We start from the raw sequence: 72,089 nt of genomic DNA, 5'->3' as shown, positions 1-72,089 counted from the left end.
GTGCATTTGCCCAAAGAGAAATCTTATCTTCACAAAAGCTGCAGATGTAAAAGAAGAACCTTTCTTCATTTATTGAAGAAGTTTCAATGTTTTTGCTTATATGCACAATGCTTACACAAAAAGTAAACATTGTGATAATTCACTTTTGTAGAATCAAATTTGCAAAACATGCATGAAATGAATTAGAACTCTTTAAAATTCTTTGTACACTTTAAAATTCCAGTACTGAAAATGATGCTAAAATGAAATACATAACATCACAATTTTTTGTTATGTGTAAAGGAGCAGAAGTCATACAGAATAAATTATTTTTGGCAGGGATTTCTTGTCTTTTTCACCTGAATTTTCACTTCTGGGATCTTCCAAACACTTGCTGCGCTGGTATTTGGAGCGTGGTTGTAGTCTACAAACTTTGTAAGTTCATGCTGTCCATTAGTAGGGCTGGTTATCTCTCAGCTATTGTAACTTAGTGATTTTCTGCTTTTGCAGCACCAATAACAATTAGCTTTTAAATTTTATGTTTCACCATTGAGTAGCCTCATACATTTATTATATTACAGCTTCCTTGTGAGGGAACAATTTCACAAATCTCTTCTATTACGTTGTAAGAAATACAGTACAGTAAGAAGGAATAATATTCAGTTTCCTAAATACCAAATCAGTATTCATCAGGCTTCTCCAGAGAGACAGAACCAAGAAGATATATAAATAGATGCATGAGAAGGACTTCATTATAGGAATTGGCTAATGTGATTATGGAGGCTGAGAAGTCCCACTACAGGCTGTCTGCAAGGTGAAGACCCAGGGATGCTAGTAGTATGGTTCAATCAAAATTTGCAAGCCTCAGAAACAAGAAAGCCAATGGTGTAATTCTCAGTCCAACTTTGAAAGCTTCAGGACCTGATTGGGAGGACTGGTGTAAGTCCTGGAGTTCAAAGGCTGGTGAGCCCAAAGTTCTGACGTCCTAGGAAGCTAAAGAAAAATTTGCCCCAGCTCTCAGATAGAGACCAGTTTGTCTTCTGTATTTGTTCTCTCTAGACCCTCAGCCAGTTGAATGGTGCCCACCAACGCTGAGGGCAGATCTTCCCTACCTAGTCTGCTCAGACTCACATACTGATCTTCTCTGGAAACACTCTCACAGACACACCCAAAATAATACTTCACCAGGTTTCTAGGTATTCCTTAATCTAGTCAAGTCGACCCAGACAATTAAGTCCACAGGTTCACTCCTTGTCAACTTGGCACCCATACATGTCTCCTTAAATCATACTTAATTTACAAATAAAGACAATAACAAGGTAATATTATTGTTCCACCTAACATTATGCAACTAACATGATACGACTACCTTGTGTACAACTGAAAATGCACTAATGCCTTCCATAGAATTTGGCTTTCAGGATTTCAATATTTGTGATTTTAATCTTCTGAGATGGTGATTTTCTGGATTTTAGATGTTATAGTTTTTAGATTTAAGGAATTTTATCTTTTGGGATTTCAACATTCAGGATTACAGGGTTTGGTATTGGTCTTTTTTTTTTATTATCACTGGGTCAAAATGGCATAGCTAGGATCTGTGTTCCCCTCTAACTGGTTCCAATCCAGTTTTCCAACTTAGTTTTTTATCATTTGGTTAGTAGTCATAAGGTACTTTTAAAAAGGTCTGATGCACCTTGGAACCTCAGGGAGGGACTATATTATGGACAAACAGAAGTTAACAAAAGAGTAATAAAGTTCACAGAAGATAAACTCTATCCTGAAACTCTACTCGGAGTAAGTTTTTCCTTTAGCATTCAGTGCATCCAAACCAATATTTCAGGCTTCATGCCAGCCCAGTCACTAATTTACCTTACAACTAAAGTTATCATAAAGGTCTAAGAGAAATGGCACCATCTTTATTTTTGTATCTCAACTTAGCAATACGAATTATCTTTCCTTAAACAAAACTACTGTGAACCTGTGTGAAATGCTGATCATTGTACCCTAGAAGAAGATATGCAGTTGGAGAAGATCCAGGCAACTTACCAAAGGGATTGGGCATTTTCTACATGAAAACAGAAGAATAAGGCTGAAACAGTTTAGTCAGGAAGTGTTTGGATTGTAATCTTCAACCTTGTGATGGGTATAGAGAGTATAAATATAGAATTAATTATTGAAAAATCAGAATGCAGAAATTGAGTATCTTCTTGAGTCAAGAAAGAGGTAATTTTAGAGCAAATAAATGGAGTTATTAAGGGATAGTACCCATTAACCCTGGAGAGGATAGAAGCAAAAACCATAAATAATTCTAGAGGGATTTAGATAAATTCAGTGGTGATAAAGACAGGATTGTTTTATTGAGGTTATTCATTTGAGGGATCTATCAGTCTTTTGAATGTAAACCACAGAGAGCAAAAATGCCACACAGCATTTTATTTAGCTGTGGTTATTTATGTAAGAAATATTCTTTGAACACTTACTGTATAGCAGACTCTGTGCTGGGCACTTGTGATGAATACAATAACCAAGGTCACTATCTAATATACATGTGAGACAACAATTATAATACAATGTAGGGCTATATAAGGAGAAATAAAGGATAATAAGGAAGTACACGAGAGGGTCTCATTACCTATATCTGCATCCTCAGGGATTTTCCTTAAAACTGCATCTGTGTAGACTGCAACAGTGTTTACCTAGATTGTGTGCTGCTGTGGGAAGTTTAAGAAGCAGAAAGGAATAATGAAATCTGGCAGATCAATTCCAAGATGGCCTCTGGTGATTTCTGCCTCTTGGTATTTATCATCGTGTGCAGTTTCTTCCTCTTGTGTGTGCACAGGGTCTATGACCAGTTTCTAGTCAATAAAATATTTCAAAGATGATGGGATGTCATTTTTGTGAATCAGTTACATAAGATTCTGACCTCAGACTTGCTACCAAACTCTATCCCTTGTTCTGATAAAACAAGCCACCATGTTGCACACTGCATTATGGAGGGGCTCACATGACAAGATATAAAGGACTTCCTTTGACTAGCAGCCATTAAGGAACTAAGGTTCTCAATGCATCAACCCAAAAGGAATTCTGCCAACAACTACATCATCTTACAAGTAGATCTTTCTCCGGTAGAGCTGTGAGATAAGACATTATCTCAAAATCTTTGAGATAAGATTCTAGCATTGTGAGAGATCCTGTAGCAGAGAACTCAGCTAAACCATACCCAATTCTTACATACACAGTAAGTGTAAAATAGGACTGTGTGTTGTTTTAAGGCACTAAGTTTGTGTCAGTTTGTTTACGGCAATAGATAATTAATACAATGAGGTTGCCAAAATATCTCCATGAAACACACTGCAGTCAATCTTCTATGCTACCATAGGCTGGATAATATTTTCAGCATTTTAGATGAGACATAGTTGTGACCAAAATGGTGGTGAGGTGATTAAAAGATGAGGATGTGTTTGAGAGACATTTAAGAAGTAGGATCGGCAAGACACATTATTAATTTGATGCGGAATTTGAGGGAAGGGATAAATCTAAGATAAAACTCAGACTTGGTATAGGTTACTGAGAAGATTATGATGTCATTCATTAAGACAGAGAGACACAGGAGGTAGGCAGGGGAGAACAATAATGAGTTCGAATTGCATGTGAAACATTGGAGTGAAGATATCCAATAAGCAATTGGATATGCCCATCCATCTGAAGTCCAGGAGAAAATAAACTGAGATGAATGAAAGAGCATGCTGTGTATTAAAACTATGCAAATAGATGTGATTTTGTAGTGAGGAAAGTAAAGGTGAAGAGCACAAAGATCCTATGGTGGAGTTTAAAGAATGTCAACCTTTAAGGGATAAACAGAAGAAAAGAAGGAGGCTTCTAAAAACACTGAGACAAACAGCTAAAAAAGCAGAAAGAAAAGTAGTAAAATGCAGTTTCATGGAAGACACCTCCACAAAAGTGTTTCAGGAAGAAGGAATTGGTAAACAATGTAAAATAAGAAGTTAAACAAGATATAGCCTTTAGAAAGGGGTCATTTTTGAGAGAAGTTTCTGTTTTTATGGATGGTTAGGTTGGAATTCACATTGCATGAGGTGGAAGGGGAAAGGAACATAAACATGAAGAAAGTTGTGATGGACAACTTTGTGAAAGTTTAGCTCTAAAAGGGAGGAGAGAGATGCTGATAGCCAGAAAGGATTATAATTAATAAAGACTCTATTAAGACAGTAAATTTAGAATTATATTTAAATGCTGATGATAAATAGCCATTAGAAATGAAGAAATTGAAAATTTAGGAGAATCATAATACACCAAATTTCCAGAAGAAAAAGCAGGAGATGTAATCCAGGGAAAAGTGGAGGACGTTGATTTGGACAGTGTCAGACTCAGTCCTAGACCCACCATGATTATACATTGCAAAATAGAAAAACTACTATTTTACACATCACTTAGCCATTTTTAGGTCTATGTTGCTTATATTGGACTTTCCCAACTGATCTATGAGGTAGGTAAAGCATTCATAGTGATCCTTACATTTACAGATGTTAAAATTGATGCTCCAAGAGGTTAGGTGACTGGGGAACTGGTAATTGGAGCTTGAATATTGTATTTTCTCTATCATGATTTTTTTTTTTCACTACATCCTATCCCATGCCAGAGAACTGACACAGTGTGGTACTGTCTATACAGATCATCTGAGAACTAGTTAAAGGACTCTATGAATTGGATAATCTGACACTTGAAAATGAAACCTAATATAACTAAAACTGATAAGGTGGTTTCATCTCTAGACTGCAGATAGTTATCTTTCTTTTTTGTCTTAAGGTCTTTTTTTTTTTTTTTTTTTAGACACAGTCTTACTCTGTCACTGAGGCTGGAGTGCAGTGGCAATGTGTTGGCTCACTGCAACCTCCGTCTCCTGGGTTCAAGCAATTCTCTTGCCTCAGCCTCCCAAATAGCTGAGATTGCAGGCACCCACCACCACACCCAGCTAGTTTTTATATTTTTAGTAGAGATGGGGTTTCACCACCAGGCTGGTCTTGAACTCCTGACCTCAGGTGATCCACCCGCCTCAGCCTCCCAAAGTGCTGGGATTACAGGCGTGAGCCACTGCACCTGGCCTTTACTCCTAAATGTAAGAATACAAATAAGAGTTTGAGAAAGTATCCATTAAAATATGTATCATAACTTAGTCTTTCTGCAATTATTCTACAAAAAATGTGCATTTTTGTCTAATATTAAAAGATCTATTTTTAACACTATATAGCTATCACATTGAGGAAGTGATGGCCAAGAAAAACAGTCATTCACATCATAGTAAACTAACATAAAGTAGTGTTATCCCCAAGACCCCCTGGTTAAAAGATAAAACCCCAGGAATCTGCTTTGCATAGCACCCCCCTCAGCACATTCTACCAGTATGTGAACAATTCAAGTATTGCCAAAAACTTCTACATTCTGCAGCACAGTGCATTCTACCAGTATGTGAACAATTCAAGTATTGCCCCAAACCTTACTTATATCTAAGCATCGACTACTGTCTTTGTTTTTTAGTTCAACATGTTATTAGAAGAAATAGGATTTACTTTATTCCCTGTTGTTTCTTTACTTGATTATTTTTTGGCAAGGTGTGTGGAGGGAGGCAATAAAACATCAATACTCTAAAACTAGCACACTATAATAATAAATGGTATTATATAATATATAATGCAATTATTATATATCAGCATTATATGTGATTATTGAGTTATTGAAACTACTTTTAACTTCTGCATTTATACCAGCAACAGAGTTTTACCTTCAGGTAGAAAAGAGATATTCTTACTTTTTCAAAAATGAATTCAGAATAATTTTGAAATATTAAAGTTTGAGAAACAAATTCTCTCCATGCAGCAGGTCAATTTCTTTTGAGTAGTCCATCCCATTGACAATAAAGCATTATTACTTCTGTTGGAGGTGGACATTTGGAGATCCTAAATTGCATATTATAGTTTTTATAAAGATAATTTTACAATGTCTACATCTTTTTTCTTCAAGTTCAAAATCCTCAAGGCTGTTAGAAATCTTTACTTTTACAACTTGATATTGGTTCTAGATAAGGTTGACTTTCAGTGGAAACTTCAGAGATAAAAACTCTTGGACAAATAATTCAATCTGTATCATGTAGGGTATATTCAAAGTGATTTCAAAAGAATTATTATATTCCTTAAAAGCACCTTTATGTCAATATATCTTTGAAGCAAAAACACATCTAAAAATTCAATAGTGGGTTCACTATGTGGTCAACGTTTGAACTCTGTAGAACTTTTCAATTTATGTGTGTAGAGAATGACTTTTACCATAATTTTTTGCCTCTGTTACAAACAAGTTAGACTAGAAAATAGTGTATTCCTGATACATTTTTTTCTTCTCTAAGGTGCAGGTCTATTTCTTCAACATTGAGAATACAATGGTCTTTTGAAAATTTACCAAGCAAGGAAATATTTATCTAATTTACAAGGGATAGTTATGTTTAGCTAGATATTATTGCATGTTAAATTTCAGATTACCCAACTCATCCAAACAAACATACAGATACCAGCATGTTTTCTATCATATCTCTCTCTCATCCATCTATCTATCTATCTATCTATCTATCTATCTATCTATCTATCTATCATCTATCTATCTATCTATCTATCTATCTATCTATCTATTATTTATATCTACCTTCTCTTTACCATCTAATTATTTACCAGGAGTATCTTTCCCACCCTTGTTAGCCTGGTACAGTTCTGCTCACTATTGAACTCTTGTGAGTCTCAGCATTCTCTGAACCCACAGACCCTACTAGACTAGATTCTTTACTCTGTATGTCAGTAGCAGGAGGGTTATGTGTTTGTTTCAGTATCTGGCCTATTATAAGGAGAGCTTTTGCAATTTTGTTTCTCCAACTTATCTGCAGCCCTAAAGGAGAGGGCAGTACATCATCTCAGTAGCTTGAGTTAAGAACTAAGCATAGTTCTTGACACTTAGTCAATAACTACTTGATGATTTGCTGAATTGAATGAAGTTATTTGTATATAACTAAGTAGGCTATAAGAAGAAAAGAGTAAAATGCGGTGAGCCGAGTAAATCACATGCTAGACATACCCACACCTGAAAGCTATTCAAGACCTCTAAGAGCCACCCTCAGTATTTCCCATCAACTGCTTATTTTTATTGATTAAACATTTTGTTAATAAAGCAAATGCTATTTGAGGGTTAGCCTATTGGGGTACTCTAATAAATATGTGCAAATTTGTTTCTAAGGTTTATTGTGCAAAAGGCAAAAAGGACTTGACAGTGGAGCAAAAGTTTGTAGAAAAAAATGATCTGGCTGAGACAGAAGCCAGGCCTGGCCGCTGAACAAAGGAGGAGCCAAGATTGGTGAAAAGGAGGGATTTTTGTGATACACCTTTATCCTAACTTGTCAACACCTGGAGCACTAGTAAATATCTGGAATGGTACCCCTGTGAAGTGGCATAGTCATTCACTTGGTCCAACATGGCTGCCCTTATAGTATAAGTTATAGTGAGCCACTCAGTATCCAAGTGCAATTGGTAAAAATCATGAAAGCTTGTGATATAGAAGTGAGTGATGCTAGGCAGTCTGCTCTATCCTTGATGTGTCTTCTGCGTGTAAGCCTGAGTCTTACTATTTCTCGCTGTTTTCCTCCTCTCCACCAAGATAATCAGTAATCATAATAGGTCATTAATTATAAACTCTAATTTTACAAAAGACAAACATTAGTTATGGAAGCTATTTGATGCTGTTGTCGCACACTCTCTGAGGAATGGGCTTTCCAGTATGTGGAATTTCAATCTGACACAAAATGGTCCTCTGCTGTTCCTCCTGTTAGCGTACAAGCAGCATCTGTGCTCCTCTCTAAAGCATCCCTCTACATGTTCCTTAGATCCCTTCCCCTTCCATTTCTCAGTGTTTCCACAATTTTTCTTCTTTCTTCTTCATCACCGCATTTTTTTTTCTCTAGCAAATCTTTCCCACAAGCATATAAATGTAATATTATTTGCCCCATCTCAAAACGTTACCTTTCCTTGTCCCTATTAAGCATCTGTGCGGCTAATTTCCTCACCTCCCTCAGGTCTTTGCTGGAATATCACCTTCTCAAAGAAGCTTTTCTTCATTACCCTGTTTAAAGTTCCAACCCACCCTGACCCTCCCTTGCATTTATCCTGCACTTTTTTTCCCTCATAGCATTTATTATCTTCTAACTATGTAATGCACTTATTCACTAGGCTGTGTTTTGTTTGACCCTCTTACTTAAATAAAAGCTGCAAGAAAGCAGAGATTATGTCTATTTTGATCATTGTTTTCCAAATTCATAAACTACTCCTGATACTAGTAGGTGTCCACTAAATAACTGCAGAATGAGTGAATTCACAAATAAAAACATTTTCATTTTAACCCTTGAGAAACTCAGTCTTTGAGTTTTCACTATAAAAATAAAATTCCCTAAGAATCATCTTACTGCTGTTACAAAAGTTAATTTTGTTTCTTATTTGTATTCTCCTTTGCTCTGCAGGACCTGATTCCATTCTTGGTTCCCATGTTCCCTGGGTTTTACGTCCTCTCAGGTAGTATTTGAAAGAGACTTCTTGATCAACAAAATTATCCATTTTGAATCTATGTATAAAGTAGAAGAAATAGATCTTTTGGGACTTTTAAGAGGCTTTAGTTCTCGTGTACACTCAGAATGCATGCATCTAAAGATTCTACCTTCCTGACTTTGCATTCACTTTTGGACCCATTATCAGATGGGACTTACAACAAGTCCATTGTTCGTAAAGCTGGTCATCATATTTACGGAAAATTGCCTCCATGAGGTTTACACTATACTTGGTTTGGTAGAGTAGGTCTTCATTCATTATTTGTTAAGTAGAATTAAATTCATTAATGGATTTCAGTCAGTAGCTGATAAGGCAGAAAATGTTGGAAACAAAACTAGTAGCCTCTAGCAAAGAACTTGAGAGAAGGATATCTTAATGTGACTGAAAATTCCATCCTGAACTATTTAAAACTGGAATATTTAATTGGGATTGAAATAAAAATGTAGGGAAATTTTAGCACACAATCACTACTGTCACAAACATCCCCTTTTACAAACCATTTGGTATTGCTTTCTAAAGATCTGTGCTCGCTCTTAATTGCATCCCTTTCTTTTGACTATGATGAAAAGTATGTTTTCTCTAGTAGATATGTGTCTCTCTACCTGACTGTAGAGCTCTAAAAGTCCTCTTTTAAACCATTGCTACATGTGTGTTTATGTGTGTGTTTCTGGGCGCATGCACACACCACACACACACACACACACACACAGATGAAAACTGTGTATTTTCTGTGAGTTCTGTCTGAGTTTTGCCAGAGCAAGAGAGTTATTTTAACTTGGAAAATGAGGATGAATTACCTTCCTAAGATGTCATAAAAAAAAATAAGACAACATAATTTACTTTCCTCAAACTCTGTTCTCATCAATCTTATTTGTACATTAAAATCATCTGAGAAAAGATTTAAATACTGCTTCATGAGTTTTATCTCAAATCCGCTGAACTAGAACCTTTGGAAATGAGACCCAGACACTCATATTTTTAATGTCACAATTCCGTTTAATTTTTATTTTTAATGGGCATTATACTTCTCTAGTGGTAGGGATCTGATTTCTCTAGCACTAGCTGAAACAAAGTTTGTTTTGCCTCACTAACAGATTTTAAAGTTTACACACTTCCTTAAGGTTAAAAGTACATCTTGAAGCATTAGTTCTAGCCATGATCTTTATTATTTTTTTGGTGGGAGGCGGGAAGCATGATAGCAAACAAACGTTCCTTGAAATGGTACTCAAAATCCTTTTGTGGTTGTATCAATTTGCAATGAGATAGATGTCTGGAATGCTGCAAGTTATTTATACAAAGAAAAAAGATACAGATTACATGCTTTCTGTCTTGTTTACAGTGGTTGGTTCATCTCTTTGGTATAACTGCTTGCATTGTCAAGGTTAAATTTGAGAATAGATACAATCTCTCAAGATACTCAATTTCCAGGTACCCATGCATTCTCTTATATTTTCAATGTATAACCATACTGCCTAAAATTACATTTAGATTTTAGGGAGATAAGAATGGTAAATCAGAAAGCAATGAAGTAACCTGAAGAAAAACTAGGCTTAGAAGTTTTATACTGTCTTTTTTTAAAAAGTAAATAAGATACCCAACTGAGGGAATATGGAGGTGTGCAAATGTTGTAAACTTTAGTGTAATACAGACTTGAGTTTGAATCTCACATTTGTCATTCACACCCACAGGTAGTACACTGGCAAGTCTGAATATTACCTCGTCCTACCATTTTCACATGGATAACCCTAGTCCAAGGTAACATCAGCAACCACCTGGACTCTTGAAATAGTTATCTGCCATTCCCACCACTCTCTCTCTTCACATTTGTCCTTCAAGGAAATTTTCCATGCAGGAGCCAAAAAAATTTAAAGCATAAAACTTATTACTTAAAACTCTCCACTTGCTTCCCATTGTAATTAGAATAAATTCCACATTTATTGTATCTTCTCCTCCTTGTTACATATATTTCAGTTAATGACAGTCCCTGGAATATGCTAAGCTCATTCTTGTATTAGGATTTTTGCACAGATATTACAGAGCAAGAGAGGGACGAAAGAAAGGACTCATCTCATGCCCTCTTCGGGTAATGGCATATTTAATATTTTGCAAAATCCTCATCTGTAAAGCTTATCTTTTATTATTTCTTGAGATCATGGAAAATCCATCAGAAGTGTCCAGAAATTATGCCGGCTATACAAGCTGAGAGAATAGTGCTATTAATTCTAGGCATTTAAATATTATTAAATTAAAAAATTATTAATCAAAGGTAAGATCATTGAATTATCCACTGACATCAATATTCTAACCATTTTTGACCATATACAGTATGCTAGGCACTGTATTAAACACTACAGAAGATATAAGAATGAATGAATACAAAACAGTCTTTGCTTATCTGCTTATCATTTGGAAGACAGAATAAGAACAGCTCAATAACACTACTACTAAGCAGAATACGTACCATAAAATAATCAGAATATAAAGGGTAAAGATTTTTAAAATGGAAGGTTTAATAGGTCTGACTTCCACTGTAGGCAACAGCAGTTTAAAAATATGCATGTCTGTTCCCAATCTATTAGACTTACTTCTCCTTAATTAAATTGAAATATAAGATTAGTTGGGTTTGGGGATCAGGGAATTAAGGAAGGCTTAATGAAGGAACTAGACCTAGAAAATACAGCATCTGAGCTGGACCTTGAAAGTGGGAAAAATAATGGAATGCACCTTTATTTATCTCTTTCTTAATTTAGCTGTGGTTTTACTAAGTAAATAAAATGAGTTTTGCGATTTTGCAGAAATATGCCTGCTGAACATTATTGACCTCATGATAATCTTCCAATACATTTTTAAGGAAAATATAACTTTATTTTTGGAGTGAGAAGGATCTTGGGCGACTAAATTAACTTCCCTCTCACCTGTAAAATTCTAATTTGTAGAACTGTTGTAAAGATTAAAGGAAATAATGCAAGGTGTCTGTGTATAGGCACCTAATAATGCTAGCTCTCACTTTTACTTCTTAATAACTGGAGAAGTTGTATATTACTGAAAGTAAGCAGAATTGTGGAGTGGTTAAAACTGTACACTCCGAAATCAGGCTGCACTGATCAGATGGCCTTAGAAGTCTGGGTCTGCCACCTCTTGCTTTGTGATCTTGGACAGGTAACTTAACATCACTTTGCCTGACTTCCTTCATTTGTCAATTGGAAATTATAATATATCCTAACTCAGAGGGCTGTTGTGAGGATTCCATCAGATAATTCATATTAAGTGGTTAACACATAGTAGGTGTTCAATAAATAATTATTTATAATTTCAGTAATAATCATTAATAATTATATAAGTAGAATTGAAAGCAAACACTAATTATTAATATCCTTAAATAATAGGAGTTATTGTCAGTCTAATAATCTATAGCATGTGATAGGCCAACACATGACCAGTCAATGAATATATTATTCTTAAAAAAAAAAAAAAATCTCATCTACTCACATATACAGACCTGAAGTGCTATGTGAAGTGCTTCACTTGATGTTCTGATTGTATTTGACCATGTTTCCAGTGTTTGCTTTTGACTTTACTCATATTTTTATAATTCACTATTTATCTCTGATTTTCAAAAGTAGTGAGAGAAGTCAGTTCCAGGCGGTGATGGAAACCAAGGCCTCTGATCTCAAAACAGCTACGGAATATGAACCAAAAGGAAAAAACACCTTATTAGAAGAGAACGCCTTCAGGGGTCCTTAAGGCTAGAATTTTGCTATTTTGAGCCAGGCAGGAAAAAAAGAGGTGCACATTGAGAAGTAGAAAAATTATTGCCCGTGAGAGGAATTTCCTGCTTGATTATTTCCTGTTAAATCTCATTATGTAAGTTTACTGATTGCTTTTTCTAAACTCAAATTTAGGTCCCAAGTATAAAAGATAAATTCTATTAAAATATGTACAGATTATACCCCTTTGTAGTAAAGTGGTTTCTTTCTACATGTTTATAATTATGTTCTGGCTTATGCAGAATAGTCTATATTTTGAACATTCTGGAACTGAGATTTATTTTGCCTAAATATGCCTGAATAAGTATCCGGTCCACCTCAATAAGAAATGAGGTTTGTTGATTTGATTTCCCTTAGCCAGCTTGATAAGCAGAAAGACTGTCACTGGAAGAATTCTGAAAGAAGATATTAAAACTACTGCACATATCTAAAGGTAACATGGCAAGGATCTGCCTGTTTGCTCAAGAAAGGGAAGACATTCATTGCTTAACCTCAGTGACTCAAATAGGCTTTAAGCTTATCTTATACATCCCAAGTTACCTTCCAGTAACTTGAACATATCTTCTTTTCAAGCCTTCCAAGTTCCACCCAAATTGAAAGGCAATGTTCTTGGTAGATGTTTTATTTTCCAGGATCGTTGGCTTTGTACACTCAGTAATCTCCACCACAGGTACCTTTCCCTCATCCACACACTCAAATATTTCCTATCATTTAATCTAACCTCTTTCAAATGCAACTTGTTCTTCGAAACATTTTCCAACATTTTCATTTAAAAAAAAAAAAAAAAAAAAAAAAAGCCCTTCCTTTAAAGAGAGCCTCGTGGGTCTTCATCACTACTTCTATGCAATATGCAATAAATATTTATTGTGTACCTATAATGTGCCAGAAGCTCACGCTAGGGATATGTCAGTGGGTTAAACAGTCAGAACTCCTTGTAAAGTGAATAAAGTTAAAATTGCTTGTTAGATAGTGGTAAATGGTAAGGAGAAAAGTGTAGAAGAGGAAGAGAAGAGGAAGTTGGAAGATAGACATATTACGCGGTTAGTGGAGGCCTGTCAGAGAAGGAGACTCAAGTCTGGAGGAAATGAAGAATAACAGACAAATATCTGAAAGAAGAACATTCAGCCAGGGGGAAGAGAAAATGAAAAGACTCTGGGTAAAGGTGTAAACATGAGGAAAATTAAGAGAAATCATAGAGGTGAAGAGTGGGGAGTGGGAAGAGGAGGAGCAGGGAGATTGTACATGTTTTTAATGGCTGAATTTTTCTCTGTGTTAAAAGTAAACCACTGAAGCCTTTGATTACCACAGAGGCATGGTCTAACTCATATTTTAGTAACAGAAGCAACAATGCAGCAGTGAGAAGGTAAAAGTTTTAGAAATATTCTAAAGGCATAACCTAGAGGATTTAATAATAGATTAGACAGCAGATGAGATAAAAAGTAGAGTAAATGTGACTCCACGGCCTGTGGCCCAAACAATCAGAAATAAGGAGGTGCCTTATGGAAAGGAGGTGCTGCTTATTGAATAAGGAGTGGAAATAGAAAAGATTATAGCAAAATAGTAAGTAATAGCGGGCATTTGGGTTTGGAGGTGCATATTTTGAGATTACTTCTCTGTTCTGCAGTCACTGGATTATACAAATTAGAATTTATGAGTATCTAGATGAACATTAAAGTAGTGAGATAGATTGTTCTTACTTATGAATGAATCTCAAAGGGCTGAACTCCAAAAGATGTGAAAGATGAGTAGGAATAAATGAAGAAGAATGAGAAGAGACCAGTGAAGGAGAAGGAAAGCAGAGGAATTTGTGTCCTAGAAGCCAAGCAAAGAACGTATCTAGGAGAAGGGAGTGATCAGCTATGCAAATGCTGCTGATAATCCAAATAGGTTAAATGACTATCAATCCCATGATTTAGCAAAGGGTATGCCACTGGTGACTTTAACTACAGCTACGTCAGTGGAGTAGTGTTGACAAAGGCCTGACAGAAACAGGTTCAAGTGTAAAGAAACTGAAATCAATGAATATAACTAACTCTTCTGAGAAGTTTACTGTAAAAAAAAGAGAAAGAAATGGGACAGTAACTGGAGGGTATGGTGAAGTCATACATATATGCATACAGATACATATATGTCTATATTTACTTTCAAATAAGAGTGAAATAGCAGCATTTTAATATGCTCATGTGAAAAAAATAATGCAAGAGAGAAAAGGGAAATTCCAGAAAAAATTGCTCTTGTCTAGACAAGAATGAATGAGATCTGGGACACAGTAGAGAGACTGCCCTTTGCTTGCCATATGGATGACTCATCTACAGAACAGGAGAGAGAACACAGTATGTACATACAGAAGCAGGCAGGTGAATGTGGTCTTGAAAAATTGAGGAAATCATTTTTTGATTACTTCTTTTTACTTAAACAGAAAGCATATTCAGCTGCTTAGAGTGAGAATTATCTCCAGTTATCTAGATTCTTTCATTCAGTAACCTCTAGCTAAGGAATTTTTTTTTTTAATATCCAAGTGGTTTTATTATGCAATCATGAATAGTGAGCATATTATGTTATTTTCAATTTCTGGAGAATTGAAAACTCGATCAAAATTTATTGAAAGAAGCAAGGAATAATTCTTAAATAAATAAAAGCAAAATGCAAAGAGTAGTTTATGAATTTAAATTTTTTTTTTCCTGGTCTTCTCTCTGTTGGTGCCATTTTAACTCCCTATGTATGTTTTTCTTTCAATAAGGCATTCTAAGTACCAGTTTCTAAGTTTTTAAGTTTCATTCTGAAATCGCTTAAGATGAAGATCATGTTTATTCTGGCAATTTTTTGTCATCGTGGTTCTTGATTGCTTATTTTTAATTAAAAAAAGGGCAGACTCCAGGATGCCAGGATGATACCTCTGGACCCACTTGGGGTCTGGGGGACCTTGCCACCCTGAATGGAAGGACATAGGCCTGGTTGGTTTTTCCACCAGCCGATTAGAGACCCCAAGCGCTTTCAGCAAACATAGGCAGTAAGCAGGGAGTGGCTACAGCAGGCTTTCAGTCAGACTCAGTGCTGTGCTGGCTTCAGATCTGACCCAGTGAAATTATACTGATGGTGGCCACAACGGTGCTTGTGTCACTCCAGTCCTCAGCATTAAGTGGCTAGAACAGAGGCAGAGACTCTGTATGTTTGGAAGAAAGGAAGAAAGCAAGAGTCTTTGCCTGGTAATCCAGAGAATTCTCCCAGATCTCATTCAAGACCATCAAGGGGTTGCCTTTATGAGTCTGCAAGAACCACAGAGTTACTGGGTGTGGGGTCGCTCCTAAAACAGACATAACTTAGATCACAACACCCAAGTCCTTTCAAATATCTGGAAAACCTTCCCAAGAAGGATGAGTACAAATAAGCCCAGACAGTGAAGACTACAATAAATACCTAATCCTCCAATGCCTAGACACTGAAGAACATCTGCTGGCATCAACATCATCCAGGAAAACATAACCTCACCAAATGAACGCTAAACAAGCTTCCAGGGACAAATCCTGGAGAAACAGAGATATGTGACCTTTTAGACAGAGAATTCAAAATAGCTGGGTTGAGGAAACTCAAAGAAATTTCATGATAATACAGAGAAGAAATTCAAAATTCGATCAAACAGATTAAAATAATTAAAAAGAATTAAGCAGAAATTCTGGAGATGAAAAATGCAATTGGCATACTGAAGAATGCATCAAGGTCCTTTAAAGGCAGAATTAAGCAGAAGCAAGAACTAGTGAACTTGAAGACAGGCCATTTGAAAATACCTAGTCAGAAAAGGTGAAAGAAAAAAGAATAACAAAATGAAGCATGCCTACAGGATTTAGAAAATAGTCTCATAAGGGAAAATCTAATAATTATTGGCCTTAAAGAAGAGATAGATAAATAGAGGGAGCAAATGTATTCAACTGAATAATAACAGACAACTTCTGAAACCAACAGAAATATATCAATATCCAAATACAGGAAGAAAATAACCTTCACTAGAGGAAGACAGGAAAGAGAGAAAGAAGAGAGGGCCACCGAACAACCAGAAAAATAATAATAAAATGGCAGGAGTAGATCCTTACTTTTCAATAATAACATTGAGGTAGTTGGACTAAAATCTCCAATCAAAAGATATAGAGTAACTGAATGGATGAAAAAAACAAGGCTCATTAATCTGTCTACAAGAAACACATTTCACCTACAAATACATACATAGACAGAAAATGAAGAGATGGAAAAAGATATTCCATGCCAATGGAAAACAAAAAAGGAGCAGAAGTTGCTGAACTTATATCAGACAAAATAAATTTCAAGACAAAAGCTGTAAGTAGAGAACAAAGAAGTTAATTATATAATGATACAGAAATCAGTTTATCAAGAGAAGATAACAGTTTTAAATATGTAAGTGCTCAACACTGGAGCACTCAGATATATAAAGCAAATATTATAAGAGCTAAAGAAGGAGATAGGCCCCAGTATGATAATAACTGGAAACTTCACACCCCATTTTCAGCATCTTGGACAGATCTTCCAGACAGAAAATCAACAAAGAAACATCAGACTTAATCTTTACTCTAGACCAAATGAATCTAATAGATATTTACAGGACATTTCATCCAAGAGATGCAGAATACACATTCTTCTCAGTACATGGATTATTCTCAAGTATAAACCATATGTTAGTTCACAAAAAAGTATTAAAACATTCGAAAAAACTAAAATAACACTAAGTATCTTCTCTGACCACAATGGAATAAAACTAGAAATTAATAAGAACATGAATTTTGAAAACTATACAAATATAAAAAATTAATATGCTCCTGAATGACCAGTGGGTCAATGAAGAAATTAAGAAGAAAATTGAAATATTTCTTAAATTATGATGGAACACAACACACCAAAACCTATGGGATACAGCAAAAGTAGTGCTAAGATGGAAGTCCGATAGCTATTAAGTGCCTACATCAACAAAGAGGAAAAACTTCAACTATATAATCTAACAATGCATCTTGAACTAGAAAAGCAAGAGCAAATCAAACCCAAAATTAGTAGAAGAAAATAAATGATAAATATTGTAGCAGAAAGAAATAGAATTGAAAAAAATCCCAAAGTCAATTAAACAAAAAGTAGGTTATTTGAAAAGTTAAACTGAATTGACAAATCTTTAACCATACTAAGAAAAAAGAGAGAAGATACAAATTAATAAAATCAGAAATGAAAATGGAGCCATTGCTATTGGTACCACAGAAATTAAAAGGATCATTAGTGGCTACTATGAGCACCTCTATACCAATAAGCTGGAAAATCTAGAAGAAATAAATGAATTCCTAAACATACACAACCTACCAAGATTGAAACAGGACGAAATCCAAACCCTGAACAGACTGATGACAAATCATGAGATCTAAGCCATAATAAAAACCCTCCCCAAAAAGAAAAGCCTGGGACCAGATGGCTTCATCTGAATTCTGCTGATTTCTACCAAACATTTAAAGAACTAATACCAGTTCTACTCAAACTATTCCAAAAATTAGAAGAGGAGAGAGTGCTCCCAAATTCAGTCTCTGAGGACATTATTACCCTGATACCAAAACTTGGCAAAACCATATCAAAAAAAGAAAACTATAGGCCATTATCTCTGATAAATATTGATGTAAAAATGCTCAACAAAATACTAGTAAACCAAATTCAACAATACATTAGAAAGATCATTCATCATGACCAAGTGGTATTTATCTCTGGGATGCATGGATGGTTCAACATACACAAATCAATCAACATGATCTATCATATCAACAAAATGAAGGATAAAACCATAGTCCCATTTATAATAGCCAGAAATAAAATTAAATGCCTAGGAATTAATTTAACCAAGGTAGTGAAATAATTTTATAATGAAAACTATACAACACTAATGAAAGAAATTGAACAGGAAACCAAATAATGGAAAAATATTTCATGTTCATGGATTGATAGAATCAATATTGTTAAAATGTTCATACTACTCAAAGCAATATATAGGTTTAATGCAATCCCTATCAAAATAACAATGACATTCTTCATGGAAATAGAAAAAACAATCCTAAAATTTATATAGAACCACAAAAGACCCAGAATAGCCAAAGCTACCCTAAGCAAATAGAACAAAACTGGAGGAATCACATTACTTGATTTCAAATTTTACTACACAACTTTAGTAACAAAAATAGCATGGTACTGGCATAAAAACAGACACCTGGACCAACAGAAAAGAATAGAGAACACAAAATCAAATCCACACCCCTACAGTAAACTCATTTTTGACAAGGATGTCAGAAACATACAATGGGGAAAAAGACAGACTTCAATAAATGGTGCTGGGAAAACTGGATATCTATGTGCAAAAGAAAGAAACTAGACATTTGGCTCTCACCATACACAAAAATCAAATAAAGATGAACTAAAGACTTAAATCCAAGACTTGAAACTATGAAACTACTACCAGAAAACCTTGGGGAAACTCTCCAGGACACTGGTCTGGGAAAAAAAATTTCTTGAGAAATACCCTACAAGCACAGGCAACCAAAGCAAAAATGGACAAATGGAATCACATCGATTTAAAAAGCTTCTTAATAGCAAAGAATACAATCAACAAGTGAAAAGACACCCCACAGAATGTGAGAACATATTTGAAAACTACCCATCTGACAAGGATTAATAACTGGAATATATAAGGAGCTCAAACAAGCCTGTAGGAAAAAAATCTAATAATCTGATAAAAAAATTAGGCAAAAGATTTGCATAGACATTTCTCAAAAGAAGAAATAGAAACGGCAAACAAGAGTATCAAAAGGTGTTCAACATTATTGATCATCAGAGAAATGCAAATCAAAACTACAATGAGATATCATCTGACCCCACTTAAAATGACTTGTATCCAAAAGCCAGGCTGTAAAAAATGCTTGCAAGGTTGTGGAGAAAAGAGAACTCTTGTACACTGCTGGTGAAAATGTAACTTCGTTCAACCACTATGGAGAACAGTTTGGAGGCTTCTCAAAAAACTACAGTGACAATAACTTAATTGTATATTTTTAAATAACTTAAAGAATGTAATTAGATTGTTTGTAACTCAAAGGATAAATTCTTGAGGGGATGGATACCCCATTTTCCATGATGTGCTTACTTCACATTACGTGGCTGTGTAAAAATATCTCATGCATCTTGTAAATATATACACCTACTATGTACCCACAAACACTTTTTAAAATAGCAAAAAAAAAAATTTAAATAATAGAATCATAAAAAGTTTCCAACTGTACATTGGAAGGCTTATATCATTTTCAAAGACTTTCCTCTTTGAAGTTCTAAGTAAATGTGAGTAGAAATCCCTAACTTTGGAAGGTTTTGATTGAATTTTTCCCAAATCTCCTCTGCTTCCATAAAGGTACATTTCATTTTATTCTATCTTCAATGAGGATGTATATTTGGAGGTTATTACCTCTTTAGATAGCTTTCGAATATATAAAGACAGTATTTCCAAAAGAATATTTTAAAATTCTCTCATGCAGAAAATATAACAGTCTTCCAATGTTCTAGATTGTGGCAATTTTTGAAGCTTTTAATGGATGAGAGGTTTTTGTGTTGCCCAGGTTGGCCTCGAATGCGTAGTCTTGCCTCCTTATGCTCCAGGACAACTGGCCTGAGCCACCATGGCTCCCGAAGCTTTTAAACAAGACTATAAAGGTCAAATTATTCATCCCAGCTTGAACATTTACCTAAAATTTTAAAGACTAAAATTATTAGACTCTGAAATGTTCTATCATTGTTGGAGATGTTCTAACGTATTTTCAAAATTTCACTATAATTTCAACCTTCTCAATTTATATTTCTCTAGCCCAGATGTTTTAAAAATGCTCATTATAAATCTTTTAGAAAAATTATCTATTATATGCCAATCTAGTTAGATAACTCATTATATACTTGATCAAAACTCAGTCATTCAACCTCTTCATTTCTCCAAATCTCTTTTTATGACTCAGATCCCACTTATAATCCATAGACTATATATATTTTACCTGGCCCTTGGATTATCTTTATTCCAGCAAAACTACTCAGTCATTTTTATTTTAAACAATTATTTGGTGAACCCTTCCATGCTATGTATTCTTTTTGGTAGGTCAGCCCAATTTATTTATACTAGATGCATAAGAATTTTGTTTCAAGAGAAAATTCAAGTTTTCTCCAATTAACTCTACCCCAGATTTGCAACGCAGATATGGATTCAAATTCGGGGTTATCCCAAGTATTTTCTAAAAAATAATAACAAATATGACCACTTATATAAAAGAAAAGAGAAAGAAACTAACAAACTAAGATGTGTTCTGGAATGACAGGAAGTTTAGCACATTAACTTTGCATTAATACTCAGCATAATGCCTAGCATAGAGAAACCTCCTCCTTTTTTTTAGGTAGGCACAAATACATCTAATCTATACCACAAATTGTGAATTTCAATTCAACAAATAATTATCATATATTTTATATGCATGAGATACTGTACTAGCCACTCAGCATAGAAAGGAGAAAAATATACAGTCTCTGTAATCAGGGAATTTGAGATTTCATAGACATCTGAAACAGGGAGTTGACAACGTCAACATAGTACTATCAGTGTTATGATAAGATGAGTATATGGTTTTATGGGAGCATTTAAGAAAGATACTTTAGTTCTTAAACTAGGGTCATGGAAAACAAGGAGGAATTTACAAGCAACATGAAAGGGATGGGTACCTTGGGACAAGAAATAGCATGTGCTAAAGCCTCAAGGCAAGAAAGAATATAAAGTTAGATAATTACAAATAGTTTTAAATGGCATACTTTAGCACACATGGAGAGTAATAACTAGAGCTAAATCCAGAGAGCAAGGTGACACCACTTCCAGAACTTCAAGAGCCATATAAGGGAATTTGGACTTACCTAAGAATTTTGAGGGTATATTTAAAATATTCCAGCTGAGAATGGAGAAGACATAATATTTCAATCCGGAAAATATTAATCTTTTATGAAGAGCATAGAGTAAGTATGCCACATAAGAATGTGGAGAAAGTAGGTAATTGAGCATATTATATTGACTAATTCAGAGATGGGTTATATGCATGTGGACTGACTCATTATCTGAGTTGTGTTTTATGTTACTTGTATGTAACTTTTCAAAGTTAAGATGCAGAGTGAAGGAAATATCTGCAAGAGAGTATTAATAGTGTGATAAGACCTGGTGGGACGAGTGACAACACTGTTGGAAATATTATAAACTAGTGGCTGTGAAGATGAGAAGTTAGAATATGAGACTTTGTGATTAACTGGATGTGGGACTAAAATATGAATGATTCAGGGCAAGCTTTAGACTTGGTAAATAGTTGCTTCTTAGAGTATATTTTATCTTCACTAACTAAAGCTTAAAGTCCTAGAGGGCAGAGACTTTTCCTTCCCATTGGCTGCATGCTGTACAGAACTCTCCTAGGTCAGATTTCAGTGAGTAGTTGCGGACTAGCCATCTCAGGTTTAAGAGCAAGGATATATTTGAAATGCTGCATGTATTGCTTTCTTTCCTCAGAATTTGTACAGTTCAATAGGGCTATCCTAGAGCAAAACTTTTAAAAATGAATATGCACATGAAAGGTTGGAGAGAATCCAGAATGTCACAAATGAATAGCATAAGCTTTCTTTGTCTATGATTGGAATTGAAGGAATGCAGAATGATTTTGGTTACCTTATCAATATGCATTATTATTTATTTTGATGTCCTCTAAAATCACTAAACATACAAATTTTGTTTTCCGCTTATTTACCTTGTTTGTGCAAACACTTTTTCATGTAATAGCAAAAAGATTAGTAAATGATTCTAATGATTCTTCAATATAAGCAATATTTACTAGAAAAATTACCGGCATACATGAGAAATGTGAATTACTTATTTTAATATAATGTGACTATTTAGAGCGAGCTCTAAATTACAAGAGGGCAGCTTTGAGCAGATGTTTGAGAATACGGTGTTCAGAACAACATATGATGTACCACAGAGAAGTTGGTACAAGAGAAGCTGCCTTAACTGACCGCACTGAATCAACCTGCAAGATAAATTTTACTCTCTAGTCTTTAAGTAAATTATACTCACTAAAGCCTGTGACAGCACAAATGCTTGTGGTCAACATACACATTTCTAATATGCCCACACCCTTTTGTTTCTGTAACTTGAGATGTTTATTTATTGAGTCAATTATATTTCTTACCACACATTGATGTTATTTCCTGTCTTAAAAAATTTGATTTGTCCACTATAGATTAATATGGTTACTAATATTTTAAAGAGATTTAGTTAATAATCATTTGTAAAGAATCTTGAAAATTATTTTGAGATTCATGGAAACAAAAGAATGTAGTCTCTGTAGAAGAGATGGTTGACACACCAAATTTTGATTTGTTCTCTTTTTACAGGAAAAGAGCTGAAGCAATACATATGACTTCACAGGTGGAGACCACACTCTTCAGCCTTCTTACAACCAACCTGTCTGTTTGAATCCATTCTCTTCAGGGGAACGAGAACAAAATTTACGTGTGCAGCTTCCAGGTCAGTTACAGTTTATAATAAAAGTGAAACCTCTTGTCCTGGACTGCTGCTTTCTTTAGACTGGAAAGCAGATTTTAGCAATGATATAATTTTGATCATGACGATAAGGGCAATGTCTTATTAGTTGATAGAAAGCAAGATTGAGAAAACCACCCTCCCTAGAAGTTCTCATGAGGCAGGGCTACCCTGTTAATTACACTGTTTCCTGATGGAGAAATGAATTTCTATCTTATTTAAGCCATTGATTGTATTTTGGGATTTTCTTCATTACAGCAACTTAGCCTCTATCCAAAAAGACCATTTCTTATCCATCAATTCCACTCATAGAAATATAACCTAAATAAATAATCTTATATTGAAAAGGATAGTGCTCATGCATACTTTTTTCTTTCTTTGTCCCAAAGGAAAAATAAAGAAACATTCATAAATTAAAAACAAATAAAAGTTTGTAATTTTGTAGAAGGGCCTACTCCACACACAAGTGTGACTATCACAGCTTTGAATTCTTAAGGAAATTTGAGAGATTTTTATCATGTCCTAGATATAGGACATAAGTTATCTCTTTATATGTGCAATTATCCTAAGAAATTTTCCAATTTTATCAATAAGGGATGTTGACAAATGAGCATACCCTGAGGAAAGGTACCAGGAATCATTCCATGCAGAAAAAAAAGAAGAAAGAACAGGAAATATTTAAAGAAGAAATTATGTATGACTTGATACATTTATCTAATTGTTTCAGAGCCACCCGGTATAATATAAATTAGACTACAAATCAGGGACAGAGTTAGGGTCAGTCACTGGAAGCTAAAACAAACCAAAACATAACTCACAAATTTCACCTCTACAAAAGGAATATTTGTATTCCTCAGAAGAATGAAGAGCCAATTATCAATGATGTCCAAAGGAAGCTGAAATAATGTTCGGCTAGAGAATGGCATCTTAGGTTCCCTTTAATCCTGAAAATTCATAAATCTTTGCTGATATTCTAGGCAGTTTTTCTTTATCAATACAAGTTACTAAAATTTTGCCTAATTTGAAAATCTTGAATATCGGTTTTTGTTTATGTAATTGTTGTGACTTCCTTTGTATAGCAAGAGCACAAATTCTGGAAGAGACTGCTTACTTCCAAATCCTAGACCTAACATTAGAAAAAGTTACTTGTGCTCTGTAATACTTGATTTTCTTATTTCTTTTTTTGGGAGGGGTGGGCGGAGTTTCACTCTTGCTGCCCAAGCTAAAGTGCAGTGGCGCGATCTCAGTTCACTGTAACCTCCTCCTCCTGGGTACAAGCGATTCTCTTGCCTTAACCTCCCGAGTAGCTGGGATTATAGGCGCGCACCATCACGCCCGGCTAGTTTTTTGTATTTTTAGTAGAAACTAGGTTTCACCATGTTAGCCAGAATGGTCTCAATCTCCTGATCTTGTGATTCACCTGCCTCGGCCTCCCAAAGTGCTGGGATTACAGGCATGAGCCATTTCACCTGGTGGGTTTTCTTATTTCTAAATTACATTTGATGATAGTGTCTAGTGCCCAGGCTTTTATGAATATTAAATAAGACAATTCAACTGCTAAACACAATTTTATTTTAAAATATCAAAATGTGAGGTATTATTATATCCTCCTTAATTAAATTTCACTTTGTGTAATTTGCTTTTACATTATGGCATCATTTAAGTAGTCTGTTTGTAAAACAGCTACTCATTTTTTATCATTCACCAAATCACTATTAAAATTATCTTCATAATTATAATCAGAATCAACATTAAGAAAATTTAAATTGTATTAAGAATTCAATATCTCACATCCCTCAGATGGTATTTTTTAATTCTTAATTTTTAAATTTGACAGATAATGTTGTATGTATTTATCATATACAACATGATGTCTTGAAGTATCCATAAGTTTCTCTTGGTCTACATTTTCACCAGCTGTTCCATTATTAGTCTTTTTAAATTTAGCTGTTCTGTAATGATAGGTCACTATGGTTATAATTTGCATTTCTCTGAATGCAGTAATAATGAAGTGGAGGATCTATATATGTTTATTTGTCATTTTAATATTATTTAATTTTGAAGAATCTGTGGGCTTTTGCCCATAATATCTATTGAATTTTCCGGGATTTTTTTTTATATATGTGAAAGTTTATTATTTAGTCTATTAAAAGCCTCTTACCGTATGTGCATTGCAAATAGCTTTTCCCAATCGGTGACTTATTTTTTTCACTCTGGTATAAACAAAGATTCCTAATTTTATTTTATTTTTGTAGAAATTTAAGTGGTACACTGCAGTTTTGTTACATGGATATGTGTAATAGTGACATCTGGTCTTTTAGTGTAACCATTAACCAAATAATGTACATTTTTTCCCGTTAAGTAATTTCTCATCCTTCACCACCCTTCTCAGTCTCCAGTGTCTCTTTTTATACATTTCATGTCCATATGTACATATTATTTAACTTCCACTTGTCAATGAGAACATGCAGTATCTGGTTTTCGGTTTCTGAGTTGTTCCACCTAAGATAAAGGCCTCAGTTTCATCTATGTTGCTGCAAAATACATGATTTCATTTATTTCATTCTTTTTTATGGCTGAATAGTATTCCATGTTATATATGTTTAATTTTGAAGAATCTGTGAGCTTTTGCCCATTTATCTATTGAATTTTCTGGGATTTTTAAAATAACATATATATACACAGATATATACATATATGTGTGCATGTGTGTATCTACATATATACATTTTATATATATATACACCCCATTTTATTCATCTATCGATGATAGAGATTAATTCCATATTTTTGCTATTGTGAATAATGCTGCAATAAACATACAAATGCAGGTGTATTTTTGATATAATAATTTGTTTTCCTTTGGGTAGATACCCAGTAGTGGGATTGCTGGATCAAATGGTACTTCTATTTTTAGTTCTTTGAGAAATCTCCATTCTGTTCTCCAAACAGGTTGTATTAATTTACCTTTCTACCAACAGTGTATAAGCATTTTCTTTCCTTCACATCCTCACAAACATCTATTATTTTTTTACTTTTTAATAATAGTCTTTCTGACTAGGGTAAAGTGATATCTCATTGTGGTTTAGATTTGCATTTCGCTGGCGATAAGAGAAATGATGTTGAACATTTATTTATATACTTATTGGCCATTTGTATGTCTTCTTTTGAAAAATGTCTATTCATGTCACTGGCTCACTTTGTAATGGGATTATTTTGTTGTTGCTGTTGAGTTGTTTGAGTTCCTTGTAAATTTTGGGTATTAGTCTTCTGTCATGTGCATAGTTTGCAAATACTTTTTTCCATTCCGTAGGTGGTTGTTTACTCTGTTATTTTGGTGGCTGTGCACAAGCTCTTTTGCTACTACAACCAGCATTTTAGAAAGCCACTATACTAAGGCTATTTATAACCAAAAAACTTACGCAGTCTTTAACACTGAATGTACCCAGAAGCAAAGCCATATGGCCCTACTCAACATGCATCCTTGTTGTATTCGCGGGGAAAAAAGCCCCGCCCCAACAAAATAAATTCAAAACTAAATAGAACTATTTCTCAAAATGCAAAAAATCATCAGAGTAATACAGGAAATATGAAAAAACAAGTTATTATGACACTCCCAGTGCACCACAAATTGCCCAGACCAATGTTCTGGATATTTTTCCAGTGTTTTCTTGTAGTAATTTCATAGTTTGGGGCCTTAGATTTAAGTCCTTAATCCATTTTGAGTTAATTTATATGGTGAGAGGTAAGGATCTAGTTTCATTCCTCTGCATATAGATATCCAGTTTTCCCAGAACCATTTATTGAAGAGACTGTCTTCCCTCCAGTGTATGTTATTGGTACCTTTATTGAAAATGAGTTCACTGTTGGTGTGTAGATTTATTTCTGGGCTCTCAAAACTCATCCTTTGGTCTATGTGTCTCTTTTTATGCCGATACCATGCTATTTTTGTTACTACAGTTGTGTAGCAAAATTTGAAGTCAAGTAATGTGATTCTCCCAGTTTTGTTCTATTTGCTTAGGGTAGTGGGTGTTTTGTGGTTCCATATAAATTTTCGAATTGTATTTTCTACTTCTATGAAGAATGTCATTGGTATTTTGAGCACTGAACCTATATGTTGCTTTCAGTAGTATGGACATTTTAACAATATTGATTCTTCCAATCAATGAACATGAAATATTTTTCCATTTTTTGGGTTCCTCTTCAGTTACATTTATTAGTGTTTTGTAGTTTTAATTATAAAGATCTTTTACTTCTTTGGTTAAATTAATTCCTACATATTTAATTTTCTTTTTGGTCAGTATAATGGGACTATTTTAATTTTTTTAATATTTTTCACTGTTAGTATATGGAAATGCTACTGATTTTTGTATGTTGATTTTGTTTCCTGTAACTCTACTGAATTTGTTGATCAGTTTTAGTAGTTTTCTTCTGGAGTCCTTAGGTTTTTCCAAATGTAAGATTGTATCCTAAGCAAATAAGAAAAATTTGACAGTTTGGATGCCTTTTATATCTTTCTCTTGTCTGATCACTCTAGCAAAGACTTCCAGTATGATGTTAAATAACAGTGGTGACAGTGGGCATCCTTGTCATGCTCTAGATCCTATAGGAAAGGATTTCAGTTTTTACCCGTTCCGTATGACACTAGATGTGTGTCTGTCATATGTCGCTTTTATTATGTTGAGGTATGTTCCTTCTATTCCCAGTTTTTTGAGGGTCTTAACATTAAGGGATATTGAATTTTATAAAATGATTTTTCAGTACTAATTGAAATTATCAGATGTTTTTTATCCTTCATTCTCTTGATGTATTACATTGATTGACTTGCGTATGTTGAATCATACTTGCATCCCAGAGATAAATACTACTTGGTCATGAAGGATGATCTTTCTAATGTATTGTTGAATTTGGTTTTCTAGTATTTTGTTGATGATCTTTGCATCAATATTTATAAGAGATACTGGCTTAAAGGTTTTATTTTTTATTAATGTGTTGTTGTACGGTTTTGGCATTAGGGGAATATTGGCCTCATAGTATGAATTTGGAAGTATTCTCTCCTCCTTTATTTTCTAGAATAGTTTGAGTAGGATTGATATTACTTATTCTTTAAATGTTTGGCAGAATTCAGCAGTGAAGCCATCAGGTCCTGGGCTTTTGTTTACTGGGAGATTTTTATTATGCTTCGATCTTGTTGCTTATTACTAGTCTGTTCAGATTTTGGATTTCTTCCTTATTGAATCTTGGTAGGTTGTCTGTGTCTAGGAATTCATTTGTTGCATCTAGATTTTCCAATTTGTTGGTATGTAGTTGCTCATAGTAGCCACTAATGATCCTTTTAACTTCTATAACACCAGTTGTAATGTCTCCATTTTCACTTCTAATTTTACTTACTTGTATCTTCTCTCTTTTTCTATTAGTCTGGTTAAATATTTGTCCATTTACTTTAACTTTTTAAAAAGGCTACTTTTTGTTTTGTTGACTTTTGTGCTATTTTTCATTTCAGTTACACCTATTTCTTCTCTAATTTTTATTATTTATTTTCTTCAACCAGTTTTGGGTTTGATTTGCTCTTGCTTTTCTAGTTCTTTAAGATGCATCATTAGATTGTATATTTGAAGTTTTTTCTATTTTTGGATGTAGGCACTTAGGGCTGTCAACTTTCATCTCAGTACTGCTTTTGCTGTGTCCCACAGGTTTTCGTATGTTGTGTTTTCATTATCATTTGTCTCAAGAAATCTTCTAATTTTTCTCTTAATTTCTTCATTGATCCACTGGTTATTCAGCAGCACAATTTTTAATTTTCATGTATTCATATAGTTTTCAAATTCTTCTTGTTATTAATATCTAGTTTTATTCCTTTGTGGTCAGAAAATATGCTTGATATTATTTCAATTTTTTTGGAAATATTTAAGACTTGTTTTGTGACCTAACACATGGTCTATCCTTGAGAATAATTAATATGCTGAGGAGAAAAATGTGTATTCTGCAACCATTGGATGAAATGTTCTGTAAATATCTATTAGATCCATTTTGTCTCTGGTACAGATTATGTGAGATATTTCTTTGTTGATTTTCTGTTCAGTAGATCTGTCCAACACTGAAAGTGGGGTGTTGAAGTCTCCAGTTATGATTGTATTGAGGTCTTTGTCTCTCTTTAGCTCTAATAATATTTGCTTTATATATCTCAATTCTCCAAATGTTGGAGTACATATATATTTAAAACTGTTATATCCTCTTGCTGAATTCATCCCTTTATCATTATATAGTGACCCTCTTTGTCTCTTATAGTTTTAATCCTGAAATCTATTTTGCCAGATATAAGTATCACAACTCTTGATCTTTTTTGGTGTACATTGGCATAAAATACGTTTTTTCATCCCTTTCCTTTCAGTCTATGTGTGTCTTTATAGGTGACATGTGTTTCTCATAGGCAACAGATCAATGAGTCTTATTTTCCCATTCATTCAGCTAGTGTATGTTTTCTGATTGGAGAGTTTAGCGCATTTACATTCAATGTTATTCTTGATCAGTAATGACTTACTCCTGCCATTTGGTTATTCGTTTTCTACTTTTGTCATCATCTCTTCCTTCTTCCTTTCATTCCTGTTTCCCGCTAGTGAAATTGCTATTGAATTTTGCTGAGTCTTGATGTGATTGTATTGTTTAAAACCTTTCTTAGTCATACTCTTTAAGGTCTAAACATGTTGGTGTTTCCATAATCCAATATTTCAGATTTCTGGACTCTCTCTGTCATTTCATTTTTTTATTTGCACATTGTTCACTCTTTGCTGGAGATTATCTCTTCCTTCTGTAGGCATAGCATACATGAAAAGAATATATAGCATACTATGGAAGGCCAGTTTAAAAAATCACCACTAAAATCTCACCTCTTGTTTTCCAACCTCTTCTGCAGCTACAGGCACATTGTGTCCATATAATGCAGGTGACATTTTTGTCAAATATTTTATCACAATGTTGTATGGCTCTGCAGATTTTCTGCTTCCCATAGTAGTTTATTCTTCCACCAGTCACCTCACAACTAAGTCTGTGCTTATATTATCACAACGTTCACTTCAAGATACAAATTCTACATGAATTAAAGTGACATAAACTCCTAAAAAATATCTCACTCTCAGTAGCTTTATACAAAAAACCTTCATGTTTAGTTACATAACAATTAAATGCCAATATTCACAAGATGTTTAGGGACTCAGGTGCCTTTTACCTTATAGCAATGGCTTTACCCTTTTCCATGTATTCGGAGTCTTCTACGTTTAGTGAGTGAGTGGGGAAAGACGAGATGAATGACATCAAGCCTTCTTTGAGACAGATCGAGAAGTATGATTTTTTACTCTTAGACACCTTTCATTGACCCTAACTCTGTTAAAAGGCTGCGCATAATGCAAAGGGAGGCTGAGCATTGTAGTTAAGCTGAATGCTCAACAATAAAGGGAAATAAAATTATTTTTGATTAAAGATATTTTAGATTCTGGTACAAAAATATGGAGAATAATATGCAATAGTTAATGGGAATGTGAAAGAGCAGTGAAGAGGAGGAGAACATGTTGAAAGATGAATAGAAGCAATAAATAAAAAAGCGAAGTGAGGAATGAGAATTAGTTATTTAGTCTTTACAACAATGAATTAAGATATATTGCATTTTATACCTTTACAGATAGAACACAACAGGCTTCAATAGCCTGTATAAATTATCTAAATTCACACCACAATTTCACTCGATTATTCTTATATGCAACTTCATGTATATCTAAAGAGTAAGCCTATGATCTTTTCTCTAGAATGAAAATTGATGCATATAGAAACATACCCATCAACCTCTAGTGGTATGTTTTATGTTCTATAAAGCCAAATTATATATGACACTATATTTTGAACCTCATTATCCTACCTGTATATTTATTTATGAGAGATATGGCCAGGTATACCATGCATAACAGTTGTTAATTTATTTAGTAAGAAGTATGATTAATTACTTTTACTTGAATACAAACTGGTGATGGTATATCACAAATAATCAAGACTTTCATTAAATATGCAAAATAAGAAAATCTTTTCAAAATGGAAAGCTTTATTCTTTAAGTTTACAAATAAAGATATTTTATTTGATTAAAATATATTTAATCAACAATAATCTTATTTCCCTTTATTGTTGAGCAATCAGCTTCACTACAATTCTCAACCTCCCTTTGCATTATGTGCAGCCTTTTAACAGAGTTGGGGTCAATGTTATTACATTGATCATTGAACAAAACACACAGCATTTTATTTAATTATCACCATTTGTCTCCAAAAGCAAATATTTACAAACTACATGAATTCTTCAGACACTCTATAGCTTTATTTCCAGAAATGAGAAAGAAAGCATCAGGCTAATGGCTCTTGTTCAAATGATACAAATGTATGAATAACTATAAATGACTGGTTATTATTATTACACTGTAACAGAAATAAATGAATTCTCTTTATTTAAAACAACTGTTTTTCTCTAACTGAAATTTTCACTGGAAGCCATGGGAGATCTGAATATAAAGCAAACTGTTTTTGTTTTAAAATATTCCCAAGCAACCATGTAAACAAGGCTTTTATGTTGATTGTGTATATTATTGTTCTAACTAAAATTTCAAGCCTCTTAACGGGTTATTAATTTTGCCATGTAAACATTTTCTACACATTTTGGTATTTGGAGAGAAACCATCCCTCAAGCAACATTATTTGAAGCAGTTTTTCATTAGTCTTATTGTTCTGGAAAGCAGAAACTATTGTATTCCTAAGATAGGTTCACCCTCTTTATATGCATGATTCTGAAAATACCTGAAAGGCTGCATTTTAAACTAAGGTCATTATACAAATAAGAAAAATATTTATTTAAGAAGGTTTATGAAGTTAATTATTAGAGTTTATAAAAAACAATTTAATTGCATGTATGCTATCAATAATAAATACTGTGAAAGTATTTGTTTAAAATGTGGTCATGCCAGTCACCTATACTCCTATAAGAGTAAGAAACATATGTAAATCAGTACAGTTTTGATCATTTTCTACCATAGCCCCAGGTTCCTTTCAGAAACCTATGCTAGATTGTTCACATTCCACAGGGAGAAACAGTAGATTTTTCATTTGTTGGAATTATGTTTCTTATTCTAAAAGCAGAGAATTCTTATTTCCTTACTTCAAATGATCAAACTCCATGGTTAAGGAGTCTTTATTCATTATCTTTTCATAGTTTCTTCTATTTCATTTCCTGTTGCTATGGCAGATGCTGGGTAAGATGGAAATTTAAGGAACAGGAATTCTTCTCTGATGGAATGTTTTACACATTGCTGTAAAAGTTGTCATTGAAGCCGTGTTGTAGTTGCTTCTCCTTTATTATTGTGTTGGTGTAAATGAAAGGATTTATTAAAAACTAAATTATTTTTTGATGGAAACAACTTCTATCACTCTAAGTCTTCATCCACTATTTAACAATATGTTATTTTGTTTTGACTCCCTCAATTACACTAACAAACTCTCATCTCTGTTGAGGTACAATTTTGCTCTTTAAATCTTTCTTGCTCAGATATATTAGGGTATGATTATAAATAATTTAAAATTTAAGGGGATCTCAGAGATGTTCTGGTTCACTGTTCCTGTTGTACAGATGATGATATAAAAAAATCTTAAAGAAGTATGTGACTCATTTAAGAGTAATCCACTTTTTAAAGTCAAAGGAAGCCCTAGAACAGAGACCTTGTGATTTGAATTTTGTGATTTCTTTTTAACTATTACTTTCTGACTACTCAGTATCCTTTACCTGATCAGGTAAATAAAGATATTCGAAAGTTAATTTTCTATCTATAATTGATTCTGCCTGAGACACAAGAAGAGCTGTTTGAGTTCAACAATCATAATGGAAAGCAACAGCGATAAGAGTATGCCTTCATCAGTTACTGCTAATTTTTCATCTTTTTGAGATTTCCATCTGTTTATTCTCACTGTTATTGCCATATTTGGAAACTGGGAATATACAGATAAATTATAGAGAACACCTTTATCATGTCTCCTGAGCAGTGTTCAAACAGGTTGGCATTTTCAAGAGAAGCTTTACCTAGATGACAGAACAAGAATAGCAATATCAAAAACAGTCCCCTTGTAATTAAAGGCAGACAACTTCCTAAAATATCAAAATTCTCTCAGGATAAATGCTTTTCTGTGTGTGAGAGGGATGTAATCTTGAACAAAACCAGAAATGAGGACGTTGGACAGTGAGAGCATCACAGGCCTGTGTAATGAGAACTCCTTCCAGACTTCTGTAGCATTTAAATAAGGAGACTGGGTTTTGGTAGGGTGAGATTACTTGTAATTTTATCACTACCCATGCCCCGGTTTCTTTTGAGACAGAAAAAATGTGAGAAGGGGGCTTTCTTAAATATCTCAGTAGGTGTTAGATAAGCCATGCTTCTGGCTTTACAATACTCACTCTGACTGACCATCCTTCTAGCTTCCAGACTGCCCAGCCCTGTGCCTTCCTTCCACTTAGATTCAGTTTCCTATCTAAGGATTGGTCTGCTTTACAGCTGAATTGCTGCTTTAAAAAGCAGATCTGCTTAGCAATTGAAAAAAGTCTTTCCACATAAAAGCCAATCCATGCAATTGAAATAAGTGACTGTCACCCAAGATGTGCTGATATATCAATTTAAAGATGCAAGAAACATGAAAAAGCAATGAAACATAATGCCACCAAAGGAAAATAATAATTCTCTAGTAGGAAATCACAAAAACAAAATCTATAAAATGTCTAAAAGGGAATTCAAAATAATAATATTGAAGAACTCAGCCAGATACAAGATAACACAGAAAAACAATTGGAAAATTAGAAAATAATTTATAATCTGAATGATAAATTGTTAGATATCATAAAAAAGAAAAACAGAAATCCTGATGTGAAGAATTCAATGAATGATATAAAAATACAATCAAAATCTTCAACAATAGACTTCATCAAGCAGAATAAAGAATTTCTGACTTGAAGACAGGTCTTTTGACATGTCATAGACAAAAGAAGAAAAAAGAAGTTAAAAAGAATGAAGAAAGCTTATGTGACATATGGGACACCATAAAGTAGCCAAATATTCAAATTGTTGGAATTGTAGAGAAAAAGAGATGGACAACTTATGTAACAAAATAATAGGTTAAAATTTCTCAAGTCTTGAACAAAATATACACATCCATTTATAAGAAGCATCCATATACAGGAAGACACCCAGATACAGAAAATGCAACAAATATTCCCAAGTAGATTCAATTCTAAAAGATCATGTTTAAGGTATAGTCAAACCATCAAAACAGCAAGAAAAAGCATCATCAAATATAAGGAAACCATTGGAGATCTAGATATCCAAATCCAAGAAGCTCAAAGGACTCCTGGGAAATTTATTGCAAAAAGATCTTCACCAAGACATATACTCATCAGCCTATGTAAAATCAACATGATGGAAAGAATCCTAAGAGCGGTAAGACAAGAGCATCAAATAAACCATAAAGGAAAACCTATCAGACTAAGAACAGACTTCTCCACAGAAACCTTACAAGCCAGAAGAGATTGGGGTCCTAATTTCAACCTCCTTAAGCAGAACAACTGTCAGTAAAGAATTTTGTTTCCCATAAAACTAAGCTTCATAAATGAGAAATAAAGTCATTTTCAGACAAACAAATGCTGAGGGAATTTTTCACTACCAAACCAGCACTAAAAGAAATACTAAAAGAAGTTCTAAACATTAAAACAAAAACCCAATGTTCAGCAAAATAGGATGTCTTCAAAGTTTAAAACTCACAGGGCCTATAAAACAACACAATGAAAAGAAACTATCTATGTAACAATTAACACGATGAGGAAAACAGTACTTCACATTTCAATATTAACATTGAATGTAAACGGCCTAAATGTTCCACTTAAAAGATACAGAATGGCAGAATTGATTTAAAAAATAACAATCCAAATATCTTCTGCCTTCAAGAGGCTCACCTAACACAGAGGGATCTATATAAACTCAAAGTAAAAAGGTAGGAAAAGGTATTCTATGCAAATGAAATCCAAAAGCAAGCAGGAGCAGCTGTTCTCATGTAAGACCAAACAGATTTCAAAGCAGCAAAAGTTTAAAAAAGACAAAGATTATTACTACATATGTGATAAAAGGATAAATTCAATAAGCAGATATTATAATCCTAAATATGTATGCACCAAACACTGGAGCTCCTAGATTCATAAAACAATTACAACTACATCTAAGTAATGAGACAGCAAAACAATAATGATAAGAGACTTGGATATACCACTGACAGCGCTAGACAAATCTTTGAGACAGAAAGGCAACAGAGAAACAATAAATGTAAAGGATACACTAGAACTAATGGGCTTAACAGATATTTATAGAACATTCTACTCAAGATCTGCAGAATACACATTCACCTCATCTTCACATGAGCCTTCTCCAAGGCTGATCATATAATAGTTCACAAAGCAAGTGTGAATACATTTTTAAAAATGGAAATTATATCAAATATCTTCTCAGGCCACAACAGAATAAAACTAAAAATCGACTCCACAAAAAACTGTAATGGTCTGATTGGTTCACTTTGCTTACTGCCTAGATAGAGCTGATTTATCAAAAGAGAACTGCAATGGTGAAAGAGTAATTCATGCAGAGCTGGCCATATAGGAGACTGGAGTTTTATTATTACTCAAATCAGTCTCCCTGAGCATTCAGGAATCAGACTTTTTAAAGATAATTTGGTGGGTAGGGGCTTGGGAAATGAGAAGTGTTGATAGGTCAGGTTGGAGATGGAATCATAGGAGGTCAAAATTAGGTTTTCTTAATGTCTTCTGTACCTGGGTGCATTGGCAGAACTGGTTGGGCCAGATTACTGGTCTGGGTGGTGTTGACTGATCTATGGAGTTCAGAGTCTGCAAAATATCCCAACCACTGATCTTAGGTTTTACAGTAGTAGTGTTATCCTAGGAGCAATTTGGAGAGGTTCAGACTCTTGGAGCCAGAGGCTGCATGACCCCTAAATTATAATTTTTAATCTTGTAGCTAATTTATTAGTCCTGCAAATGCAGGCTGGGTCCCAGGCAAGAAAGGGTTGTTATCAATTTTGTTTCAGAGTCAAACCATGAACTGAATTCCTTCCCAAAGTTAGTTCAGCCTATGCCTAGGAATGAACAAGGACAGCTTAATGGTTAGAAACAAGATAGAGTCAGTAAGTTCTTATTTATTTCCCTGTCATAATTTCCTCAGTTTAATTTTGCAAAGGCAGTTTCAGAACCCTCAAAACTATACAAATACATGGAAATTAAATAATCTTCTTCTGAATGATATCTGGTTAACAAAGAAGTCAAGATAAAACTTTAAAAATTCTTTGAATTGAATGATAATAGTGCAATAAGTTATCAAAACCTCTGGAATACAGTAAATGCAGTGCTAAGATGGAAGTTTATAGCACTAAATGCCTACATCAAAAAGTCTAAAAATGCACAATTGACAATCTAATGTCATACCTCAAGGAACTGAAGAAACAAGAACAAAATAAACCTAAAGCTAGAAGAAGAAAAGAAACAACACATATCAGAGCAGAACTAAATACAATTCAAACACAAAAATATAAAAAAAGAAACAAAAAGCTCATTGTTTGAAAAAAATAAACAAAATCGATAGCTAGACTCATCAAGAAGAGAGAATTCATCACAGGAAACAGAATTAAAAACATCACATAAACACAATTAAAAACAAAATTACATGACCATCTCAATAGATTCAGAAAACTCAATGAAATCCAGCACCCCTTTATGGTAAAAACTCTGAATAAACTAGGCAGAGAAGAAACCTACCTAAAATTAATAAAAGCTATAGATGAAAAACCCACAGCCAATATCACACTGAATGGGGAAAAGTTGAAAGCATTCCCCCTGAGAACAGGGACAAGACAAGGATGACCACTTTCACCTCTCCTATTCTACATAGTTCTGGAAGTACTAGCCAGAACAATCAGTCAAGAGAAAGAAATAAAGGCCATCCAAATTGGAAAAGAGGAAGTCAAACTATCATTGTTTGCAGATAATATGATTGAATACCTAGAAAATTCTAAGACTCCTCCAAAAACACTTAGGTTTGATAAATGAATTGAGTAGTCTCAGGTTACAAAATCAATGTACACAACAGTAGCACAACAAAAATGACCAAGCTGAGAATAAAATCAAGAATTCAATCCCTTTAGAAACAGCTGTCAAAAAATAAAAAATAAAAAACAAAATAAAATAAAAAAAAAAACCAGGAATATACCTTAACCAAAGGAGTGAAAGATCACTACAAGGAGAACTACAAAACACTGGAAAGAAATCATAGCAGACACAAAGAAATGGAAATGCATCCCATGTTTATGGATTGGAAGAATTGATGTTGTGATAATGACCATGCAGGCCAAAGCAATCTACAGATTCAATGCAATTCCCATCAAAAACCTAACAGCATTTTTCAAAGAATTAGAAAAAGAAAAGCCTAAAATTAATGTATAACCAAAAAAGAGGCTGAATAGCCAAAGCAATCCTAAGCAAAAGAACGAACTTAGAGACATCACATTACTGGACTCCAAATTGTACCACACGACTACAGTTACCAAAACAGCATTGCAATGGTATAAATGTAGGCATATAGGCTAGTGACACAGAACAGAGAACTCAGAAATAAAGCCAAATGTGTACAGCCAAGTGATATGTCAAAGCATACAAAAACACAAATAGGTGAAGGAATACTTTATTTAATAAATGGTGCTGGGAAAACTGACAAGCCACATGTAGAAGAATGAAAGTGAATTCCTAACTCTCACCATACACAAAAGTAAGCTCAAGATGGATTAAACACTTGAGACCTGAAACCATAAAAATTCTACAACACAATGTTGCAAAAACTCTTCTAGACATTGGCCTAGGCAAAGAATTTATAATTAAGACCACAAAAGCAAATACAAGAAAAACCAAAATAAATAAATGGGACCTAATTAAACCAAAAAGCTTCTGCACAGCAAAAGAAATAACATAGTAAACAGACAATCAACAGAATAGGAGAAAATATTTGCAAACTATGTATCCTACAAAGGCCTATATCCATAATCTCTAAGGAAATCAAACAAATCAACAAGAAAAAAACCCCAAACAATTCCATTAAAAAGTAAGCAAAGAACATGAATAGAAATTTTGCAAAAGAAGATACACAAGCAGCCATCAAGCATATGAAAAAAAACTTAACATCTCTAATCATAATGGAAATGCAAATTAAAACCACAATGAGCACCTTACTCCTGCAAGAATAACCATTATTGAAAAGTCAAAAAACAATAGATGTTGGGGTGAATGTAGGGAAAGAGGAATGCTTGTGCACTGCTGATGGGAATGTAAATTAGTACAACCTGTATGGAGGACAGTATCGAAATTCCTTAAAGAGCTAAAAGTAGATCTACCATTCAATCCAGCAATCCCACTACTGGAAAACAAGACATTATATGAAAAGGACCCTTGCACACATATGTTTATAGCAGCACAATTCACAATTGCAAAGACGTGGAATCAACCCAAGTGCAAATCGACTAATGAGTAAAGAAATTTCTCCTCTCGATTAAAAGAGGGGGGACAGAGCAAGATGGCTGAATAGGAACAGCTCCAGTCTCCAACTCCCAGCGCAAGCGACACAGAAGACCGGTGATTTCTACATTTTCAACTGAGGTACTGGGTTCATCTCACTAGGGAGTGCTGGACAATCAGTGCTGGTCAGCTGCTGCAGCCCGACCAGCGAGAGCTGAAGCAGGGCGAGGCATCGCCTCACCTGGGAAGTGCAAGGGGGAAGGGAATCCCTTTTCCTAGCCAGGGGAACTGAGACACAAAACACCTGGAAAATCGGGTAACTCCCACCCCAATACTGCGCTTTAAGCAAATGGGCACACCAGGAGATTATATCCCACACCTGGCCAGGAGGGTCCCACGCCCACGGAGCCTTGCTCATTGCTAGCACAGCAGTCTGCGATCTAACCACAAGGCAGCAGCAAGGCTGGGGGAGGGGCGCCCGCCATTGCTGAGGCTTAAGTAGGTAAACAAAGCCGCTGGGAAGCTCGAACTGGGTGGAGCTCACAGCAGCTCAAGGAAACTTGCCTGTCTCTGTAGACTCCACCTCTGGGGACAGGGCACAGCTAAACAACAACAAAAGCAGCAGAAACCTCTGCAGACGCAAACGACTCTGTCTGACAGCTTTGAAGAGAGCAGTGGATCTCCCAACACAGAGGTTGAGATCTGAGAACGGACAGACTGCCTGCTCAAGTGGGTCCCTGACCCCTGAGTAGCCTAACTGGGAGACATCCCCCACTAGGGGCAGTCTGACACCCCACACCTCACAGGGTGGAGTACACCCCTGAGAGGAAGCTTCCAAAGTAAGAATCAGACAGATACACTCACTACTCACTGTTCAGCAATATTCTATCTTCTGCAGCCTCTGCTGCTGATACCCAGGCAAACAGGGTCTGGAGTGGACCTCAAGCAATCTCCAACATACCTACAGCTGAGGGTCCTGACTGTTAGAAGGAAAACTATCAAACAGGAAGGACACCTACACCAAAACCCCATCAGTACGTCACCATCATCAAAGACCAGAGGCAGATAAAACCACAAAGATGGGGAAAAAGCAGGGCAGAAAAGCTGGAAATTCAAAAAATAAGAGCACATCTCCCCCGGCAAAGGAGCGCATCTCATCGCCAGCAACGGATCAAAGCTGGACGGAGAATGACTTTGACGAGGTGAGAAAAGAAGGCTTCAGTCCATCAAACTTCTCAGAGCTAAAGGAGGAATTATGTACCCAGCGCAAAGAGACTAAAAATCTTGAAAAAAAAGTGGAAGAATTGATAGCTAGAGTAATTGATGCAGAGAAGGTCATAAACGAAATGAAAGAGATGAAAACCATGACACGAGAAATTCGTGACAAATGCACAAGCTTCAGTAACCGACTTGATCAACTGGAAGAAATAATATCAGTGATTGAGGATCAAATGAATGAAATGAAGCGAGAAGAGAAACCAAAAGAAAAAAGAAGAAAAAGAAATGAACAAAGCCTGCAAGAAGTATGGGATTATGTAAAAAGACAAAATCTACGTCTGATTGGGGTGCCTGAAAGTGAGGAGGAAAATGGAACCAAGTTGGAAAACACTCTTCAGGATATCATCCAGGAGAACTTCCCCACCCTAGTAGGGCAGGCCAACATTCAAATCCAGGAAATACAGAGAACGCCACAAAGATACTCCTCGAGAAGAGCAACTCCAAGACACATAATTGACAGATTCACCAAAGTTGAAATGAAGGAAAAGATCTTAAGGGCAGCCAGAGAGAAAGGTCGGGTTACCCACAAAGGGAAGCCCATCAGACTAACAGCAGATCTCTCGGCAGAAACTCTCCAAGCCAGAAGAGAGTGGGGGCCAATATTCAACATTCTTAAAGAAAAGAGTTTTCAACCCAGAATTTCATATCCAGCCAAACTAAGTTTCATAAGTGAAGGAGAAATAAAATCCTTGACAGATAAGCAAATGCTTAGAGATTTTGTCACCACTAGGCCTGCCTTACAAGAGACCCTGAAGGAAGCACTAAACATGGAAAGGAACAACTGGTACCAGCCATTGCAAAAACATGCCAAAATGTAAAGACCATCGAGGCTAGGAAGAAACTGTATCAACTAACGAGCAAAATAACCAGTTAATATCATAATGGCAGGATCAAGTTCACACATAACAATATTAACCTTAAATGTAAATGGACTAAATGCTCCAATTAAAAGACACAGACTGGCAAACTGGATAAAGAGTCAAGACCCATCAGTCTGCTGTATTCAGGAGACCCATCTCACACGCAGAGACATACATAGGCTCAAAATAAAGGGATGGAGGAAGATTTACCAAGCAAATGGAGAATTAAAAAAAAAAAAAAGCAGGGGTTGCAATACTAGTCTCTGATAAAACAGACTTTAAACCATCAAAGATCAAAAGAGACAAAGAAGGCCATTACATAATGGTAAAGGGATCAATTCAACAGGAAGAGCTAACTATCCTAAATATATATGCACCCAATACAGGAGCACCCAGATTCATAAAGCAAGTCCTTAGAGACTTACAAAGAGACTTAGACTCCCATACAATAATAATGGGAGACTTCAACACTCCACTGTCAACATTAGACAGATCAACGAGACAGAAAGTTAACAAGGATATCCAGGAATTGAACTCATCTCTGCAGCAAGCAGACCTAATAGACATCTATAGAACTCTCCACCCCAAATCAACAGAATATACATTCTTCTCAGCACCACATCGTACTTATTCCAAAATTGACCACGTAATTGGAAGTAAAGCACTCCTCAGCAAATGTACAAGAACAGAAATTATAACAAACTGTCTCTCAGACCACAGTGCAATCAAACTAGAACTCAGGACTAAGAAACTCAATCAAAACCGCTCAACTACATGGAAACTGAACAACCTGCTCCTGAATGACTACTGGGTACATAACGAAATGAAGGCAGAAATAAAAATGTTCTTTGAAACCAATGAGAACAAAGATACAACATACCAGAATCTCTGGGACACATTTAAAGCAGTGTGTAGAGGGAAATTTATAGCACTAAATGCCCACAAGAGAAAGCAGGAAAGATCTAAAATTGACACTCTAACATCACAATTGAAAGAACTAGAGAAGCAAGAGCAAACACATTCAAAAGCTAGCAGAAGGCAAGAAATAACTAAGATCAGAGCAGAACTGAAGGAGATATAGACACAAAAAACCGTCCAAAAAATCAATTAATCCAGGAGTTGGTTTTTTGAAAAGATCAACAAAATTGACAGACCGCTAGCAAGACTAATAAAGAAGAAAAGAGAGAAGAATCAAATCGACGCAATAAAAAATGATAAAGGGGATATCATCACTGACCCCACAGAAATACAAACTACCATCAGAGAATACTATAAACACCTCTATGCAAATAAACTAGAAAATCTAGAAGAAATGGATAATTTCCGGGACACTTATACTCTTGCAAGACTAAATCAGGAAGAATTAGAATCCCTGAATAGACCAATAGCAGGCTCTGAAATTGATGCAATAATTAATAGCCTACCAACCAAAAAAAGTCCAGGACCAGATGGATTCACAGCTGAATTCTACCAGAGGTACAAGGAGGAGCTGGTACCATTCTTTCTGAAACTATTCCAATCAATAGAAAAAGAGGGAATCCTCCCTAACTCATTTTATGAGGCCAACATCATCCTGATACCAAAGCCTGGCAGAGACACAACAAAATAAGAGAATTTTAGACCAATATCCCTGATGAACATCGATGCAAAAATCCTTAATAAAATACTGGCAAACCGGATTCAGCAGCACATCAAAAAGCTAATCCACCATGATCAAGTGGGCTTCATCCCTGGGATGCAAGGCTGGTTCAACATTCGCAAATCAATAAACATAATCCAGCATATAAACAGAACCAAAGACAAGAACCACATGATTATCTCAATAGATGCAGAAAAGGCTTTTGACAAAATTCAACAGCCCTTCATGCTAAAAACGCTCAATAAATTCGGTATTGATGGAACGTACCTCAAAATCATAAGAGCTATTTATGACAAACCCACAGCCAATATCATACTGAATGGGAAAAACTGGAAGCATTCCCTTTGAAAACTGGCACAAGACAGGGATGCCCTCTCTCACCACTCCTATTCAACATAGTGTTGGAAGTTCTGGCTAGGGCAATCAGGCAAGAGAAAGAAATCAAGGGTATTCAGTTAGGAAAAGAAGAATTCAAATTGTCCCTCTGCAGATGACATGATTGTATATTTAGAAAACCCCATTGTCTCAGCCCAAAATCTCCTTAAGCTGATAAGCAACTTCAGCAAAGTCTCAGGATACAAAATTAATGTGCAAAAATCACAAGCATTCTTATATACCAGTCACAGAAAACAGAGAGCCAAATCATGAATGAACTTCCATTCACAATAGCTTCAAAGAGAATAAAATACCTAGGAATCCAACTTACAAGGGATGTAAAGGACCTCTTCAAGGAGAACTACAAACCACTGCTCAGTGAAATAAAAGAGGACACAAACAAATGGAAGAACATACCATGCTCATGGATAGGAAGAATCAATATCGTGAAAATGGCCATACTGCCCAACGTTATTTATAGATTCAATGCCATCCCCATCAAGCTACCAATGACTTTCTTCACAGAACTGGAAAAAACTGCTTTAAAGTTCATATGGAACCAAAAAAGAGCCTGCATTGCTGAGACAATCCTAAGCAAAAAGAACAAAGCTGGAGGCATCACGCTACCTGATTTCAAACTATACTACAAGGCTACAGTAACCAAAACAGCATGGTACTGGTACCAAAACAGAGATCTAGACCAATGGAACAGAACAGAGTCTTCAGAAATAATACCACACATCTACAGCCATCTGATCTTTGACAAACCTGAGAAAAACAAGAAATGGGGACAGGATTCCCTATTTAATAAATGGTGTTGGGAAAATTGGCTAGCCATAAGTAGAAAGCTGAAACTGGATCCTTTCCTTACTCCTTATACGAAAATTAATTCAAGATGGATTAGAGACTTAAATGTTAGACCTAATGCCATAAAAACCCTAGAAGAAAACCTAGGTAGTACCATTCAGGACATAGGCATGGGCAAAGACTTCATGTCTAAAACACCAAAAGCAACAGCAGCAAAAGCCAAAATTGACAAATGGGATCTCATTAAACTAAAGAGCTTCTGCACAGCAAAAGAAACTACCATCAGAGTGAACAGGCAACCTACAGAATGGGAGAAAATTTTTGCAATCTACTCATCTGACAAAGGGCTAATATCCAGAACCTACAAAGAACTCAAACAAATTTACGAGAAAAAAACAAACAACCCCATCAAAAAGTAGGCAAAGGATATGAACAGACATTTCTCAAAAGAAGACATTTATATAGCCAACAGACCCATGAAAAAATGCTCATCATCACTGGCCATCAGAGAATTGCAAATCAAAACCACAATGAGATACCATCTCACACCAGTTAGAATGGCAATCATTAAAAAGTCAGGAAACAACAGGTGCTGGAGAGGATGTGGAGAAATAGGAACATTTTTACACTGTTGGTGGGATTGTAAACTAGTTCAACCATTATGGAAAACAGTATGGTGATTCCTCAAGGATCTAGAACTAGATGTACCATATGACCCAGCCATCCCATTACTGGGTATATACCCAAAGGATTATAAATCATGCTGCTATAAAGACACATGCACACATATGTTTATTTCAGTACTATTCAGAATAGCAAAGACTTGGAATCAACCCAAATGTCCATCAGTGACAGACTGGATTAAGAAAATGTGGCACATATACACCATGGAATACTATGCAGCCATAAAAAAGGATGAGTTTGTGTCCTTTTTAGGGACATGGATGCAGCTGGAAACCATCATTCTTAGCAAACTATCACAAGAACAGAAAACCAAACACCGCATGTTCTCGCTCATAGGTGGGAACTGAACAATGAGATCACTTGGACTCAGGAAGGGGGACATCACACACTGGGGCCTATCATGGGGAGGGGAGAGGGGGGAAGGATTGCATTGGGAGTTATACCTGATGTGAATGACGAGTTGATGGGTGCTGACGAGTTGATGGGTGCAGCACACCAACATGGCACAAGTATACATATGTAACAAACCTGCACCTTATGCACATGTACCCTAGAACTTAAAGTATAATAATAATAATAAATAAATTTTATAAAAAAATTTCTCCTCTCTTCTAAAGCCTCCCTTCATCTTACAGATAGTATATTTATGCTTAATAAAAAAAATAAAGAAAATAGAAGCTATCAAAGAGGGCTCTTTACCTTGCCACTACCAAATTGAGAGTTGTATTAGCATCTTCCTTGTTGCTGTTCTTACCCTGTTACAGTGAAAATGGTGCCCTCCTTCTGTGATATCGAAGTGCTCACTTGTGTTGCAGGATGCTTCAGCTTTCTTACCTTTTCCTAGATTTCCTTCAGTAGTTTTTCCTCCTTTCAAGACTGTTACCACCTTTTTTCCCCTGTATTGGTTATTTTCATTAATCCTGAAAACACATGCTAGTACTTTCCATCTTAAAAAGAAAAGTAAATGCAAAATATAGATAGTTGAAATTAGTATTCCTACAGGGGCCTGCTCCACTTCTATACTTTCCATTCAGAAAGGGAATTGGTAAGCTGATGAGTCTATTCTAGAGAAACTCCCCAATTTTGGCTAAACTGGAAAGGGGGCACCATAAATTCCGGTTTCTTATTGTAGTGGTCTGCCTGTCCTGTGATAATGTGTAAGTTCCATACAAAGTAAAGGAAATATTTGGTAGTTTTTTATTTACATGAGGCAGACAGAAGCATCAGTCTCAGTGTCCATTCTTAATATGAAGCCTATCCTCATGTAATGGGCTATAGTAGAACGCTCATAGCAGGGCCTTTATGGGCTGCTCCCTCGTATACCCAACTGTGACTCATACCAGGTCTGACAGGTAAAGTGGAAGTACCTAGCTTTTTCAGGCAGAGTGAGTCTAGTGAAACTATTTCTCTGAATACTGCTTGTGTTTATTTACTATTTCATATTCATCTTTCTATCTTAAGCAACTGGAGTATGCTAGCACGTAGTAAGAACTCAGCTATATTTTTGGATGAATAAACCCTTCAGAGGAAGGTTAATCATATGCATTTTATGGAAAAAAAATTGCTCATTAAGATGTCCTCTTACTGTCTAAAATTAAATATTTGCAAACCTACATAATCTGAAATAGTGAATTATATGTATTTGTTTGATAAGAGAACATGGAAAATAATAATGAAAATTATCATGGGTAAATATACTACTGTCCCATTGTGCTAAAGAGAAATTATCATAGAACTAAGTAGATAAATATTTTATTTAAGTTAGTACCATTTTTGGATACTGCTCAATGGTCCTTTAATATATCAGTATTTTAAGATAATCTGTTTCTAACTGTTCAGAATAAAAGTATATCTGACCTTCACAAAAATCACTTTGAAATAAATAAAACAACAATGAAAACTGTAATGTGAGTATTATTTTTGGTAACATTTTACTTAAGTTGGATTAGTGTTTTGATTGGTCTCGTAAGTATCCATCTATATTGAGCCCACTTTTACTTAACATTATTATTCTGTCAAATGATATAAATTATTTACTGAGCTTAATAGTTTTATTTTTGACAAACAAGAAAACTAACTGATTTTGGAAAATAAACTAAAACAGGTATGGTTAGTGACTTTACAGCATGAAGACTGAAAATGTAAGAAATGGGACCATTACATTATAGAGATTTGAAATAATATTTTTCCTTCTTGGTTCCTTGAATTAAGTAATTATATAAAGAGACTACATTTTATATAGTAGATACATTTGTGGAATTCTAAACAAAAATATAAAACTATTGTTTAATCAGTAGTGTCAATATATTGTCCTTTTAATTCTGATTTAAAGTATTTGTAAGTCCCAACAGTGACCATCTATCATCTGCTATGTCAAGTTTCAGCTTCCTTACCCCTATTCCAACTTGAATCGTATTTCTGATGGGTGTTGCTGTTAGCCTACTGTGACTATTACTGCAGTCATCATTGATCAGCAAGGACTATTTTATCCATGGAAAGCTAATAAGAACCTTAAATTGTAATTATTTAACTTGGTGCCAAAGTGAGCCTCAACCATTCTCTTGTAATGAAGCTGGCCAGAAAGAATAATGGCAACATATATGGGGAAGTAGAGAATTGAAGATTGAGTCTAGCTTGTCTCAAATTCTTTGGTTCCAGTGTACTTGAACTTTAGCTCTTTCCTTACTACAGTTAATGAACCAGTAAATTCTCCTTTTACCTGTGATGGTTGTTATGAGTTTCTGACATTTGTAACCAAATTATTTCTAACTCTATCTTGATTCTAATCATTTTTGAAGATTGTACATCTCTGTTATAGACTGCATATTTCTGCCTACCCAATTTTCATATGTTGATACTCAAACCCCAAATGGGATAGTATTAGGCATCTCCTTTGGTAAGTAATTAGGGTTAGATGAGTCAATCGGGACAGAGACTCCATGATAAAATAGCATCCTTAAAAAAAGAGAAAGCGAATAGATCTCTCTCTCTCTCTCGCTCATTTTTGTAAATACACCAATTGGTACACTGTATCTAGCTAACCTAGTGGGGACTTGGAGAACTTTTTGGTCTAGCACTCTCTGTCTAGCTCAAGGATTGTAAATGCACCAATCAGCCCTCTGTCAAAATGGACCAATCAGCACTCTGTAAAATGGACCAATCCACAGGATGTGGGTGGGTCAGATGAGGGACTAAAAGCAGGCTGCTGGAGCCAGCCGTGACAACCCACTTGGGTGCCCTTCCATACTGTGGAGGCTTTGTTCTTTCGTTCTTTGCAATAAATCTTGCTGCTGCTCACTCTTTGGGTCCATGCTGCCTTTATGAGCTGTAACACTCACTGCGAAGGTCTGTAGCTTTACTCCTGAAGCCAGTAAGACCACGAACCCACTGGAAAGAAGGAGCAACTCCAGACGCACCATCTTTAAGAACTGTGACACTAACCGGGAGAGTCCACGGCTTCATTCTTGAAGTCAGCGAGACCAAGAACCCACCAATTCCAGACACACTATGAACTTATTGTCAATAGGTTAAATGTAAAAAGTAAATTATGGTTGCAAGAACTTTTTATGGATTTGGGAGCTATGAAAACTTCCGGTTATATATAAACTCACTGCAGAGAGGGCATAAAAACATAGTGCTAAGGGAGGAGACCATCCTTCATATCGTTCTTATGCCCAATTTCTGCCTCCAAAGAAACAGGAAGTAAAAACTAAAAGGCAGAAATGAAATCCACAGGCGGACAGCCCGGTGCCGCATCCTGGGCCTGGTAGTTAAATATCGACCCCTGACCTAATTGGTTCTATCATCTATAGATTACAGACATTGTATAGAAATGCACTGTGAAAATTCCTATCTTGTTTTGTTCCGATCTAATTACTAGTGCATGCAGCCCCCCCAGTCACATACCCCCTGCTTGCTCAATCAATCACGACCCTCTCACATGCACCCCCTTAGAGTTGTGAGCCCTTAAAAGGGACAGGAATTGCCCACTCGGGGAGCTCAGCACTTGAGAGAGGAGTCTTGCTGATGTCCCCAGCCAAATACACCCCATCGTTTTTTAACTTGGTGTCTGAGGAGTTTTGTCTGTGGCTTGTCCTGCTACAGTACTACATCGATCTGCCCTTGCACTATACTTATTTTAAAGTGAAAATTTTTAAGATTCAAGGTCTTTTTTTATGTTATCAAAGGAAATATGTAATTGGATACTTAACAAAGACTATTTCATATAATAAAAGTAGGACTATTTGTCCTGCACAGGATTTCAAGATATCATAATTGTATTAATGAGATATATACTATTATTTTAAAGATCATCCTTATTATTCAAAAGGAGCCAATCATCCTGTACTGGACACTCAGACTAACTCTGTAGTTGCTATCAATCACTGTTTTGTGTGGTTTGATTAGTCTCCATGATAATGTGAACTTAGATAACAATATAGAAAAATTACCAAAAAAGATGTATAAAGTGGCCCTTGCCCACAAGGATCTTTAGTAAGGATTTAAAAGTAATCCCAATGAAAATGATTAAGTCAATTAAGTGATGCTTTTTTATAAATACACAAGATTCTTAGAAAAAGACATAAATCTTGAAATAAAACATATTATTGGACATAAGAAGGCTTGATGTGAAAAGAAGTGAGATCTGAAAAGATACTGAAGGATGCTATAGTCAGAGAAAAGACCTAGACTAAGGCATCGAGGGTATACAAAAGGAACGGGTTATTGTGTGTGTGAAGCTCTGTAGATATTGACTTGAGTGAGTCTATTTAGAAATAATTAAATTATTGTCTAGTTCACCACCATGAGAAAATTTCCAGATGTATTGTTGCCAACTTCGATGGGGCTTTATCTTCACTTTGGATGTGCTTGGGACTATCTCGGAGAAAACCACTTGAAGGTCACTTGAGAATAAAGACCACTTCATGGTCAAATCTCAAGGTTGTCCATTTGGCAGTAGAAAATGAGAGGTAAATTATCTCAAAGAGAACTGAAAAAGATTCGATCACCCAGACACAGACAAATATCTTCCAGAGCCACTGACATTGTAGTTGAGTGAGAGGTCCATATGACTACCAACCATGATTGAAATGCTCTTTTAAAATTAGCTAAAAGTAAACTCTAGTGGGAGAATACTTGACTGGCAATTGGGAAACAATATCAAATGTATTTAGATGTCATGAAAGAGGAAAACAAATGTTCTCATATGTCAGCTTCAACTTAATTATGCTGCAGCATCTAATATTGGTTTGACGAGTAAAATCCTGAAATGAAAAGGTGACTCTAAAGCCATATGCCTTCTCAATTGTTAAGTATTGATGGAAAAAACTATTAATACCCTGGAGTTTCTGAGATGGTTACAAATACAGAAATATTCAGAATCCAGATGTAGCAGGCATGTATTTTAAACCACCAAGCTAAGCCATATAATTAAATACTTCTATTTATTCTTCTATACCTCTATTTAACTGAGTTCTTTTCTAAGGAGAAGAAAACCTCACCCCACCAATGCCAGCATACTATAGGTTGTCAATACTTATGCCTACTAAAGGTTGATATCCATGTCTATACTGTTACCCTGTTCTCCAGCCATTAGGCACTTGCTATTATTTACTCTGTGTCTATCCTTTGCAACTAAAAGGTCTCTCTAGCCTATTGTGAATCAATATGGAACAGGACAAGCTATTTTCAGATGCTCTCCTGCATCATTAAGGACCTCTGGTAGATTGAGGATGGGTCCTATTTCAATCTATATATCTGACTAGACTGTTTTGCCACCATTACAACTGTGCTGATACTAGCCTGTGGTAGCACTGAATTCTCCATGAGATTTTATCTCTTCTGAGTTCCATAAAGGAAGTTGAGCAGAAACTCTCTGGTCTCTGAGTCCCACACCTATGTGTTGGTTTCTGCTGCTCTCTACCACTAAAATTTCAACTTCATCAATTGACAGGGTACAGAGCCCACTTTTTAGAAAATGATAACCACAGACTCATTCCCTTGCCTTCCTATTTTAATCCTCTTCTAGAAAACAGAGTTATTCCTGGGATATGGTCATTTATCAGCTTTCTTTTTATCTGACTGGGGTCAAGTAACTTCTTCAGGCTAAAAAGAACACGGAAGTCATTTTTGTAGACCAAGGCAGTTAAAAAAAAATGTACACTCTCAAAATTCTCTTCCTTATACTCTTGGCTAGCTGTTAACACCCACAGTGATCTTAAAAGAGATATGTTTTAAAAAACAAATCTTCCATCAGCTCAATGTCTGTCAATGGTTTCAGGAAGCAGAACTGGCCTTTGTGCCACTCCCAGTTATAAACCGTTAACACCTTCATAGTATTTTAATGCATTCAAAAATATACTTTCATGGTTTTAAATTTCGAATTTAGCGTTTGTCATAGTATCTGGTATTACTGAAACAAACACATTTGTTTACAGAGAAACCTTGTGTTCTGTTGCTTTTAGTATTTGTCTCTTCATATTTAAAATCAAGTTTTAGAAATGTAAACAAGAAACAACTTTTCTGTCTTAACAAGCTGGCTGTCATAGACAAAATACAGTTTATCTTTTACAACTATTTTCTTTACTGTAACTCTGCAGAGCATATTTTAAAATATGAAACAATTTTTTTTTGGTAGCTGTATCAACCATCCTCCTAAGGAACAGCTGTGTATAAAAGCACATCCTCCTCCTAAATGGCGAAGGGGCAGTAAAGGAGGAGAGTAGTGAAGAAAAAGAAACATAGCAATCAGGCTTGAGAAAGAAACTTCAGTTAATTATCTGGTCCTCACTTGTAAAGTAGCATTGAAGACAGTCACTATGTTTTAAAATGAGTGCAGTGAAGCACAGTCTATTTTTATCTGTGACACAACTAATTCCCGCAAAGTATCACTTTATTTTCAAATGTTTGAAATTCCCAGGAAGCACCTATTTCACCAAAATTATTAATGTCACAGAGGCTGATACTGGGATTTTCAAATGCTGACTTTATTAAACTATTTCTGAGATGATCAACAATATGTAGCAAGCTCTAGACTGTAAAGGACATCAAATATTTATTCATAACATGTTCCAGATAGAGAAATATATATATAAAAAGATGTATAACAAAATTTAATATTTAGGATTCAAAATTATTTTAGCCATTGCAATATATTACAGTGTCAAGATTAATTTGTTCAGTGTTTTTAGTTTCATTTCCACTTTGTGTTTAAGACTAAAGATAATGTGGAGTTAGATTTGGAGAGTTAGAAATGTTTTCATCATAATCTTTTACAAATATCTATTCAATAACTACTTTTGATAGGACTCACTTCCAGATTGCATCTTGCCAAAAGCCTACAGTCCAATTGGAGGGATAGAACATAACTGATAGTAAATTGATAAGTAGTAGCAGGAGGTAACCTATGTCAATTGGCAAAGGCAGACTGGTAATAGGTGCTACTGTGGATTGAGGAGCAGAAAATAATATAATCAAAGCGGTACTTTAGAAAGAAAGATATACCTTATTCTGACTTAGCCACTCTGGGACTATCTTTCAAATAAATGATTTAGCTCATGTCTGTAGTTCCTGACTATTGCAAAAAGATATGTGCCATTTTACTAGAAGATGTATGCTATGTTTTTTTAAAAAAAGCATAACAGCACAATATTAAATTAGCACTTCAGAAATCTGACTTCACTGGAGAATCAGCTATCCAGTATGTAGATGATGAAATTCATGTTTGCAAAATAAAGTGAAATCTACATCCTTGTATCTGTTGTCACATGTAATTCAGACAGTGAGTTTTATGAAAATCAGCTCTGTATGTAAACAGAGATAAAGATCAGCAAGAAAGCTCTGATTTACAACTCTGCGCAACTCAGCTAGTTCTAATTCACTTTGAAAACAAGGATATGATGATTTTTATGGTTCTTTAACTACCTATTTAGTGAATTCATTTATGTGTTTATTCATTTAAAAAATACACCGAGTTTCCACAAAGTGCTAAGTATTGTGTCCAAAGCTGGAAAAACAGCAGTAATAAGATAAGTGAGGTGAAATGCCTTCCTTTCTTACTCTGTTTGAGCAATTATAACAAAATAGTCTAAGTGGAGTAGTTTATAAACAGCTGAAATTTTTTTCTCACAGTTCTGGGGACTGACAAGTCCAAGATCAAGTCACTAGCAAAACGTGTCTGGTGAACACCCACTATATGACTCAGAAGGAACCTTCTCACTCTGTCCTCATATAGTTGAGGAGACTGTGGTCTCCTTGGCCCTTATAAGGACACTAATCCAATTTGTGAGGGCTCTATCTCCATAACCTAATCACCTTCCAATGGCTCTCACCTCCTAATACCATCACTTTTGGGATCAGGTTGCAACATACACATTCTGGGGGCGGAAGGACAAAAACATTTATTTTATAGCACTGCCTTTCTGGAGCTCACAGTCTAATACAGAAATAGAGACAGAAATAAGTAATAATTGTACTAATTATGATAATTTTAGATTATAGTAAGAGCTATGAATAAATAAAGTCAGTCATGTGAAAATGTAGTCATAGAGGTTGGTTAGGTAGTCAGAGAAAACCTCCTGAAGATGTTACATTTGAAATAAGGTTTAAATAACAGGTCAAATGTCAGAATATCTGGTTCCAAGCATCCTTGGCAAAAGGAATAGGAATAAAAAGCCTAATATAGAAATAAGTTTCAGCATGTCTAAGAAAATAAAAGATGAATATAACTGCATCAACATGAGTAAGAGGTACAATGGCAAGGAGGAATATCAGAGAAGAAGAAAGGATTCAGATGACAAAGAACTTTGTGTGCCATAGTAAGGAATGTGAATTTAGTTCTATGTGCAAAAGGAAAACATTAAAGATTTGAGCTTAGAAAACATATCATGTGCTTTATATTTTAGAAGATATTTAGACTACTATGTGGAGAAGTATTATAGGCAGGAAGACAGGAAGCAGTGAGGAAGCTACGACAGTTCAAGATAGAAATTGTGGTAGTTATACACTGTAGTGTTAGCATGGAGATGGAAAAAAGTAGATGGATGCAGCATATATTCTATAGTTAGACTTATAGAACTTACTGTGAGTTAGATGAGAGATGTGAGTGAAAGAGATAAAGTCTTCAAGGAAGACTTTTCAGTTCTTGGCTTAAGTCACTCAATAGATAATTATTTCATTTACTTCTTATATCTGGCTGGGTAGTAATGGATCTAGTAAGTTCAATAATTCTATTAACACAAATCAGTCCTAACATTTAGAGGTCAAACGGAGACAACACAGTCATCAAAGAGTGGTGGCTGTCACAGACAAGTGTGGTTCACAAAAGCCAAGAAAAAGGAGTTTTTAAAGAAACAGAGCATGAGCAACTGGTCAACTGTGTTGTGTGCTAAGAGATGGAGTAAGAAGAGGGTAGAGAGGTAGCTACTGGATTTGGCAACATGAGTGTTCCCCGTTTCTGTGGAATTATGAAGATGAAAACCCTATTCCAAAGGATTGTGTGAGAGGTAAGAAAATGAAAAAGAGAAGCCAGTGAATATGGACAACTATTTCCAAATTTTGCTAAATTGGGTGCAAAAAAAAGTTGAGTAGGAGCAAAAAGGGTATGGGTGTTAATGGAATGAATTTATATTCCTACATTTTATATAGTTGTACACATAACTAGATATCCACATACATGCAATCAGAACATGAAGAGAGCATGGGGGAAGGGAGAAATTAATTTACCAATTAACCTCTACTTAAAATCTTCTCATTAAATGGGAAATTTAATTTATACGTTTTCATATAGATTTGTCCCACTTCAAATCTGTCACTTAAATTACAGAGTAAGAAAACTAATAGTGTGTGGAAGAAATATGAAGTCAAGAAGAAATATAAATATTTTCAGCCATTATTTGCAAGTATACACAGAACTGGTGGAGTTGAAAGATACAGGAATTAGTTAAGTGGAAATATGGCAGAGAAAAGGCACACTCCTATTTTTTTACATATTGTGATGGGTGCAACTGAACTGTGTGGTAGTCTGAGATGGTATCTCATGGTAAACTAGCAGGAGGGAAATCATCAAAGTAATCAGAAACTAATAGTGGAGTCAAATTTCACTATGAAAGGACAGATAACATTAAATCTTCCTTATATTGAAGTTTGCCTATCTAGGAGAATATAATTTATTTTATTGTACTACAGAAAAGTAAGATACTTTGTAGATGAATCAATCTCATACTCAAGTTTGGTCAAAGAATAAATCTCATACTCAAGTTTGGTCAAATATTTTAAAAATAAAAAATATGTCTGCTTTTATTGAATAGCTCTTACTAGAGTAAAAACAGGTTTCTAATTCAGTTTTTGAAAATTTTATATTGAGGATACTTAAACATTTTTGCTTTTTTTTTCTTTTTGTTTGGCACTTTGGCACATTTGGCATAATGAATTATCAATGACTCCCTGACCCCTAGAAATAACTTTGGCCACATGATTAATTGAAGATCACAGTCCTCTTTATGATGCAAACACCCTGAAGGGATAAATCATATGTCTTATCTCTCAACCTAAAGCTCAGCACACAGTATTTTAAAAACTGTTCAACAAATGAGAGGGGTGCCATGGAAGACCTCATCCAGGAGGCTTGATGTTCAAAGCACTGGTCCTGAGTTTTAGTGTTAGTTATGCCATTGATCTGCCTTTCAGGTCTTTGTGAAGTCATTTAGTGTTCTTGTTTTAGTTTTATCCATACATTTGGGATAACATTATGCATAGGATAATATATAAAAGGCTTTGAGAGAAGTTAAAGTACTAAATGTTTGTACAAATCTAGCTAATTGTATAAATACAGCCTTTCATTCCTTCTGTGTCTGCATCTACCCAGAAATGAGAGAGTTGAACTAGATCTTGTACTCTTCACTCCCTCTATTAGAACAGTCTCCTGTTCTAACTACAACTTTTCCAAGTTGCTGAACCAGAGACAGGGTTATATGACCTTATTTATCCTTTTTAAAATTATTATTATTAGTAGTAGTAGTAGTAACGGTGACTACCAAAGCACATTTTTTTTTTTTAGTATAATAACTTTTTATTTGACATCTATAACATTTTGGCATCTTGCACATTTTTACCAGGTTTATACAATCTTGATTTTTCAATAAAAAGAAATAAATAAAAGGAAATAAAAATACCAACTGCCACCTCACTTGTTTTATAAACATCTATTATAGGCAAAGCAAAACTTACCCATATTGTATAGATAAGTGTCTATTCACATTTGTACATTACCATTTTTAACAGCTTGAGATAAACTCTACAGTGTCTTACAACACATTAAATAATATTCAAGTTACTGAGTAACAACAATAACAAAGAAACATACAGCAGAAGCCACAAGTGTTTCCTCATTGTCTACAACTCAAGTATGGTTTCCGTTTTATGAGTGACAAAGCAAATTAAGAATATATGTGTGTGTGTGTATGTGTGTGTGTGTGTGTGTGTATATATATATATATATTTTTTTTAACCACACTCTTCAAAACAAAATGACATTTCCTCAAGTCTATACTAATTTTTAGTTGTGGCAGATAAGGAAAACCTACTAGATTTTCATTCTCCTACTTTAGAGAGTTTGTGAAATCTGATTTTATTCATAGAAATTACTTGCTGAAGAGTCATTTATTTATATATATATATATATATATATATTTTTTTTTTTTAGGTGGAGTCTTGCACTGTCGCCCAGGCTGGAGTGCAATGGCATGATCTCTGCTCACTGCACCCTCTGCTTCCGGGTTCACGTGATCCTCCTGCCTCAGCCTCCTGAATAGCTGGGATTACAGGTGTATACCACCATACCTGGCTAACCTTTGTATTTTAATAGAGACAGGTTTAACTGTGTTGGCTAAACTGATCTCAACCTCCTGACCTCGTGATCTGCCTGCTTGGGCCTCTCAAATAGCTGGGATTACAGGTGTGAGCCACCGCACCTGACCAAGTCATTAATATTTAAAAGAAAGAACATATGGGGTAATTAAGTAAAGTTTATATTTTTAAGATAATTTAAAAAGCCAATTAACACATCAGTAGTTTCCAAAGAGTTTGGAACTCAGTCTAAGGGAGATGATTATGAAGACTTAGTAGAAGGGAAAATAAACTAAACAGTTTATATGCTATGTAAGAAAATAAAAGAATAACAAATAAATAAACAGGAGAGGTGTTATATACCACTAATACTGTTAATTCTGTTTTTTATTTCTCTCAGTAATGAAGATATAAATTTTTGGTTTAAAAAGCATGTATTGATTTCTCTTTCATTGACTAAGAGGTGTAGAAAATGTCTTATTCTTGTGTGATTGAAATGAGGTTTAAAACATAAAGTTGACAACTAGTAACAAGAGGAATGGATTTTTGGGCTTCTTTTCTTTGAATAGTGCATTCTGGGAATGATCACTCACTTGTGTCTCTTCGGGTGATATGAGAGATGTTAAGTCTTCTAGCAAGTGTGGTTTTCTGATGATGCTTTGGGTAAATGTTGAAGCTTTCTTTTCACTGAAATTGTGTGGCATAACCTATTTGAATTGTTTTGATCTTTGTGAAAATTTTTTCTATAGTATTCCTTTGTTGTAACTCTGAAAAGAACTTTGGGCCTGAAGAGAATTGTCTTGCACAATATGGCCATCCAGACTTTGATATATCGCACTTCAAAAACCAGCTAGATTTGTACTTTGAGAAGGATCACCTTCAATTTCACCTCAGAAATGTTTCCTTTCTGCTGAAAAATGAAGTACATTGGGTTTTGATAGACTCTTGACTAGAGAACAGAAGAGTCAGACACTGAGACAAATCTTGGATCATGTCTAATGGGCTGAACAGTGGTGCCTCCTGCTGTTGATTCTCTAAGAATCCTCACAAATCTTTAACAGGGAGGTAGACTCTGGCAATGGTATTTAGAGGATGTAAATATGATTATAAATAGTCAAAAAACATTCCTCCCAGCATTCCTTTTCACTAGGGTAACTTATACTGCTTTTATTGAGTACTGCTTTTTTGGTTCCTGTTTTCTTCTAATAAATGTGGAAAGGCATTGTGGAAGGAGTTTGGTATGTGTGCTAGGGAGACCTTTATTCCTGGATTTATCATTGATATACAGTGTAAATGCTTTGATTTTTAGTTTCCTCATGTGTAAAATGGAAGGAATGATAGCACATTCCGCATAGGTTACTGCTTGGATTAAATAACATGTTGAATATAAAGAGTTTAGCATTTTGGTGGCACAGGAAGAGCATGCAATAAATATTCATTAACATAATCCTTCTGAAAATAAGCATCTTCAATCCTTATTTGGTTCTGGATGAGTGAAGATAGATTAAAATTTTAAACCATAAATTTAGCCTTGTGAGTGAGACATCAAGGCTACTTTTGTTTTGTTTTGTTTGGTCACTGCCTGAATTCTCTATATCAGTTTCTCCTCATCATCCCCACATTGAAAAGCTAAAGTCTGCCCATGCTTGAGGCCTTAGATTAAACACATTTTTTCTGTGTTGTTTGATTAAGCTAGGTTAAATTTTCCACTATGGAGGGCTCTCAAAATGATCTATACTTCTTGAAAGCATTCAACACATTTGTAATTAATTGTGCAATTTACTCTCTTCTGCAATACCAGCTCCATGAGGACAGGAAACTCTAGTCAACCAATGTATCAGCAAGGCCTAACATATTACGAGCTGGCAATGATATTTGTTGAGTCAGTGTATTTAAAAGGACAATGTCAAGGCTATTTTCTGCTATTCATTTGTTCATTCAAAGGTTTTAGAGTGATGTCTTGTATATCCTGCCTTCTGATTTCTACTTGTATATCCTGCCTTCTGTCAGTTGAAGAAAATGACAAGACAAGTCTGAATCATTTTTGGAGGTTTATTTGCCAAAGTTAAGGACACGCAAAGGAGTCAAGTCTATGCCTTTCTCCTAAGATGATTTTGAGAGCTCCAAATTTAAAGGGGAAAGGGCAGGATATTGAGAAGGACACAGCTTTCACTTAAAGGGGCAAAGGAAAAATGTGGGAAATCTGCATTTTACGTAACACAGATAAAATGGGGTAGGGAAATAATCTGATATGCATTTGTATCTGGCAGGCTGAGTGACTACACCTGTAAAGATAAACTATAAATTAGCATTGCCATGGTGAAGTTTTAACAGCTCACCAGGAATTTTCTTGTTGGCAAAATATGGGAAAGGTGGGTAGATTTGCATCTTGTAGCCATTTTATTTAGGAACTGAAAGGTGGAGGCAGGTTTGCATGATCCAGTTCACAGCTTGACGTTTCCCTTTGGCTAAATGAGTTTTGGATCCCAAAATTTAACTTCCTTTCACACTTCTCATCCTGTCTCTTCCACTAGCTGGAGAAATTCCTCTTTATCTCAACTGATATAAGCAGATGAGCCTTTAGCATAAGCATGCTTCTGTTCTCATTGTAGAGAGAGCTTCCCAAGGTCTGTGACCAGTCATTTATCAAAATCTGCCTATCTGGGCATCTTTTCATCTCACCATTTCTCCCTAATGTTCTCGTCAAGGCCTTGTTTTTTAGTTGCCAATGTAACTGAAAATGTATCAGGGAAAACAACGTGGACTAAAAGTCAAAATTCTCTCTATATCCTCCACATCTGACTTCTGAAAGTTAAAAAAAAAAAAAAAAAAAAAAAGCTGTGTCTTAATGATTAGGTCCTCTTCATTTGAAAGAACATGTGGACCACACCTACTATCTGGGCAGATGTAACCTGAATTGTTGTAGAAGACCATTAAAGTCAGTTCTACAAACATGCTCAACATCACTATGGTTTGCATGTGTGAGACGTATGGTTTGCATGTGTGAGACGTAAACCTTGCATGTGTGAGACGTAAACCTATAAAATAATTTTCTAGATTCTAGATACTTTTTTAGGAATTTTCTCCTTACTCTCAGAACATGCAGCTCTTTACCTTTAGAGGAAGAATTTAGAAGTGGGTGTGTGGCAAAAGAGTGTTAAAATGAATGATGAGCAAGAGATCATTGTGAAAATCCAAGCCAGTCTAGATAAGATTAATGCTTTAATAAATGTCTTACCTTTTTGCAGATTACAGACCCACTTCCTTATCTTTTCTATGTTCAAAATGCTTAGTTCTCCCACACCTAGGAAAAACAGCAGTGCCACTAATAACTTGTTCCTTTCACTGAGGTTAAAGAACTTGTTGATCACTTTCATTAGAACTGTCCCTTCATAGTTTGTTAGCATCAGGTAGTGAGGAGACTGTATTGTAGAGAATAAATGTGTTTTTTCTTCTTTGTTTATACTTCTCAGTCATATTTTACGATGCTGGAATAAGAAAAGAGTGGAAAACTGGCTAAATTGGAAGTGCTTAGGACATGATAAATTCTTCTGTCTCATCTCTACCAGTTACTCTATGAATTTGGAGCTACTTCTCTGTGCTTTATTTTTCTTATCTCTAAAATGGTTATAATAGTAGTACATACTCCATGAAATTATTCTGGTAATTAGAATTAATACTTTAGTATTAGGAATAGCTTGTGAAGCCTACTAAATTCCTAGTAAATGCTACCTATCATAAGTAATATCACTAAATTATGAGAATTTCTTTTATAAAGGATTTGAGTAGCCACATGCTTACTCAGTATTGTTAGGCAAGTAATTACACAACTGTAAGGGTTTTTTCATGTCAAAGTCCTAACTTATTCCAGCCATGGACTAACAATTATTTTATTTAATTATAAATTGCACAAACTTTTTATCTACTTATAAAAACGTTAACTGATAACAATAAGATAATTGTAAGGTAATATTTAAAAGAACCCATTTTAGCCAACACCATTACAGTGCTTAGAGTGTGTCAAACACTGTTATAAGTGCTTTCAAACATTAACTCATTTAATGCTCAAAACAACACTGTAATTATTATTGTCCCCATTTCTCATATGTGAAAGCAGTGGCCCCTTTAAGTGTCTTTCCAAAGGTCATACAATTAGTGGTAGTTAGACGGAATAGAAAGTGTTGTAAGAGATAGCATAGCAAAGTAGTTAAGAGAATGGACTCTGGAGTCTCATGGCCTGGGTTTGCAATCCTAACTTTGCCACTGATGTGGGGGCTCCCTGATATGGTTTGGCTGTGTCCCCATTTAAATCTCAACCTAATTGTATCTCCCAGAATTCCCACATGTTGTGGGCGGGACCTCAGGGGAGGTAATTGAATCATGATGGCTGGTCTTTCCCATGCTATTCTCATGACAGTTAATAAGTCTCACGAGATCTGATGGGTTTATGAGGGTTTCTGCTTTTGCTTCTTCCTCATTTTCTCTTGCTGCTGCCATGTAAGAAGCGCTTTTTTCCTCTTGTCATTATTCTGAGGCCTCCCCAGTCATATAAACTGTAAGTCCAATGAAACCTCTTTTTCTTCCCAGTTTTGGGTATGTCTTTATAAACAGCATGAAAATGAACTAATACAGTAAATTAGTACCCAGTAGAGTGGGGTGTTGCTGAAAAGATACCTGAAAATGTGGAAGTGACTTTGGAACTGAGTAATAGGCAGAGGTTGGAACAGTTTGGAGGGCTCAGAAGAAGACACGAAAATGTGGGAAAGTTTGGAACCTCCTAGAGATTTGTTGAATGGTTTTGACAAAAATGCTGATAGTGATATGAACAATAAGGTCCAGATTGAGGTGGTGTCAGATGGAGGTGAGGAACTTGTTGGGAACTGGAGCAAAGGTGACTCTTTTTATGTTTTAGCAAAGAGACTGGCAGCATTCTGCCCCTCCTCTAGAGATTTGTGAAACGTTGAACTTGAGAGAGATGATTTAGGGTATCTAGTGGAAGAAGTTTCTAAGCAGCAAAGCATTCAAGAGGTTGCTTGAGTACTGTTAAAAGCATTCCATTTTAAAAAGGAAATGGGGCCGGGTGCAGTAGCTCATGCCTGTAATCCCAGCACTTTGGGATGCCAAGGCGGGTGGACCATGAGGTTGGAAGATCGAGACCATCCTGGCTAACATAGTGAAACCCTGCCTCTACTAAAAATACAAAAAAATTAGCTGGGCATGGTAAAATGTCCCTTTAGTCCAAGCTACTTGGGAGGCTGAGGCACGAGAATCACTTAAACCTGGGAGATGGAGGTTGCAGTGTGCCGAGATCATGCCACTGCACTCCAGCCTGGGCAACAGAGCAGGACTCTGTCTCAAAGAAGGAAAAAAAAAGGAAGTGGAGCATAAAAGTTCAGAAAATTTCCAGACAGATGATGCAGTAGAAAAAAAGAAAAAAAAAAAAAAACCTCATTTTTTGTGGAGAAATTCAAGCCAGATGCAGAAATTTGCATGAGTGGCAAGGAGCCTAATGTTAATCCCCAAGACCATGGGGAAAATGTCTCCAGACCCTGTCAGAGACCATCTTGGCAGCCCCTCCCATCACAGTCCCAGAGGCCCAGGAGGAAAAAGTGGTTTTGTGGGCTGGGCCCAAGGTCCCTGTGCTGTGTACAGCCTAGAGACTTGATGCCCTGTGTCCCACCACTCCAGCTGTGACTGAAAGGGGCCAACATACAGCTTGGGCTGTGGTTTCAGAGGATGGAAGCCCCAAGCTTTGACATGTTCCACTTGGTGTTGAGCCTGTGGGTGCACAGAAGTCAAGAATTCAGGTTTGGGAACTTCTGTCTAGGTTTCCAAAGATGTATGGAAATGCCTGGATACACAGGGAGAAGTGTGCTGCAGGGGTGGGGCATTCATGGAGAACCTCTACTAGGGTAGTGTGGAAGGGAAATATGGGGTCAGAACCCCCACACAGAAACCTTACTGGACTAGTGGAGCTGTGAGAAGAGGGTCACCACCCTCCAGACCCCACCAACAGCTGGCACTGTTAACCTAGAAAAGCCACAGGCACTCAATGCCCGCCAATTAAAGCAGCTGGGAGGGAGGCTGTTCCCTGAAAAGGCCACAGGAGCAGAGCTGCCCAAGACTATGGAAACCCACCTCTTGAATCAGCAAAACCTGGATATGACACCTACAGTCAAAGGAGATTATTTTGGAGCTTTAAAATTTGACTGCCCCACTGGATTTCAGACTTGCATGGGCCCTGCCCACCCCTTTGTTTTGGCCAATTTCTCCCATATGGAATGGCTGTATTTACCCAATACCTGTACCCCCATTGTATGTAGGAAGTAACTAGCTTGTTTTGATTTTACAGACTCATACGCATAAGGGGCTTGCCTTGTCTCAGATTAGACTTTGGACTGTGGACTTTTGGGTTAATTCTGAAATGAGTTAAGACTTCGAGGGACAATTGGGAAGGCATGATTGGTTTTGAAATGTGAAGACATGTGATTTGGAGGGGCCAGCAGTGGAATGATATGGTTTGTCTTTGTCCCCATTCAAATCTCAACTGAATTGTGTCTTCTGTAATTCCCATGTGTTGTGGGAGTGACCCAGGGGGAGGTCATTGAATCATGGGGGCCTGTCTTTCCCATGCTATTCTTGCGATAGAGAATAAGTCTCATGAGATATGATGGGTTCATCAGGGGTTTCTGCTTTTGCTTCTTTCTCATTTTCTCTTACTGACACCATATAAGAAGTACCTTTTGCCTTCCACCATGACTCTGAGGTCTCCCCAGCCATGTGGAACTGTAAGTCCAATGAAACTTCTTTTTGTTCCCAGTTTTGGGTATGTCTTTATCAGCAGCATGAAAACGAACTAATACATTCACCAAATGGGGAACATAAGCCATATGATATCAACAGCTCTTGGATCCACCTTCTTAAAATAATTATTATTTTTAAAAGTAATTATAATTTAATGAGGAAATTATACTGAAGTAGCTACAGAAGCTTAAGTGCATGTGGAATAAATCTCAATGAGCAGTACAATTTGCTGTCAAGATTCCAATAGCAGATATCCCAACACAGGGCAGCTGAATACAGAGATACCTTGCAGCCTTACTTTTACATTGTACTTGTCATTAACTTTAATTGTGATATATCATTTTGAAAGAACTGCAGCAACCACGATGGTGTTAGATATACTAAATATCTGTGCTGGTTATGGGTAGCTGGTCAATAATATTCATACTATAAATATAGTCTGGTTACAAGGAGAGGAGAGTCTATGGTTAAAAGAGATAGACACATTCTATTGCCTAAATTCTAAATATTTTATTAGTTGAAGATTATTTCAAGTCACAGAATCTATCAGAAGAAATAACTCAGCTACATAAAAGTAAAAGGGAGCTGAAAACTGAAAAGTTGTATAAAGGAGGTGGAATCTGTAATCCAGTTTCTGCCCCTTGAATGATAAAAATGAGTTTTAGAAATAACATTTATCATTACAACTGGATATCACTGATTAGTCTATGAATACAGACTTATAATTGAATTTTACTTACATAAACAATATAAAATTCAAGGGAAATAGGAATAATCTTAAAGTGTATTCCAATAGTACTTTAAATTACTTTGTGGTGTTAATTAGAATATTTGGCTTTATGATAAATAAAATAATAAGTGGAAAATTAGAATTTTGAGTTCTACAATAAGGAAAGAGATACAGACTACAATGAAGTCACTGACATTTTTGGAGGAGAAACTTTCCAGTGTTCTTGAATAGAGAGCTGAAATAGTTACCAGTATCAAAGTTTTCATCACAGAGGAGAAGGAAGTTCAGCTGCCCTTTCATCTCCTAGTCCTGATTAAACAACAACAGCAATAACAACAACAAAAAATATAGTTAAGGCAAAGGAAGCAAGGAGCAAGAAGGCGGGAGGTGATGGAAATCAGCTTGGAATGGGTAGGGTAAGGCTTAAAGATATGCTTAGGAACATTTGAAATAAAACCAATCAGCCCTTGCAGCATTTATTTCATTGTTGCAAAAGTATCCAGAAAGGCATAGTTAATAGGAATTATTCAAACCAAGTTTATCACAAAACATTTGGACAGTCAACAGTATTTCATTAAGTATTGCAGATAATAATGACTACAGCTACTGTCATTTACTAAATCCTTACCCTGTGTCAGATATTTTGCTAACTATGCACTTTATAACATTATGTCATTTATTATGCACAATAACCATAAGAATTTGACACTTTTAAAAATTATTTTGAAGATGAGGAAATTATGCTTTAAAACTTTTAAACTATTAGTCATATTTGTTTTAAATTTATTTCCTGATAATCTTAACATCGAGGTCTTTTCTGACTCTAATTGATATGATTGCTTTTCCTAAGTGGGTTATTTTTTCCTTATTTTTTTCTATTTTATAATGAATCCTAGACATGAAGGAAAGTACAATTGAGACTGAAGTAAATAGCGTTTTTGCATAGAAATATGCACATCTCGGCCAGGCACTATGGCTCACCTCTATAATCCCACCATTTTGGGAAGTCAAAGCAGGCAGATCCCTTGAGCCCAGGAGTTCAAGACCAGACTGGGCAACATGGCAAAATCTCATCTCTACAAAAAATACAAAAATTACCCGGGCATGTTGGTACACACTTGTAGTCCCAGCTACTTGGGAGGCTAAAGTGGGAGGATTGTTTGAGCCAGGAGATTGAGGCTGCAGTGTGCTGAGATCTTGCTACTGCACTCCAGCCTAGGCAATAGAACAAGACCCTGTCTCAAAAAAATAAAAAGTAAAAAAATAAAAAATAAAGAAAAATGAAGGAAAGATGTACATCTCTCTATCTCTTCTGCCAGTGTGTTTATGTGGAGACTGGAGTCAACCTAGTCATGAGTTTAACTGATGTGGGATTTTGCTGTTACTCTGGTTACCTTCAGTGTGCAACCAGCTTAAAATTCTTTTAGCAATACCGTAGGGTGAAAATCAGATTACCAGAGTGTTTTTCTTAATGTTCCTTATCTACCCTCAGCGTCAGCCTTCGCTTTTGCTCTTGCACCTGACAACGGGCCTTGTCATGTTCTTATCTCCCCAGTAGTGGACAGTTAGTGCTTATTACTTGGTGCTTGTGATCTTGGTGTTAGGGGGCAAAAGGATTTTTTTCTCATTTTTGTACCATTTCAAAACTTATGCAAACTTGGTCTTAATGTTGATATTTTCTTTGTAAATCTGCCGATAGAAGCCAAATTTTGCTATGAATCTTTAGTAGGTCTTGTATGGGAGATTTCCCTGCCCCTCCCCTAGCGGTAGGAGACCTTGTTCCAGGACAGTTTCCTACTCCTACCTCAGAGATAGAGATTTTGTTTTTTTCTTGTGCCTTTCTTAGCTTCATCTTCATCTGTGCCCTGGGAGTGATGGTTTGTGCTGCCATTACCCCAACAATTTAATGCTTTTGTTCCATAGAGGAGAAGGTCTTACATGGGGATTTATGGCTGTTTGTGTAGTGGTGAATGCTCTCCTTATCCAAGTCTGCACCACTATGAGAGGATTTCTGTACCCAAACATGCTCCCATTAGAAGTCTGTGGAGAATAGCCTACAAGTAGTATGAAGACCCCTGATATCTGTACTTCCCCGGGGTTCTATACTCTTATGCTAGCCCATACTTGAGCTTTTTCAGATAAAAAAAAAAAATGATAAATTCTTTTTAACCACTTACATGACAGTGATGTCTTTTCCTCCCATCCTCTGCCATATGTGTTTCAATGTGTCTATCTCATCTGCTTAGAGACACCTGACTTTCCTTGAATTCCAAGCTAGGTGGTTTCCCCAAGACCTTAATTCTCTGACAGATTCAGGAATAGTTATAATTTTTAAAATTTAAACTGACATTTTAGTGTTATTAATGTGGGAGTAATACTCTTTCCAAGTTTCCACATTCTAGGCACCAGTAAAAATTCCAGTTATTTACTAAAGTAATATAATATGTTTGTTTTAGTTCTTGCAGATATAGATGATGAGTCAAAGATTTAGGTGCAAGTTATTTACTGAGCAAATACTACCAGAAGAAACAAGTAAGAGTGTGAGAGAAGCAGGAAAAGGAAAGGTAGGTAAGAAGCCCAGAAAAGATACAATTTTGGTGACATCCAAGAATGCTTAATCATTTGAGAAACTCTGGAGCATAAATTATACTTCTAAGTGTATCCTGACTTGAAGCAAAGGAGCTGAGTTTTGCATTGCAACAATAGTTGAGCACTAGCTAGTATTCCTGAGTAGGACGTAGATTATCAAGCATATAGGACGTAGACTATCAAGCAATAAATATGTTTTACTAATTTCTGTGTACAATTATATTCTTATATTCTATGCCTTTTGCTATGGTCTAAATATTTGTTCCCTCCAGAACACCTGTTGACAAGGGTAAAAATGGAAGGAAATAAAAATATCAGTCAGAGGGTACAAAAGTTCAGTTATGTGGGATGAGAGAGTTCTAGAGCTCTAATGTATAGCGTGGAGACCATAGTTAACAATTCTGTATTTATACTTAAATTTGCCAAGAGAATTGATCTTGTGTTTTCACCAGGAAAAAAAAACACAATGAAACAAAGCATAGCTATGTCAAATGATGGATATATTAATTAGCTTGATTTTGATAATCATTTCACAGTGTATATATCTATCAAAATATGTTGTACACCATAAATATCCACAATTTTTATTTTTATGTATATCTCAATAAAACTGTAAATAACAAAGAAAAAATTATCAACACCTAATATACCCAATATACACTGATAAGACAGGGAAAGAATAATTGCAATAGACACTTCCAATTAAAAAAAAAGAGAAGAAATGGAATTAGGCATATAGAAGTCACTGGTCCTTAAAAATTCTGAAACATAGACATGTATACGTTGTCAGAGTCTTCTTCTCCAGGGTAAGAAGACATATGCTAGTAAGGGCCCAATTATTCTTCAACTGAATAGTTTCCTAACTATTGATCTTCTTAGTTCTTGACTTTGCCTTCCAAGCAACTGATCTCCACACTCTTAAGATTTGTTTCATTTTCTATAATAAATGAACTGTGTTTGCAACTAAAAGGGATTCCCACTCTGCTTCCTGACCACAGAGATTTGGGGTCCCAGAGTCTTCTTTTCATTATGAATTGTCTCTGTTTCCTATAGACGAGACATTATAACTACTTTAAATATTTTGAAATTTTATGAATCTAATTGAGATTCCCTCCATGCCCAAAAGCTACATCCATAACTATTTAACAAATATACCTCTCCTTACATTGGGCCATCTGTAAGATGGTTGTGAGATAATACTCTTGAAACTCATAGAAGTTCTTTGCCTAATTGCAAGGATTTACTGATCACTATCATACATTTCTCTGTGTTCTTAACTAAAGGTTTTATCACCACACACTTGGTTTGATTTTTATTCTGAGACCACAGTTAGAAAGTCTAGAAATAAGAAATGATTTTATTTTCTAACCCAGCATATCTTGAACCTTTATATTTCCTCTAAATTCTGCTTTCCAACTGAATCATACTCCCTTTGGTTCATCTCCTCCTCCCATATTTATTATAGACAGATACAAAAAGCCAATTGTCAACTTCATTGTTCTGTCTGGATATCGCCATGGCCAAATCTACACATTTATTGCATACATTATTTTTTATCTATTTAAGTCTTAAGTTTTGCCAATAGTTTTGATCCCCACATTTTCAGACACAAATAGCAATTTCGCAGTGTCTTTATTCAGCACCAGTAGTCTCTTCCTTGCCCTATAGACCCCACCTACCACGTGGTCCCAAAGCCAATGCCAAGCTTTTAAGATTTTGTTATGGCAGCACCTTGTTTCTTGTTGCCAATTTTTGTGTTAATTATTAATTTCTGTGTAATAAATCATTCCAAATTTAGTATCTGAAAACAAGTATATATTTGTTTAACTTGTGTTGAGCTTATCTGAGTAGTTCTTATGCTGATCTTGCCTGGGATTACTCATATATGGCTTCAGTTATCTGAACCTTAACTGGGGTGTTTATTTCAGGGTAACCTCAATTATATGTCTAGTGGTTGGTGTTGGCTCTTGTCTGTAGCCTTTTACTTCTCTTTTATGTGGCCTCTCATCTCATAGGAGCCCAGAGTTGCTTCTTCATGTGACAAAAGATTCATTCCAAGACAGGGAAAATGGAAGTTCAAGGTCTCCTAAGGCCTAGCATAAAAAGTCACATAATATCATTCTTGTCATATTCTATCAGTCTATGAAAATCTCAAAGCCATGGTGAATTAAAGAGGTGAAGAAATTGGAAACTCATACTATAAAAGAATGTAAAATAAGAAGGTCGTGATTCTTTGGGGGTCATTTTTCTAACAGGGTTTTCGTTATAATGACTATATTTTCCCCACGATTTCTAGTAGGTTCTTTTCATATGCACCTGTACTATTTTATACACATTTTCTCTGTTTTTTGTTTGTTTGTTTCTTTTTAAAATTGTTTATCAATGCCAAATCTTAATTTATCCTTTAAAGCAACTTAAATATATTTAATATGTTTATGAAACACTTATAATCAATTTCATGTGGAATGAATTAATGTTCTGCTAATTTTTGTTTGTGTGCGTCTTTCTTTCAGACAATTCAGGATTTGTGTTTGCAGACTCATTTGATTGAAAAGAATCTCTGTTACCTTTCTTTTTTCTCTTCTTATCTCCCTCCGTCCTTCCATATGATCTTCTGTCTAGAGGCTTGTTTGAACATGTTCCAATAGAATAAGCATCTGGAATCAGGTCTCTCATTTAGGCTTCTCTGCTTTGTGGATATTGTGGATCCAGCCAGTTACAGATCCAAACTTAGTTTATTTCTTCTGTGAGGCTGCGTTTATATTTTCCCATCTCTTCAGCCCACACGATCCTATGAGTCCTTGCCACAGGGAGCCTTCAGCAGCATTTGTTCTTAGTTTCATTCTTTAAACAATGAATCTAAATTAAACTCCAGGCATAGGAACACTTTTGGTCCCTGTTAACCCTCTGGAACTGAACTTCAGTCTGCTACAATGTCCTCCCAAACCTGACATTCAGCAATCTTTTGCTTCATTCTCTTAGCTTCTACTTTGTATTTTATATTCAATTTTCAACTTTCTAAAATGTTTATCTTTTTCTAGGGTATTGTTTGTTCTTTTGGTTTTCTCTTTAAATATTTTTTATTGCTACAACGTACATGTGGTTAGGAGAGCACAAAACTTGTGGATTTACTATATAATTTTGCCCTATTTGCTTTTAGCACTTCCTGAAATTTAGAAAAAAATGTAAATATAAATTGCACAAATGTAAAACAATGATTTAAATTTGAGTTGACATATCAGTGTAGAATCAAACTCCTGTCTCTTCAGTGACATTGTGTCAAGATAGCGTGCATTCAATGGCCTAGTGAACAAAGTTTCCAGGGCTGTAGGAGTACTTTTAAAATGTTTTAAGTTGAGTTGAATAATATTACATTTTACCTTCTCAGAAATACTTTGATTTTACACCAAATGTCATATAGTACCTAATTCCACAATGTTTCTGATGAGGAAAATTCTCAGAGGAATGCAGCTGTAGTGCCTAGGGCTTGAAATATTGAAGTGTAGTTATTAAAACTACATGTACCAAATAAAATCCAGTCTTTTCAAACACATTCTTGTCATAAGCACTTAATTAATGCTTGGAATCAATCCAGACTTGAGGCCATATAGTATTTATCCAAAAAAGCCCATCATGTGTCAATATGACTGTGTGGTTTCAGTTTCTCATGTGTTTTTTTAAATGACTCGGCTATATGGAATAACTAGCAGCTGATGGTGGAGGACTGCAAAACTACAGGATGCTACTGAAGAGAAGCTGTTTGGTTGAGGAATATAGGGTGATGGATTGTAAAACTCAATTTTGCAATAATTAGAGAAATGAGCCACCGTCCGAGACTATTAAGAATCCTATGCAACCGGGCATGGTGGCTCATGCCTGTAATCCCAGCACTTTGGGAGGCTGAGGCGGGCGGATCACAAGGTCAGGAGTTCGAAACCAGCCTGGCCAACATGGTGAAACCCCATCTCTACTAAAAATACAAAAATTAACTGGGCATGTCAGTGGGTGCCTGTAATCCCAGCTATGTAGAGGTGAGGCAGGAGAATCACTTGAAACTGAAGGCAGAGGTTGCAGTGAGCCGAGATCATGCCACTGCACTCCAGCATGAGCAAAAGAGCAAAACTCCTCTTAAAAAAAAAAAAAAAAAGGTCCTATGTAGTTCAAAGTCAAGAAATATTTATTAGTATCCAAGTTAAATAGACAAAAGTAAACTTTTGAAGTCATTCTTGCTGGAAGGATGAGACAGTATAGTGCAGTAGGTAGAAGATATGTAGTATTCAGGTACATATCAGATCAGATTTTCCTTCTATTACTTGGCTAGGTGAAATTGTACATGACACAAACACTGTAAGCCTCATTTTACTAATCTATAAAATAAAGATCATAATATTTCATGCATCTCAAAGCTGTGGTAAAAATTAAAGTGTGTAATGTATACCAAATGACTAGCATGTAATAAGCGCTTCATAAATGTAGTACTTGTTATCATTATCAAATATCATAACTTTAAATAGACAGGTTAATTTTAACATTCAAGAGATTAGCTACAATAGGAATAGTGAACAAGCATGTAGTAGATTTCAAATTGTCTAGGTATGATATTCCATGGATAAGCAGAAAAAATTTTACACAATTATATACACAGACACAGTGGCAAAGCAATGAGCAATGTAATGATTGTTAATCATAGGAAAGTGACAAATTGCCTATTGCAATTTACCCTTTTTTAACTGTTCTTGTGATTGAACTGAATGTAAGTGGTATCCTTGGGCAAGAGAGAAGATAGCCTTTTTTACTTTCATAGGTTTTTTGCTTGTCAGAATTTAGAAGAAAAGCTGGGTTTTCCTAAAATGTGTTCAGGGTAGACTGCTTCCTAACTTACTAAAATTCATAAAGTGGTAAAGAAGTTGGAGGAATATAAATTTTCTGTTCTCCTATCCGTATTTTAAGAAATGTTGAGTTAGAAACATTTATTGACATAGTAGTACCAACAAATTTATAGGTTTGTAATTACATGCATATTACTAAAATTATATTAGTAGATGTACAGATATTCAGAAGCTTTAACAAAAAATTCCAGAATTTAGAGCCTTCTGAATAATCTAACATTTTCTTTCCATCTGTACCTCAGATTGTTTTCTTTTGGTAATATAACAAAATACTTTTTTGCAAATGTACCACCCCCTGAGAGTAAATATTCAGTCCCTGCTTCAAGATTTTAAAAGATGCAGTACTTTCCTGTGCTTCCTCTTCCACAGAAACATTCTCAGTGGGGAGGTTGATAAAACATTCTCTATATAGGCTTCCTGGAGTTTCTCAAGCCACTAGTAACCCCTTGTTATATATATGCAGGATTTCTTCCGTTAGAAATATTGAGCTTTCTCTTGAGACATTGATTTTCTTATTGTTTCATTCTCTAGTGAATCGATACCATAGGTTTATAGATCTAACATTCAGTCTGTTGAATTCTATTACTTTTATAGCACAGTTTTACAAATGTATGTTCTGGGCATATACTTCTAATTGTCTATTAATGAAGTTTATGGTACTTTTTATTTGTAATTTTGGATATACAATGCTGTATCTCTCTTCTGGCTGGATATCTGATACATTTCAGAATGTATTGGAGATACTCTGGGGGTTAGGTAAATTATTCTTACTTTCAAAAGACAAGTCTTGGCTGGGCACGGTGGCTCACACCTGTAATCCCAGCACTTTGGAAGGCTGAAGTGGGCATATCACCTGAGGTCAGGAGTTCAAGACCAGTCTGGCGAACATGGTGAAACCCCGTCTCTACTAAAAATACAAAAATTAGCCAGGTATGGTG

The sequence above is a fragment of the Papio anubis genome, chromosome 6 (genome assembly GCF_008728515.1).
Source record: "Papio anubis isolate 15944 chromosome 6, Panubis1.0, whole genome shotgun sequence".
NCBI lineage: Eukaryota > Metazoa > Chordata > Mammalia > Primates > Cercopithecidae > Papio > Papio anubis.
This window is presented reverse-complemented; position numbering follows the sequence as displayed.